Below are 72,089 nucleotides of genomic sequence, written 5' to 3'. Positions count from 1 at the left end.
CAAAAAGGGAAACGGAAGAGAATGGGTCTCTCAAAGAGGAGAAGGACAGCACATCCCTCCTGCCCTCCAGATTTTTGGAGTTTTCTGAAAGTCCTTCCAGGATCCACCTCTCCACTTTTGACTGATAGCAGGATTGCACCAGACTTTCAAGTCCCCAGCATGCATGGTAAAGATCCAGGACAACTCTAAGTCACTTTGACCCATACTGACCATTCTAATTATCATATCTCCCTGAATTCTGGATTCTGGTCTGTGTTAAGGTCACAAAGGTCCAGCTTCAGGTTAACTTGTGTTCTTATTGTCTTTCTTCTGGACTGTATTTATCCTGCAAATAACATGTTGTTTGCTGAGGAATGTAGGATATCCTACTGACTTAAGCCAGGCAGGACTTTTTAAAAGAAAGTGTGTGGGGATGGGCTCTGTTTATACAATTATCCCCAAAACCACATGTTCCCACTGCTCACATCTGTCTGTTACCTATTAGCAGGTAAAATGATGCTGACAGTAAACACTTTTGGGTGCCTTCTGTGTGCTAGGTACAATGCTGGAGGTGATAAGAACAGAGACGCCTGTCAGAAATTTTTAAACCAATACAGGCAAACTAGGATCAGCCCAAGGTGCTTGAGGAGCTGTTAAACAGAGTGGTTAACAGTCTGCCTTCCCAGATCCAAATCTCAGATCTATGAGTTATTAGGTGTGAAACTGAGCAGGTCATGTAACTTCCTTGTATTTCCATTTTGTCAACTGTGAAATGAAAGACTAGGATCTACCTCATAACTATTGCCATGGTGAGTAACTATTTGTAAAGCCCTTAGCATAGCTTCTAGAGCACAGTTAAGTGCTTGGTGTTAGTTTTCATTATCTGAACAATAGTAAAGGGTGGAGACAGAAGTCAGCACCCCAAGAAATATTAAGAACAAGAAAATACAGGAGGTGGGGCAGAGAAGACTTTCTGATTCATTGCTTTGTCTTGGGGAATGAGGCAGATGGTGAATGCAAAAGGAGAATGGTTTGAAATGGGAGAATGATAAGATTTACTTGGAAAATATTGAGAGTGGAAAGTGTAGTAGAAATATCAAATCTGTAGGTGTATGGAGGAATGTAGGTTCTGGAGATCAGTCTGAAAAAGGTTAGAGAGCTGGAATTCTTAACAAGCATTTGAAGCCATGGCTCTAACGGGATCTGGGTAGAATTGGGTAAGAAGAGAGAAGGACCATGGAGGAAAGCTGGGGAAAGTCTGGATTTATGAGGTGGCTGGAGGAAGAGATCATCATTGGGGATATGGAGCAGGGGTAATTCAGGAACTAGAAGGAAAACTGAGAAGGAATGGTGTCATGAAGCCAGGATAGAGTGACAAAAAAAGCAAAACGCTACCTAGAAGTGCCATGATGTAAGGATTAAGAGACGGTAGTCAATGAATTTGACAACATGGAAACTTTTGGTGACTGCCAGGGTCCAATTAACAATAAAAAGCTGCATTAGTTATTTTAACAGAGAAAACTTAATATTGGAAACTGGGTAAATAGGAGTTGGAGAACTGAAAAAGCTAAAGAGAACAATGAGAAAGGACCAAGATAATAACTACAGGAAGCAACTACCTCCTCTGGGCCAAGGGAACAAAGGGAGGAGGTTGGAGTTACCTGAACCCAGACCCTTGGAGGAAAGGCCCCCATGAAGTTGGGTTCCAATCTCTGAGGTAGGGTGCTGCCCAGAGGATTCTGGTACCTGTGGAGCTCAGAGAAGGGGCCTTAAGAAGTTAGGGCTCAGGAGATGGAACCCTTCTCTGCTGGAGCTGATGCCTCAGAAGCTTGGAAGGTGTGCCCAGCTGAGTAGGGGCTGGAACCTCTGAGAAGTGGGGCATGAGGGTAATTCTGGGGTACTGGTAGAAGCATAAGATTGGTGGTAAAGTACAGAATTGATATTAGTCATGCTAATATGAACAGGAAGCAAACAGGACACAGAAACCCCTTCTCACTGCCCCCCTTTCCAGTCTCTCTAAAGTGTCCTCTAATAGCAAAACCCAATGGAAACCAGGTAACAGTGGAGAAATACAGCATGTAAACTCCTGGTCCCAGGATCCCACAGCACAGTCTAGAAAGTCTCATTTTGAGACTTAGCAACTAGCTTTATAATTAGCACAGTGACCTTTGCCAGTCTAGTTTTAATGGTTTTGAGGAAAGCCATCTAGCAGTGGGTTGAGAATAGAAATGGAGACAGTAAACAGGGGCCATTTAAAAAAAATGCAACTCTCTCATACCAATTTGACATGCATGACATGCATATATATTTTGAAAACCTCCTCAGGGCTGTCTTTGATGGGCAGCAGGCTGCCAGTGCTGTCAGCCCAAATGGGATGAGGGTCCTTGGGGTCAAATCCCCATTGTCAAGGTGTTAGAAGAAACCTCAGAATGCTCTGTAGATACAAAGTATGGAAACCAGAAAAACTGGATGTGTGTGTACTGTCCTTAGAGGAAACACTTGGTAGACTATTCCAGTATATTTCTCTTTGTTCATTTTTGAGAAAACTAAATTTTAGTGCATCCAGTACACATGCATGCATATACCAACTACATAGAAATGCACAGACATTACATTCACTTGCAAACACATAGACACAGATAAACACACGCAACACACACATATGCATTAGGGAAAATGGTAATAGAATAAATTGAATGAATGAATAAAATAATGGTTTTATCTATGATCATTTAATGGAGGATGGAGCATAAAAGCCATGCCCCCTCAACATTCCCTGTTTTAAACAGTTTTTTATTAATACTAGAGCTTAACTTATTTTTAAAAGAAATTCAAAAGCCCGGGTATGGTATTACTCCAAAATCTTCTACTGTCACTGGAGTTTATAATTTTAAGAAATTCACTATTGGGGGGGTGGACTTTTTTCCTTTAGAGAGAGAAAATCTCTCTGAAGAGAACAGAAATGTATTTACCAAAATATCACAGTGAAGTAGAAGAGTTGAGTTAGTGGAAAGGGAACTGGACTAGGAGCCAACTGAACTGGGTTCCAATCCTACCTTTTTCACTGTTATTAAATGCAACTGCAACTGAATGCAAACTTCTTCATCTCTATAAATCTCAAATTTCTCTTTATAATTAGGAGGATAGACGGTTTCTACTTGAATATAGTACGTTGGCCTTCCATACATATCTACATTCTCTCCTAAGATCCCTCTAAAATATTAAAGAAAAATAAACTAACCATGAGAACCCATTATGGATGTAAGACATCAATAAATTTCCAGGAAACAGAAGAGAGGATGTGGTGGTAATGAATCAAACAGGGTTTAGGAAGCCATAGGCTTTAGTAACAAAGTAAGAAATATAGGTATATTAAACCCTGGAAAGACTTGAGATTCTGGAATACCAGTTATAATAAAGGATTGAAGAAAGCCATAGATTGATCCTCCACTGGGATCAATTTTGCTACGTCCTCAGGGCATATCTTTGGTTATCACAGCTGGGGAGATGCACCTGAAACCTGGAGGCTAGAAGCCAGGGCTGCTGCAAACATCCTACAATGCACAGGACTACCCATCAAGAATTACACAGCACAAAATGTCAGTAATATCAAAGTAAAAACCCATTCTAGTTTTATCAGTGATCTACCACTTTCTGACCCTCTTCTATTTGCAGACTGACAGATATCCATCTACCTAACTGTTATGGGCCGAATTTATCCTCTCATAATTCATAATGCTGAATGAAGGTTTAAGCCCAGCATTTCAGAATGTCACTCTACTTAGAAATAAGGCCTTAAAGAGGTAACTAAGTTAAAATAAAATCATTATAATTGGCCTGAATCCAATATTCCACTGATCTTCATAATAAGAAGAAAGTAGGACATATAGAGATACCAGAGATGCACGTTACTCTAAGAAAAGGCCATGTGAAGACACAGCAAGGGGATAGCCATCTCTAAGTTAAGGAGAGAGGCCCAGAAGAAACAAACCCTGCTGTTACCTTGATCTTCAACTTTCAGGCTTGAGAAATGTGAGAAAATAATTTTCTGTTATTTAAGCCACCAAGTCTGTAATATTTTATTATGACAATCAAGTAAACTAATATATATATTCATGATGCAAGAAATGAGAGGGTATTTCTACAAAGAAGTAGAATGACTACAGGAAAAAAAAACTTCAAGTCTGGCAATTATGGTTCCCTAGAATTATTGCCCACTGCCCTATGTCAAAAGGAAATGCCAGGCTACAAGCACCACCATCCCAAAACCCACACGCAAACACATACCCACACATATACCTTTAGATCAGCTAATTGCCAGGTCCTTAAATATCTTGGAACAATCAAAGACCCCAGACTTTTGAGGAGAATCTACAACACAAAAGAGAGAACCCAAGATAAATAAACAGCATATGTAACTCTGGAAAGAAGAGAAATAACTTAGGGACACAATTTAATTTTAAAAACTCACTAATATTTCTAGAAAAGTAGTAAAATGTTACTGCTATTAACAAAGTACTTGTCAAAGGACATGGCTCTCTCCAAATTAAGAAGCCAACTAAGTGACCAAGGTAATGAGTTAACAAATTTACAAATGTGAATCTGTGAGCATATGCATACACCTCATTGTAAAATTTCAGTACATCAGAAATAAAGAGAAGATACTGAGAAAGTTTAGCAAGAAAGCAATAAATCTGAAAGATACTTATAAAAGTTAAGAACTTCAATCAGCATAAGATCCCTCACCATCAGCCACACTAGGTTGAAGACCAACCCTCTGCATGAGGTTGACCAGATGCCCCAAGGAGTTCATGCCACATGATTGTCTGGATGTCTTTGACTAGGCCCTGGTTACAGAAGGGTTCCTTAGAAGTGGATTGAGTGGATTGCTCCTGTTACCCAGTTCTGTTTGTCTTTCACAGAATCATGTGAAATTGAGCTGCCAAATTAGCACTGACATGGTAATTTTATGTGGCTCCCTATAATAGTCAGTTTTTCATTACTACAATGAAATACCTGAGGCAGTTAACTTATAAAGAAAAAAGGTTTATTTGGCTCATAATTTTGGAGATTTAAAGTTCAAGATTGGGCACATCATAGCAGCTGTGTGTTTAGGAACAAGCAGTCACATCTCCAAAAGGAACAGAGAATAAGAGAATGAGAAAAGCCAGGCTTTCTCCTTTAATAAGAAAACTATCACTAGGACTTCCAAAAGGGTCAGATGAGAAATATTTCACATCTACAGTGATCTCAGTACCTCCCACTAGGCCCACCTCCCAAAGTTACCACCACCTCCCAATAGCACACTCTGGGGACCAAAACTTTAATCACAGAGGACCTTTGGGGACATTCAAACCACACCTAAGCCATAGTACTCTCAAACTTCACACACAGGATAAATATACTACTTTTTTCTCATGATAGGACATATGAAATTAGTCAAGAAGGGTACCCTGAATAATAAAGAACCAAGAGATGATGTTTGGACACTGTGAAGAATCTTCATATATACTCCCTGAATAATAGATATTATTATCTCATCTCTGTTCATTATTCTGAGCATTTGCAATGAAACACCATATCCTAACATGGACCTATGACTTTTGTAATATTTCTTTTTCAGGATTGAGGATCAAACCCAGGGCCTCATGCATGCTAGGCAGACCCTCTACCACTGAACTATTTCCCCAGTCCCTCATAATACTTTTTTAATCAAACTACTTATGTAGAAAGAGGCCCCATAAAAATATTTGCCTAAGGCCCCACATACCAGGGGCTCCAGCTCATCAAAAACATCAAGAAAGCAGAAGTCTTAGGACCCAGGAAACACGATATTTGATACAGAAAAGTCAAAGAGACAAGTGCCAGGATAACAAACAAACACAAATCTATCAGTCAACTAATGTAGATCAAAAGAGAATAATGGATGTTCCTGGAAAAAAAAGAGAGACCCAGATGAAATATTAATATAATTTCAAAGTTCTGAAATTAAAAAATGATAAGAGCAAAATTGTGATGAATAAGAAAAGGCAATCAGAAACTCATGAAAGAAAAAAATACTGTACCAGAGAGGCAATGTAGTCACTGTCCTTCACTCAGCTCTCAGTAAACTGCATTTCCTTAACAACTCTTAGGCGAACACTGATTTTTGATTTTAAGCTTTTATACATAACCTACAATATGTCATGAGACAATTATGATCATAATAGAATGTCAATGTCATCAGCTTTAACAACATAGAGGTAAAAATTCAAATGATAGAAGCTGAGGAGTGGGAAGTGGAGGGAAGCGTGGAAGGAAGGGTAGGTGCTAATGGTCTCATCTTTCAAAGTGTGGAATCAAGGATTATGCCCTAATGTTAAATTTTAAAATAAGATCATACTGTTTTAAGTTACAAAGTTATCCCATGAATAAACTAAAAGTAGTGATAACTATATTGGAAAAATGGGTAGGGAGATGGCAGGAGTAATGAACAAAGCACTCAGAGTAGTAAATACTAGATAATATATAAAATTGAATTCATCAAGATATTGTCTTCAAGGAAGTGGGATTTGAGGTGCTATGGGGTAAGAGACAGTTGCCTTTCATTATAAGTATTTGACTTTAAAACTATAATAATAGTGGCATTTCTTTGATAAAAATTAAATTCTAAATACACACAAGCAAACAAAAAAACACCCTAAAATATGGTGACTGGAGAAGATGATTTTTGAAGGCTTCCTTCATATCTAAAATTCATGGAAAGTGCTCCTGAAGCTTAGTCCACTCTGGATGAACCCTGTCATTTTTCCCTTCAGAAAGTCTGGTATAAATCCAAGCTATCTGATTAAAAGCCTGTCCATGTCACTAGGAACCTCACAAACATTATTTTAATAAACATCAAATTTCACTCCTGACCTTATTTTATCTTCTCAACAGCTCTATGAAGCAATTATTGTAATCATCTGCATTTCAGAGATGAGATTCAAGAGACTGAATTAATGTCCTGAATGGCATGAGCTTTAAATTTCTACAATGTGATTGAACATATGGGCTCATCAGTCTTTTCTCTCCTGCCATATTATACCACTTTTAGGGCAGAAAGGGAAAAGTAGAAAAATGCCATTCCCAAGAGCTAAGCCTCAAGTAAGATGTCCATGTAAATGTATTGCCCTAAGGTAATAGGCTAGCTCCTTTGGGAATCTGATGGGGGATGGCAAACTATAGCCTCCTCTATGTGGGCTCCCAAATATCAGTGGTCAGATAGCACGCATACCTTTGAGAGCTCATCAAAAGACCTAGAAAGACTCATCAGAAATGACTGGTACCAATGTAATGTACAGCATCCAAAGGCTGTGACCATTTGCCCCCCACCCCCGACACACACACAACTGAAACACTTTTCCTCGTGTTGAATCCATCCTCACACTTGATATCTTTTGCAATTCCCAAGTCATGGTTTACTCCTGCATTTATCACTCATGCTGAAGTTAGCATAAGTGACCATCATGAGTGGGAAACTCAGGAAACATTCTAGATGAGATGCCACTCATGCCTGCCAGAGAAAATTTCCCAAGTCCTCCCAGGGATTGCCAGCTCATGCAAGTTATCTGCATCAAACTCATCTTCTTTTTTAATTTATTTTTATTGTAAACAAATGAGATACATGTTGTTTCTGTTTGTATATGAAGTAAAGGCATACCATTTGTGTAATCATACTGCATCAAACTCATCTTGATGCTATGGGAATGCAGAGTTTCTAAACATGTTTCCTATTAATAAAATGAGTTCTTGACTTGAAGAAATTCCTTGAGAAACTGGACAGAGTTATATAAATTTCTGCTTGAAAATATTAGTTATTTTCTGTCAGATTAGAAATTGCAGCCTCATGGAAACCTTGTTTGGTCCCTCTGGTCCCTATCTGGTTCTCCCTCTTTCCTTTTATCTAAGTGTCATCTTTTCCCTCCCCAGTACTAGCTGTCCAGATATGGTGGACTCCATGGCCTTTCCCCCAGCTACGTCAGAATGACATTGCCTCTTCAGGTCTCTTCCTCCTTTCCCCTCCTCTCCAAGTCACGCTTAGGAGATAACTTGATGAATAACACCAGCTGGTAGTATATTGATGCACTGTCTCACCTAATAACGCATTTGCATTTTATAGGAAATCTTCAAAGCTGAAATCTAAGCACTTGGCAGATGGAAGAACATGTGGGCCCGGTGGCAGGTAGACTAATGTGGTGGCCACTTTGGAGCAAATGACCCAGAAATCCTAAAATCTCCTCAAGGAGGCAGTCAAACTAAACTATTCATACTCAGTGCCAGATTTGTATGGATGCTGCAAGTGATGTATGCCACCTAGAAGTCCTACAATTAATGGTGCTCTCCTGAAGAAGAGTGAGAAAATCTCTTCTACATTCCTAGTAGTTCTCAATTTTACATTTTAATATTACTCCAGTTTTATAATCAGATCTCACTGTTTGTATAGGCAGTCCCATTAAGGAGCAACAATAGAACATTGTTGCAGTAAAGTCCACTTGATCAAAATTATACTATCCAGTAAAATAAAACTCAGTATTGACAGAAATCACCTTCTTACTCCAAAGACCCAGAGGCACAAAGTTTTCTTGATGTGTGGACTTATATTTTTAAGTCATGTTTTTTAAAGGTACTCAACATAGACATAAAGGGAATACTTTTAAAGGCTCAAATTCAGACTTAGAGCAAGAAATAAGAAAGGATAAAATAAGTATCAAGAAAATAGCAACTTACATGTAGATCTTCTATAATCAATTTTCAGATTAGATTGATATTCTAAGTTAGAAAGGAATTACAATGTTTTAAATAAACACATGGGCTTCCTCCTTTGAGTGGATTGGATATATAAATTTAGCCTAAATTTCTTGAATGAATATGTAAGAAACTATTTATAACATCTTCCCTGTCCTATTTAACTTATGACTAATCCTAAACAATTAAGAGAGTCAGATGGCTAAGTTAAGAAGCAAACATCTCAAATAAACAGAGGGTCATTTCTGCCTGAAATCTAAAGCCCCACACATAGCTATAGGGATCACTTAGTAATGCCTACCAATAGAAGATGAAAAAGAGTTCTACAAAATTCTGCATTCTAAAGGTGAGAAAAGTCCATGGTCCTGTAAGATCTGGAGAGCATGGTCATTTGATAGGGGCAAGGAGGATTCTCTAAGCACCTCTGAAGGCTTTGAAAGCAACTTTCAGTTTTCTACATATCTCACAAAAATTCTTCCACCGTGGATCTTACTTTTGAAAAATTGGGAAATAAAAACTTGCATCCACTTACTGCTATAACACCCACCTCACTAAAATATCTCAACTTCCACAAAGATAAATCTTTTATAAAGCAAGGCTGCCCCCAAAGCCTATCATTTTCACTAACACTTAAAAATATTTTCTCAACATTCTCAGCCAGTGCTCAAAATCGCCCTGATATATATAGAGCCTCCTTTGTGGAATAACAAGATTATTTTTATCATTTTCTGATTCTCAAAAACCTGACCTGTCACCAAAGAACTTCTAAAAATATCAGGATGATAATGATATCTTTCGTCATTCCCTTCCTTGCTTGTGGCTGAATTAGTAGAGTTGAATTTTTATTCATTTTCTTAGGGTTCATTCTGATCATAGCACACATTTCATTGCTTCAAGAAGATGTGGGACAAAATATTCATCTTGGGTTGATTTTGCTTCCACCTTTAAAGACAAGGTATGTGCTGAATATTCATTCTCTACATATCTTTTAAATCACATTTTTAAATTGGAAGTGTATTGGAATGGATCCTGGAAAACAAATGCTGGCTGAGGAGAAGCATTTGTTCTTTTGCCACAGCTAATTCAGTTCAGCAGTAGTACTACTGCATGCCTACTATGTGCCATGAATATAGAGATGAATGCGATATTCTTTGCCCTCAAAAGCACACGGCCCAACCAGATAGGCAGTCCCATTAAGGAGCAACAATAGAACACTGTGATAAGGGCTATATAATCTTATTGCTGTTTGTATAAACATACAAGAATAGGAACGCCAATAAGGGAGTAACAAATACTGTCTAGGGAACTCAGAAAGGAAGTGTAAAAAGGAGACCAAATGATATTTCAGAGGTAGATCTCCAAAATTTCTGTTGCTCAGGGATTGTGTATCATTCTTCATACATCTGAGGTTGAAAAAGAAACCTATTTTAGGGAGTTGTTAGAAGCATCTGCTCTTTGGGTAGAATTTAGAATATATCTTTGGAGGTAGGTCCTCCAACATTTATTCTTGACTGTTGGTTTTGGTGAGTCTTTTTCAGTCATGCATATCTAGAAACACCTACTTACTCGCCTTACAGAAGCCCTGAATAGAAGGAGTGTTCCAACTGTAGTTGCTTCCCATGGGGAATGTTCATTACTCTAACAAGGACAAGTTCTCTCTTCATAGTGAGCAAGGTACATCAATGTTGTTGTCAATTATTATGTTGTAAATAGGTTTTTACTTATTTGGACTGTTGATTTAAGGAGGACAAGATGAAAGAGACTTCCAAACATGAAGGACAGCTGTCCCTTATTTGGGTGGCAGGAGGCAGGGGCCAGAGGAGAGATAGAGCTGGTAGAGGTCACCTTCAAAGGAACAGGATACGGAATCTAGAAATAGTAATAGATGATTTCTTGTTTTAGGTTTTGCTTTTCTCCAGAGTTAAATTTGTTAAATATCATCACCTCATATTGTTGTGTTAGTAAGCATTAAAGAATAAAAATTAGGTACTCTGTCCATGCTTTGGAGTAAAGGTAAAGTGTAATAAAAAGGGCTATGACCATAAAAGAAAAATTGTTCTAAGAAGCTGGAAGTGGCAGATGAGAGAGAGAAGGCACATGTGATAAATAGAGTGAACTTGGAGGACACATAAGCATTCTCTGAGCATTCTCAGAAATATTTAGAGGAGAAGCCTGTACAAACTGCAGTCAGATTGGGGAATGGGATTCAATCAGTTGGAAATTAGAGGGAAAAGGCAGTATTTTCCTCCACATTCTCCTTAGACAGACACATATAATTCATACTGCAAAGGCTTGAAGAAATTTAGTGTCCCAGTTTTTCTACAGAAAATAGTTCTGGGTCTTAAAAACAAGAAGTTCACTGGGCAAAGAGACAGAACAAATGAATAAAGATCTTTAGGGGAAAAAGTATACATCTGTATTTTTCCACTTTTTGTTACTAAAGGAAAATATCCAAAGCAGGCTAACTTTCTAAGAAAAGTAGCTCATTTAGCTCACAGTTTTGGTGGTTCAAGGGCATGACACTGACATTGGCTAAGCTCTGGTGTGAGCCCTCTTGGCTACATCACATCATGACAGGAGCACATGTGTGAAAAATAGATAGCGTTTCAGAACAGGAACCCAGAAAGCAGGGTAGATCCAGGCTTGCTCTTTTTATAACAAGCCTCTTGTAAGAATACAGGGATCCCACAGGAACTACCTTAAGGTTCAATTGTTGGAAACTTGGTCCCCTGTACGGGGATATACAAGTCAATCAAACCTTTAAGAAGTCCTTAAATGGGAGATCCTTAAGTCATTGGGGGATGTACTCTAACTATACCAAAACCATAAGAACACTGGAATGGCTAACAGATATCATAAACAATATCATGACTCGTGTCAGTTTCCTATTTTAAGTATGTCCAAGATTCCACATCAAAATTAACTTGCTTTTCTTTCAATCCTTCTTGGCTTTTCTAATTCTGCAGAAATTCTGCTTTCAACTCTCCCTCATCTGCTCAGTATGCTATCACCCCTATATTTGCTTTACAGCTTCCAAAATTTTGCTTTTCTCTTTTATCACCTCTCCTTTTCTCTTGTTTTCTAACTTCATATATTTTAAATTATTTTACTTGCATATTTTGAACATGAGTGGAGGTTAATGTGTGTTAAATCTGTGATCTTCTTTCTCAGTTATGTTTTAATCTATTCACAAATGTTCCACCTAGTTGAGAATAACATGACACCTGAATCTTGGTTACAATTAGCACTCAACCCCTAAAAGAGTTTAGAGTGAAAATGAATTATAGAAGTCAACTGGTGTAAACTTAATCAGATGTTTAATCCAGAAAAGTTCTTAGCTTGCCTGATGTAACTTTAATTTTTTGGATGAAAATGTTGTGAAGCTATGTTATTGTTTTGCATATCATCATATATTACATTTAGTAATTATAACAATAAGCTGTCACTTATGATATGTTTTCCATGTACTTCACACTGTGTGGAGGGGCATTTATCCTGCCCAACAATCCTATGAGGGAGGTATTATTACCTTCCTATTTGTCAGAGAAGCAAACTTGGTTTAGTTCAGGTTTAACTCACTTCCCAATTTGTATATGACAGGTAGAGTCTAGTTCTGGATCAACTTCTCAGATTGCAAAGTTTATCCTCTTAGTTCTGTTGGTTCTTAGGCTTAAAGATTATGTGACTGTCAGAGAACTTAATTTTTCTGTAGGGTGACTAGTATGTGCTTTCTACTTTTTTCCACTTATAGTTATGCTTTTGTGCTCTTTTCTACATTTGAATCCTTAGGGTTATGACCACCAGAGGTCCCAGGCAGACTATTCTCTGCTATCCAGACTATTTCTTGTTTAAATTGCTATGAGCCCAGTAAACAACAAATAATATTAAAATTATTTTGGACTCAATGGTTAAGGTAAATCTGTTGCCAAATGATGTATAAAACATTTCTAGGTAAACTTTGGCATTGAATCTATCATCTATCATTCATTATACCAAACCACCACTGTTTATATACTGAGTACAGTTAAATTAAAATGTTGACAGTATCAAAGATTTGGGGTTTGGTGGGTTCTTTCTGGTAAAATAACCCCCTATTCTTTCTTTTTTGGGGGGGGGGCGTGGTACCAGGGATTGAACTCGGGGGCGCTTGGCCACTGAGTCACATCCCCAGTCCTATTTTGTATTTTATTTAGAGACAGGGTCTCACTGAGTTGCTTAGCAGTCTTGCTTTTGCTGAAACTGGCTTTGAACTCTCAATCCTCCTGCCTCAGCCTCCCGAGAGGCTGGAATTACGGGCATGTGCCACTGTGCCTGTTATGCATTCTTTCTTGCCAACAATTTCAGTCTTTAAGGGTAGACTATTAGAGTAAATAGACATAATAGAAACTATCCAGAACCCCAAATCCGATGATCCAGGGTTGAGTCACAGCTCTGCATCTACTGTGTATGCAGGACAACTCAACTAACTTCTCTGAGCCATGATTTCATAGTCTATAAGGAAGAAACCTAATGCCAGTCTCAGTGGTGCAAGTCTGTAATTCCAGCTATTTGGAAGGTAGAAACAGGAGAACTGAAAGTTCCAGGTCAGCCTCAGCAACTTAGGAAGATCCTGTGTCTCAAAATAAAAAATAAAAAGGGTTGGGGATATAGCTCAGTGATAGAGCACCCTGGGTTCAAGTTTCATTATCACACAGACACACACACACAAAAAAAAAACCCTACAACAGTATTTTGAGTGCAGCTGAGATAATATTAAGTGCTTAGCACAGAGGAGGAGCTTAATAAGCTTATTTATCAGCTTTATCCAAGAGTCTCCAACAAGTGTTTAAGAAATTTTATTGAATAAATTAGAGATTGGAAGACATATGTGAGAATACATGTGTAAGCCAGTAGAAAATCTTGTATTTCTGAAATCTAACATCTTTCTAAAGCAGGACTCCCAGTGTCAGCCCTCTGATGGCTGAATTGGTCATGGGGGTAGAACTGGAAATCAGAATTGCCACCTCATTTAATCGTGCCCTGATCTGTAGTGTTATGAGTGGCACACAGCATTATCTGTGACTTTCTGCACCCCCATCACTGTCAAATGTAATTCCTGCCTGCAAAACTCTGAGCATCTACAATTCAGAACATATGAACGTTTTCTCTTGGACTCATTGTAGTTGTCTTCTGAGAGTAAACAATACCATGGGAAAGGGAATTTGCCTAGGTAAATACTGTAGTCTCCTAATGGCCAAAGTCTGATTGACATAAATTCAAAACCCACCAGAAAATCCCTAAATGGTTTGGCCCCATGCTACTTCTTCTGACATCAGAAGAGTTCTGGGGGGAAAGGAGGATGTTTTGACTCTCTCGGGCATTTAGGAAACACGGTACAGTTTTGGAGTGGCATTGGTTGATGACTTGAAGAAAAGAATACCTGGGTAAATCAGAGAAGCCCACATCTACAGATGCTCTCTAAGTTTCCTAGGGCCTATATAGCAGGAATGACTCAGGGCATGGCCAACTCCTCCAAAGCCATTGAGACTGGAACAGGCTATAAGGATAAAAGAGATTGGTGTTCAAGTCCTGATCATACAATAAATGCTGGAAATGATTCAACATTCTAAATACATGGAGAAAGGAGGGCATGGGGCAAAAGATATTTGACTCATCTTATTTCTTTCCTGATTATTTCCCAAATCATTCTTATTATAGAGACATGTACCTCTCAGGCAAGGAGCCATTCTGGCTCTAAAGATTCCTACCGAAAGTGGGTCATCAAGGTGATTCTATGAATAGGGCCTGCTACGGCAGGCTAAGGGTTGTAAGAGTGAGCTCCAGTCCTGGCACTGTTGCTAAAGGAATACTTCAGGCAAATTACTTAATTTCTCAGGGCCCCAATTTGTTTATTTGTTTGTTGTTGATGATAATTTTTTAGTTTTAATGAGAGCATGGGATTGGGTTATTTGTACATGGAATTGATTTATCTCTCTGGACCCTTCTAATTCTTCATATCTCCGATGCTTCTATGAATTTAAAGGAATTAGCTAGGCAAATAGAATTGTGTCTAAAAAGAAGGATTCCATACTACAATTAAATACTTATTTCCTCTGCTGAGCATTTGATGGAACTGAGTTATAGGCTGGAGTTTCTGGATCCTGTCTGAGCTGCCCACGCTGGGGCAAGGGGTGGAGTAGGAGATGAGACCTATAGCTTTTACACTGTTGATATATCTCTCATAATCTAAGTAACTTTGACACTGTGCATCAGAGCCTTGCAATTAAAAATATCTCTCTCCCTCCCCTGCTTCCTCCTTCTCCCTCTCTGTCATTTTCTACATTGAGAGGTAAACCATTTGATATGAAGCCATCTCTTTTCTCTCATCAGAACCTAAAAAGCTGTCAGTGTCAGTTTCCTTGTTAGGAACCAGTCTGCTTGCTCTGAGTGTGCCTCATAGCTTTATCAAGTGAAAATGCTGCTCTCTGAGAACAGACAAGCAAACACAGCTGAGAAGTGGAGTAGAACTGGAATTTGCAGAAGGCCCCAGGTGCTGGTATTATGTGCTGCTCACCTCATCAATACAGGGGAAGTGAATGCTACTCAAACCAAAGGGAGATACTCTTGCTCATTGATGTACACACAGTGCCCAGAATGTTTTCTATGGATGCATTCAAGGAAACACTCAACTCAAGCCTTGGCTTATAGTGCATTAGACACTCTTTTGAATCAATACAGTATTCTCCTCTTGCAGAATACTCCCACCTTAACAAACCAATGAACCCCATTCCTTGCCATTGCATGGGAAACACGCCATGTACCATACACATCCTCATCTTCAACTCTTGCTTATCGTAAGGCATGGGAAACTGTCTGGAAGCTTGGTCTGCATCCCCAAAACTCTAAGCCCTTGAGTACATGGTCCTCAATGGAACCTTCTAAGGGTGATTTGTCACAAAAGACCAAAGAGCCCCAAGCCAGATGTGCATTAGTCTCAGTGGAGAAGTAAAACAGGGGGCACACCAAATGGGGAAAGACTCCAAGTGACAACCCTGTGAAGTAGGAAATGAGTGAAATGAGCAATGGAAGGTGGATGAAAACCTTCTGGAATCCTGGAAGATCTCAGTCAAAGAGAATCCCAAAGGAGGTGAATGAGACAGTGGGGCTCCTGCAGAGCACCCCTCTTTTGTAGGCATCATAATGCTTCTTTCCTCATCTTCCCTGTTCCCAGGTTATATACATGGCTCTCCTGCTGTGCAGTCTTGGGTCCCTTCAAAAAGATGAAGGATTATTCTGCCTTCACACAGTCTTTCAATCCCCTTTTTTCCCAAGCAAGGTCATAGTTAAATGACAGTTTTGGAGATTTACCCAATATACTGTTTTTAATAAATGAAAACTCAAGCATGTGCAAGGCCCTGGGTTCAATCCTCAGCATTGCAAAAAGGAAAAAAAAAAAAAAAGAATTTGCTGAGCTAAAACTAGAAAGGTCAGAAGAATTGGTCATTTGGGCACAGGCACTGTAGGTCTCAATGAGACAAGTTCTTATTGTTTTCTTTGAAACATACTCTCTTCTGCAACAGCCTGGTGATTATTTGAGTGTAAGTACTTTATTTTTAATCTTTTTAAATGAAGCAAAATATACAGAGAGAAAAGTCCACATGTCATAAGTGTATAGATTTACACACTGAAAACACCCATGCAACCAGCACCCAGGTCCAAAAACAGAAAGTAACCAGAAGTCCCTTCCCCTTACCTCCTCCAGTCACTCCTCCCCCGGAGAGTAACTATTTTCTGGCCTTATAACAAGCTCGGATAAGTTTTGCCATTTGTACTTTATATAACTGAAATCTGTACAGTATGTTCTCCTTTGTTTGTATTATTTCCCTCAGTATTATTTCTAAGATTCATTATATTGTTGCATGAAGCCACAGATCTTTCTCCCCACTGTGCATACAGCACCGTGCATTCATTTTTCTGTCAATGGGCATCTTGGTAACTTTCAGTTGGGGGCTATTTTAAAAAGTGCTGCTATGAACATCTTTGACAAAATTGAAACAAGTCTTATATTTTTTATAATATCTGACCTGCAGGTGGATGTTCAAATATTTAACTGCTTTCCAGGTGGCACTGTAAAAAGCTCAGTAAGAAAGTGTATACCAGCACCACTAAGAACACCTGTGGGTGAGCTCAGGTATTCTGCCACAGTTTCATGAAATTATATCATGTCCTCTGACACTGGTATAGTCACAGGTTAGTAGTAAATTTTCTACTTGATTCTATTTTATTTTGTCTGATTCAATAAACTGAAAAAATAGAAATAAAAAAATAGAAAGTGTATGCTGAGTATATACAAGAATCTAAACCAAAAAAGAAGAGGAAGGAGGAGAAGGAGGAGGAGGAGGAAGAAGAGGAGGAGGAGGAGCAGGAGATATTCACATCATCTCTCCTCAATATTTTGGCAGTTTGTTCCCTAAAATCAAGCAGCAACAACTCAGCTTATGTCATGACTCTGATTCTCATAGCTGTGGAATCTCAACATTCTCACCTGACAGCAGCTTCCTGCCTCCCAGCAACAACTTGTAATCACTCCAGTCATGTTGTCTATTTTCAGCTCATATAAAATTCTTTTCTCCTCAAAAATACCTTTTCCCAGTCTCATTGGGAAATAGTCATTGCCAATGTAATTAGTTAAGATGTGGTCATATTGCTGTAAGTGGGTCTTTAATGAGTCCTTATATAAAAACATTAAAGAAGACACAGACAACAGGGAAAACAGTCAAGTGAAGACAGAGGCAGAGATGGAAGTTTTGCAGCCACCAGCCAAGGAACACCTAGGTATACCAAGAGCTGAAAGAGGCAAGGAAGTCTTCTACCTTAGAGGCTTTGGAGGGCTGTGGACCTGTAGACACCTTGATTTCAGACATCTGGCCTCTAGAACTGTGAAAGCACATCTCTGTTGTATACACCACTTGGTTTGTAGTACATTATTATAATAGCCCTAGAAAGCGAATACAGATGGTTGCCAAATTGCAATGGTTCAGCTTATGAGTCTTCAACTTCATGATGGTATGAAAGTGATATGCATTTAGTAGAAATTGTGCTTTAAATTTTGAATTTGGATCTTTTCCCAGGCTAGTGATATGTATTACAGTACTCTCTGGAAATCCCAGGCAGTGGCAACCAGTCAGATTCCCATCAGCCGGAAATCATGAGGGGAAATAATGAGATTCCATAGTGTGCTGTCTTCCTAAGCTAGGATGTTTGATAGGTTAGTTGTATTAAACGAATTTTTTATCTATGGCATTTTCAACTAACAATAGGTTTAATGGGAACATAACTCTATCATAAGTTAAGGAACATCTGTACATCATCATTCCAGAGGCCAAATGAAAGTGCAATGCCAGTCCCAGCCAACCAAGTCTCCCCAGATGAGGACCCAGGCATCGTACAACAGACAATCCATCCCTACTTTTCCCTGCTACAATTCCTGTCCTACAGAATGTGGGAGCCTAATACATTGGTTATGATTTCATGCTTCTGAGTTTGGGGAGGTTTGTCATTCTTCAGTAGTAAGTAGAGCAGGAGCTATCGGTTTAAAACACAGCAGCCTGAAGACCAGGTGACTCAGTCTACATACACAAGAGACAGAGGAGTCACCTCTGCTCTAAAAGAGTGCTGAGCATCAGAGTGTCCTTCAACAGAAAAGAGGAACTCATTTGGGCATCCATGGAAATCATGAGCATTGAGCCAGAAACAAGAGGTAACAGGTATTGAAGATTTATAATAAGCTAGGTAATGCTGTAAGGATTTCACATGGATTGTCCCATTTAACCTTTCCAACAGCCTATCATTAAGACCACTTTTAAAAATGAGTTCACTAAAGCATGAAGAGGTTAAGAAATCTGCCCTGAGTGTCAGAGTTAGTACATAATAAAACATGGGCTTCATGCTTAGGGAGATGGCACCAAGAATGAAGAAGTTTACTGCAGTTTTTGAGAAGAATGGGTGTGATGGGTCTAAGTTTCCAGCGAAGGAAAGTGACCTGAATGTTCATTCACTTACTTAGTGGACATTTCTTGAACTCTAATCGGTGTCAGCGAACCACTCTCTTGGGGAAGACACAGTCTAATGGAAGATTGAGACATGCAAACAAATGTCTTTTTGTTTTCGTTCAGCCCAAGATTAAATTATCCCCAAAGAAACATTCCTAATTAGAAAAATGAGGGAAATTAAAACAAAGAAAAAGGGATAAATGAGGTTTCCTTGCTGTTAGAAACAAAGAAAAAAGATGAAGCCAGAAACGGTTACTAGAAAGCAGAAGTTTGGGGTAAGTCAAGCAGTGCAATGTGAAATTCAGTAGTGACCCTGTCATATGAATCTAAGTGGTGTCACATACTCTCAGATCCAGCCTAGCTGGGACAAAAACACAACCTCATTTTGGATTGAATTTCCTCCCAAGAGAATATGTACCATTTGAGGTACCTGAGGAAAGAGAAGGAAAAAGCATACATACATGATGTGTCAGGCATTCTCCTTCTCTCCCCTCCCCAATGTAGCCACCTGTGCAGATGTTCAGAGAAACAAATTCCAGACTCAAAAGTACACCTATCACGGATGTCTCTAACCACCACCCATCCACTCCAAGGGTGAGAGTATTGCATTGCAAAAATTGGCAAAAATAGGTCAGCAAAGCCCCTGGAACCTTAGTTCATTCACCTTGACTTTTGTCCCTCCAGCCCATGCTTTAACCTTTTCTTTAGGTAGAAATCTTCCTTCAACAACTTAAAATAGTTTCAAAAAATGTTTTGCACAAAGGAGAAAAGGTCAAGATAACACAGAGCTGGCTCACCCTTTCTGTGAGCTAAGATGAGGACTTTGCTTTTTGTTTCTGATATATTTTATTACTGCTTCAAAAGGAGAGAGTGAACAGCACTTTAAGATGCCCAGTCAGGGAAGAAGTGGCCTGGCACCAGTCCTGGACTTTCTTGGCCCCTCCATCACACTCTTTACCTACTACTCATCTGTGAGGAATGGGGAGAATGAAATCCCTAATAGCCAAACAGCTTTCCTGGCTTCTGCTCACCAGACAGCAATTCATTACCTGCTGGTTGCAGAATAAGAGAGACATATTCCTAATAGAACACATATGCCTTCCTTTAATGGCCTTTTATTACCTTTGTTAACTTTATTGCATCCAACAGACATGGAGCCAGGACTACAGTTAAAGCATCTTGGAAATGGTTTTCAGAATTCTCCTACTATCCACTGAGATATGCTCTAAATCTTAATGCTATTTGCCCTTTCTCCCAATGTCATTCAAGCAACAAGTAGGACAGTCAATAGGAAGTCAGATGGAGGAAGATGGCCTTGAGTCTCCTGTCACACGCAATTAAGAATTTGACAGTTAAGAGACATTTCCCTTATCTGGTTGCCTTTGGTGTGAAAGGCAGCATGATCAGTGATTGGAGAAAATGTGGGGCTAGATCTTGTGGCTTGGAATTCAGGATCTACAGTTTACTAGATATGTGATTATGAACAATTACTTGATCTCCTTGGGTCCCTGTTCCTCATCTGTAAAATAGGAATTATAATAGCATTTACCTCCTGTGGTAGTTGAAAATAATAAATACATTAATATAGGGAAGGTCCTATAATAATTGTGCCATAATTAGTATTTGCTTTCATTAATAGTGTAGGAAAAGGAGCTAAAGGATGGAATAAGGTAAGGAAAGAGTTTATATTCAGACTCTAATCTAATAGATTGAACGCTAATCCCAGATTCCGAGTTCTCCTTCTTAAACCACTTAATTACCAACACCCATTGATAGTTCTCCCATCCACATGAAATTCAGCAATTGGAAAGAGCCCTTAATACTTGTTCTCAAATCATGAGTAACACATAGGAAGGCACAGAAAATACTATTATTTTCACTCCTGTGTAACTTCTCTATACCTTATTGACCAGCTGCCCCATGATGTATAATTTGTAGGACCAATAAAGATTATTTGAAAAACACTGGAGCAGAAAAAATCAAGGAATAGACAAGATTTAGTGGATGAAATGTGCTTACCTGTCAAATTGCTAACTGAGGAAAAATAGAGTGAGTGGAAAGTGGATAGGAAGAGGTAAACAATAAGAATTATGTTCTTTCCAATTCTGTTGAATAAGAACCAGGTCTGTTCTTAATACATGAGTGTTTTCCATGGTGACGCATCTTAGACCTCCTCCATTAGAGACTATTAGTGAGAGAGAGAGAGTGTGTGTGTGTGTGTGTGTGTGTGTGCATGTGTTTGTGTCTGTTTAGTCCATGATATTTCTATCCCTCCTTCTATCACAATGTCTAACCCACATCACCCCTACTTTTTTAAAGAATGATTGAAGTGATGGATAGATGACAGATACACACATGCATACATATATGTGACAGATATATGATAGCCAGATAATAGATATATAGATATGCAGAAAGTTACACAGATGTATAGATAGAAACATATATATAGAGATACATACATGTATGATAGAGATGGATTGATATAAATTTCTTCAGATGCCTAATCCATTTGAAAGATAAGTATCTAGTTCTCCAAAAATCCCCAAGATCTTAATTATGAAAATTTCTGCATTTTGCCCAAATCAATTTTCTGTTCAGGCAAAGGCTTCTTGTGCATATCATTACACTACAAATTGTCTTTTCAGTTTCCACTAAAATTTTATCTCTCACTTGATGAGCAATTTTCATACTGGCTGAGACATCAGCTGAAACTGTTTTATAAAGTACTTTTCTTCTTTCTGTGGAGAGTATATAGTGAATTGTTTATGTTCAGAGAACCAGGTCACTGCTAATTTCACATTCTTCTGCTTGATTTACCCCAAATTTCCATTTTCTAGTTAAAAACTATAACTGTCTTTGACCTCAACTTTATCATTACTTCTATTGGCATCACTGGATCACCTTTCTTTTCTAATTTTTTAATCACAGAAAAATCAACTTCTTTTGTTTTATGAATGCTACCATGAGATGTGGAGGACTAGGCAGTCTGCGAATTGAATTCATCTAAGAGTCTCAATCTCACTTACCATCATGAAACTCGCTCCCAACTTGAGTCCCCACAACACAATGTCTGAACTTCCACATTATGTCTTAACTCACCACCGCTCACACTTGTGTGACTTTTCTCAGTATACACTTCAGTAAAAAATGTCATATGTACATCACTGAAGAATGATATCAATGCTATCAATATTTCAAAACACTTCCTATAAAGTAAAACCATGAGCAGATGTGGGGTTTTTTGTTTGTTTTGTGGTTCCCAAGTACTTGTTCACTGGGATGGGGAAAGACTCCTTGTTTTTCCAGGTAACATAATGGCATCTATTGGAGAAAATATCATTCACTCTAAGACTTACAGATAAAGGCATATTTTAGTCACTGTTTTTTGTTTTTGTTTTTTCTCTTCAGTACTAAAGATGGAACCTAGGCCTCACACATGCTAGGCAAGCACTCTGACACTGACCTACCTCCCCAACCCTGAGATAAGGCAATATTTTAAGTAAGGACTGATGTCAAGTAGAGCAAATTGTGAGGTGATTATGTGCAACTAAAAAGCACATATCCTTTTTCTTCTGGATTCTTTCAGTTCTTTATACAAGAGTTCAAAAACTGACCTGTTAGATATCTGAACTTGATTTTGAGTGTTGAGAAGATAGAGCACTACTTGCTTTTCTGTACTTCTCTTGGGTTATGTTCTGTGAAATAGTCCAGGTATTACCTATTAGTTTTGAATCTATCTGAATGTTTAGGTATATTGGATGTCTCTAAAGATAATTCCTTTTGCCCAGAAATAGATTGAGCTTAAATATTAAGTCTGCTTTTAAAACTGCAAATGCTTCTACTTGGAAATCTCTTTCTAGGTCATCCTTGCAATAGAAACTGCCCCTAGGTTGAATATTCTTTGTTTTTCTTCTGTTGGTCCTTGATCTACTTTCATCTTTGTCTCAACCCAACCCCATGCCTCATTAAAACCATTTCATTATGAACTGAATGAAAAGGAAACCAACACCAAGTGAAAGAAACTCCATCTGAGAATCCATCATAAAAGACAAGCTCTTCACCAATAACAGTGCCTGTCACTGGGGCCATGTTTTAGCTTTTCAAGCCCCTCGGGTCTGTAAGCATTCTCTCCTTGGAGTGCTCTGACGTTGGCAATTATCACAACGTGATTTGTTTGAATCTCTTGCCTGTTGTGAGACAACCCTGGGTTGATTCAGGGCCTAAGATGTAACTAGGCTTCCAATTACCACATTAGGAAGCTTTGAAATAAGTTGAAATTTTGGATTTCAGTCAATTGAGAGAAGTCATCTGTAGTTCACATGGAGACACAGTACCTTCTGTAGCTGCCTCAGACCCAACTCTAGCTATGTGGGGATGCAACTTATCCACCATACCCACCTTTTCACAGTGATCCCTTCATCTAAATCAACTGGGCATCTATGTGCCAATTATTAAGAACCAATATAAGCTCATTCTATGAAACAGATACCCACACACAATTGTTGACGGTCTTAAGCATCATTCAAGTTTATTTTATAGAAGTTTTCCCAAATGGTGTGAATATCAGAATGCCCTGAGGTGCATGTTAAAATACCCTACTCCAGACCTGCCAAATCATATTTCCCAAGGGATTCTTATGCCCAGGGAAGTATGAAAAATGCGTTTCATAACAATGTGTACCTTTAAAATGGTTGCAAAAAAATTCAATTTTCTTCAAATATTTATGAAGTGAATATAGTGTAGCTCCTGCTGCATTTTCTGACAGATAGAAAGGGAAATAAAACATTAGATGAATAATAAAATTATTATTCCTTCCTATGTACCTGATGTTTTCTATATTCACTATGGTTGGGATATGATTATATGATTATGTGGCTATGTTAAGAGGAAGTAGGACCTTTAAGAAGTGGGGCCCAGTGGGAAGTCACTAGGTCATTAGGGAAATTGCCCTCAAAAGGGATTAACATAGTTCTCAGGGGACCCCAGTTAATTCCCATGGGAGGACTTGTTATATAAGAGTAACAATTTCCCCACTCACTCTTTCTGGCTTTCTGTCCCACACTGTGATCTAGTATCATCTCTCCTTCTTGCATGCACTTCCACCCTAATGCCATCTGTCATTAAGTCCTCAGCAGAGGCCAAGTCAATGGGGATACTCAATCTTTAATTTTCAGTCCCCCAAATTATGAGCTAAATAAAGCCATTTTCTTTATAAACTATCCAGTCTTGGCTATTTTGTTATAGCAATGGAAAACAAAATAATATAATATTCATCTCTAACTACTCAGCAAACATAAAAGGTTAAGTTGAAGTTTCCCATTTTACAGACAATGAAACTGAGGTTTACGAAGTCTAAGTTACTTGCCCACATATCTAGTAAATAATGGAATCCAATCATTCCAGCTTCTCATCCCATAATCTAACCACTACCCCATCTTACCTTTCTCCTAAATCAAGATAAGACAGATGCCTAAAGCATAACACAAAGCAAAATGTTGTCTGTACCCAGTAAAGGTGAAAAGATAAGTTCCCACAGCATTAAATAAAGAACACATCGGTGTGGTCTGAACTGAGCACTCCAAGAAGGAAATGAAAGGACAAGAAACACTAGGTCAATGTACAGAAGAAGGCAGGGCATTATAGGGAGAGGGAAGGGCAATATGAAAAAATGATGTTGCTCTTATTTCAACAATGTAAGCATTTGTTGAGCATTTAAATGCCAGGCACTTTCTCTCTGCTTCAAGTGTGTTCTCATATTTAGTTTATTCCTCACATCAGCCTAGTGAGAGTAGGGACTCAAAGTCCCATCTAGACTTAACTTTAAAGGTCCCAGGTCATAGAGAACCACTGAAGTTCTGTATACTTTCCCCCTATTTCAATTCCTTCTCTCCCCTGTCCCTTGTCCCCAACCACACCCCAGTGAGAAAGTTCACAAAAAGTAAATCTCTACAGACTGGTCCAGATGGGGCTAGTAGTGAACCCATATAAACAAGGGGCCAGTCACATGTGAACAGCATAGAAAACTTATTTCATGTTCTCAAGCAAATTCTGATATATGTGGAGCTTAAGAAAACTTCAGTTGAAGTGGACTAAATTGTTCCTGATGATTAAATGTTCAAGGCTCTTCAGAAAGTTCCCCAGTCATTAGTCATGGCCATTCATACTCTTCAGAGCATGAATCAGATGTGCAGCTCTTTTGTGTGAAACACTAAAAGGCCCTGAGATGAAAGCGGATGCTGAGGTGGAGAGTCAGGCGTGGCCAGTGCTGCTCAGACAGATGAGACCACTTTTCCACCCCGTGGGTGGGGACTTCTTTTCTACCTTGTGGTTGCCTTTAAGGTTCTTCAAAAAAAAAAAAAAAAATCTTACACTAGGAATTACACAGAACAGAAGGGGACTGTCCTTAAGATAAAAGTATCAAGTTTGTTCTCATTTCTGTGCCCCACCCTTCCCTTCCTTGACTCCCAGCATCTAAATTCCCAAGTACCAAATCTTTCAGAAGAGTCTTGCCCAGGGAGCCAAGCTTGTCATATAGAACTGCTGGGATTTCTTCCTTTTACTTCCTTGCAATTTCGTACCAAAATTCAATAGTATAGTGTCCCACTATCTTGCTGTCCTACTAAAGGACAAAGATGAAGAAGGAACTGTGAATCTGCTGTTATAGGAAGCATGTGATAGATGTTCTTCAGGTGTGAACTCATTCAATATTCACTGTAACTTTAGGAGTAAGAAATATTTTCCTTGATGGGGAAAACAAGGGAAAGTTGTATGACAAAGGTCATATAGTTAATAAAGGGCAGAAATAAGATTTGAATCCAGAACAGAGTCAAAAGTCAATCATTTCCTATGGTATGAGTTTAGTGTAGGTCTTCTGTGAAGTAGATACTGGGACAGGATTAAACACCCAAGGTACATTTATAAGGAAACTGAACTTACAGAGAGGAGAAGGAGAAGGAACAGTAGGAAGAAATTTCAGATGAAGATGCAGTGAAGAAGAAGGAAAAGGGAAGGATGCAGCAGGAAGAGCCTTGATCCTAGAAAAGTTCAGCTTGCTAATGACTGACGGATAATCCTGAGTCAAATTCCACTGTTGTTGGAGGAGCATCACATCTCTCAGGAGGATAAGATCAGACCTCAGATGGAGGAAGGTGACCTCATGGTGAATGTAGTGGTAAATCCGGAGGGGGAGCATCTAGGACAGTCAGTATTCCCGGTGGCAGGAGATCTGAGATCTGAGTTTTGCATTTTCATGGCCACCGTGGTCACCCCATCAACATAGCACAACCTACTTCTCTACACAGATTCAGGAAGCAGGTCCTCCATGGATCTCATGGTTTCTTCCTGAGAGGAAATTGGGATGAGAGAGGTTCGTAGTAGGAATTATCATTGCCAGTGCTGCAGTTAGTCTTGGGATTGTGTCTGGTTCTCATTCTCTGCCTCCTCCTCCTCAGTCCCCTCATCTTCAACAATTTCATGCAAACCTTCATTCCTGAGGGATCTGAGGCACTGGTAATTATATTCTTCTTAGAGTAGGGTTGTGGCTTATGTCCATTCAAAGTCAAAATGGGACAATGGAGTATCAGAAACTTTCCAAATGGATCTCCTGGGTTCCAGATTCTGTATGTATTCCTTCTTGCCCCCATCATGTAAAAGCAGCCCTTTTTCCTCCTGTGGCTCAGGGGAAATTACTTCCACCACAATAGTGACCCCTCATTCCCTTCAATAATCTTTGGACATGAGGAATCCAAAGTGTCTTGGTGATGATCTTAGTTTATGGTTAGTTCAATGGGACTCTCTGGGACCCTCTTGTAAAAGTACACCAGCACTGTAGACCAGCACTTTGAAGTATGATAATGGGAATCACAAAATCCCTTGGTGTATCACTGGGAGTGATGCTACATAGAAGCACTCCTCTATTCTGGGGTTCCCACACCCATGTATTCTTCCTATAGGGACATAGCAGCATATATATGTATGCCTCTGATTTAATGTGTGCACTGCTACGGCCTGAAAGATGGCACTTCTTTCTGAATGTCACCTGAGCTGTTTCAGCTATGCCTTTAAGAGGTCATTCCAGTACTCTATGAGGTTGACTTCTTCTGGATTTGGCACATGATCCATGATCATGGAACACTCCTTCACCTATGGGGATCCCAGATCAGGAACTGTACTGTGTGGGATCTTTCACCTATGGGTCAGACATTCTGTGAGCCCTCAGCAAAGGTGTTGGCTAGAGGTCTGCCTGAGGAAAAGACAAACCCTTGTCCAGAATAGGTGCTTATTCCTATGATAAACTGCTGACCCTTCAGAATAGAAGAAGGTCAATGTGGATGCTTGCCATAAGAGGAATGTGGTCCCTTCAAGGAATATTGACATACCAACAGCTCAGTTCTGGTCTATGTTGCTAACAGTTTGGACACCCAGGCAGCAGTAACTCCCAAGGTAAATGGGAATCCCGGCCATTGGACCAAACTAAACCTCCCTCATTGTTACCTTGGCCTTTCCATTCATGTCTCTTTCTTCCAGGTCTGGCAGCTGATAACAAAGGCCACTAATTTCAACTGGCTGCACCATCTTGTCTGCTTGGTTATTCAGTTCCTCTTCTGTGGTGAATGCCTTCTAGTGGGAGTTAATATATGATACAAAGATCTTCCCACATTCCTGTGTATCCAAGGGGAACTGATTCCAGGAACCCTTGCAAATATCAAGTCGCAGATGCTAAAGTCCTTTATATAAAATAGTATGATATTTGCATATAATTTACACATTTCCTCCCATGTACTTTAAATTCCCTCTAGATTACTTATCATATCTAACACAATGTGAAAGAAACATAAATGGGTTCTACACTGTATTATTTAGGGAATAATAACAAGAAAAATGTCTGTACACATTTAGCACAGATGCAAATATTTTTCTGAATATTTTCAACCCACAGTTGGTTGAACCCCTTGATGTAACACAAGGACACAGAGGCCTTACTGCACATTCATGCACAATACTCCAGCCAAGACCTCCTATCTTCAATCTGCCAATACTTTCCCTTCACACCTCTGAATAGTTGTCCATGCCATTGGTAACTATCCAGGAATCTAGTTCTCTAATTACCTCCTCTACCATCACCCCTGACCTGCAGAGGAGTATCTACCAACAGATGTATTAATGATGTTGTTGCCCCTCTTGCAGAGCTTTCCCAATGGTCTTGGTGAATGCTGTATCCTTCTCATCTAACACAATCCTCTGGCCAACCTTCTGACTTCACATAATATATCCACTCTAGCACACACACACTCACCTGCGCCTTTCTATTCCTTCCTCTATTGTCTGTCAAGGAAACACACACGTTTTCACTTTCCTCAGCAAGGGCCATCACTTTTCCCAGATTTCTGTGTGCTACCCTACCAATAAATTTGCCTCACTTTGTGGGGGTTTTGCCAGGGTGTTTGATCTCACATCTCAGGAAATGTCCCTGAGAAAATGAATTCTTGTAAATCTAATCATACATTCCAGATCCATTGATGAAGCACCCTCAAAATCTACTTCCAGGGGTACTCTTTCAATGGCAGGTACATTCTAGGGAATTCTGAAAATCCTTCAGTGTATAGTATCCTTCCTCCCTAATCAGTGGGGACCTAGTAGGTCCCCAGTCAGATAATGCTGGGATTTAACCTAGAATCCACCTGGCAGTCAGGTGAGAAAGTAGGAGCAAGACTTCAGCATCTTCTATCAGGTCAACAACTGGCTCATACTCAGGAAAACTGAGTCCCTTTGGCAGATTCAGAGGGTTTAGAGCAGTCTTCAGAGACATCCATTCAGATGGCTCCCACCCATTTTCCAGGGTTCCATGTTTTCTCACCAGGGTTCTGACCTTAGCATAACATACCTACTCTGCAATTCTAAATAACTTTCTAACTAATAGTTAGACACTGCTTGGCTATGTCCCACTTACGTTTCAGGAGATCGGAGTCTTTTTATATCCTATCAGAGACTCTGGTCTTCACATTTAGCCTTTAACTGCTTATCAAGGTCCTCAGTTTCTTATTAGAAAGGCCTCCATCTCATACTCTACAAGAGACATTAGTACAACTAAGTAGTAACCAGTCAACCCAACTGCCCTTGTAGATACCTCTCTCTCTCTCTCCATAATTTTAAAACACCTAATCATTGCTCCTTTAAGTGGAGTCTCCTCTCAGGAACATTTTTTTCAGGTCACCATGGATGAAAATTTTAGCATTTGGGCCTTCACCCTGTGCCAGGGGTCTCCCATACCCTATATATCACTCAGGATGGTTTCCTTTTTGGTTTTGGAGCTGTGAGTAAGTCCACATCACAACCTCAAGTTACCACTTGCTTTCTCAGTCCACTCCTGGCACCACTCATGTTAATTTGGGTCCTCTAGAAGTTAGATGTACAGAGACTTGTTGGGGGAATGCCTGTGAAAGATAAAGAGGAGGGAGCAGGAGGAGACAGGCAGAGCCTTTAGACCACAGTGCAGGTGGAAGGCTTGTGAGGATGAGTACTGGGGAGGAAGCATCCCAGACTACAACAAGTGTCTAGGAAGATTGGGCCGATTGGGGACTCCTCATAAAATCACCTGTTGGAGGAATCCCACATTACTTAGGAATTCACCTACATTAATAAGCTATGGTTAGACATTGGCCGAAATGACCCACAAAAATGGACTTGAGCACACACTTGGTAGAGAATCCAGAAGGCTAATAGTTGGGGGTGTCAGCCAATAATACATACACCCTTACAGCAGGAGAACTGAGAAGTGCATTTTCATGAACATCACAATAACACACAATGCCCAGGCTAAGTCTGGCCAAGATGTTAATGACAGATAATGGCTTGAGGTTAGTCATCCTAGATCATATTCACATTTTGATAGCTCTATACAAAGAAATGAAATAATAGAGGAACTTAAAGATGTGTAGTGGGACCATTGGGAAAAATGATTTTGTGAAAATTGAATCTTCCTTTGCCCTTCTCAAATCATACCAAATAGGAAGCTATTCTGTATGGCACCATTTTTGAAAGAAAGATATGTACTTAATACCATCATAAATGGAACCATTTTAGAGTTCAAAGGAAGATCATTCTATTTGGGAGTCAGCAATGACAAGCTCAAAGTCCATTTCTGCCTCCCTATTTTGGACTGAGAAGTGCATAGCATTACAATTGAATGAAGCAATTTTTACACTTGCATTTTTAATAGCCAGGAAAAGAGAGTGGTGATACCAGTCTGCACAGACTCTTAAAGTTGGAAAGAAACCTATCAATCATGTTCAAGGTATATAATACTTTCTGGCTGGCAGAAAAATCTGTGCGAGGTTCTCATCCCTAATTCCCAAGTGCTTAATTATGTTTGACTTGGATGCCTCCAGTGAGGGGTAACTTACTTCTTTCTGGATTACTTGCGCTAGACTGATCTGGTTAATGATATTTTAAAAAGTGATTAAATCAGCACTGTCACACTTAGCTATGTGTTTTCACATATTATCTCTTAGACTACTTATAATGATCAGAAGAAAGAATTCTTTTCCCCCATTTGGAAAATGAGTCACTCTGAGACTCAGTGTCCAAGTGATATACTCCAAGGTCACACAGCTGGAATTCAACTCCCAGTTCTCTTCCTTGGTCTCCCCACAAATGCCATAAAATATGCAAGAATTTGTCTCTAGTGTCCACTTTTACTGACTCTAATCATATTCAAGGGTCTCATAGAATGAGCCTATCTTATCACACATATGATATACCTTCAAATATCTGGGTCAGTTCTTTCATTGTTCTGTATGTCACTTTAATCTTCAGGTTAAATGCACAATTTTTTAACCATTCCTCAAATTCATGATCCTATCATGTTTGTTGCCAATTGCCCAAAGGTATTCCAGATCTCTAATATCCTTTTTGTAATACACCCTGCACTGAGCACAGCTTCCAGGTATGTGATGACTTGTGCAATATGAAAGGAACTAACACATTCTTTCCCCACATGCCATACTTCTATTAATGCAACCATAACATTTTATTGACTCAATAAGCTTACTAGTAACTAATGCCTCTAGATCTTTTCCACACAGGCAACTATTAAATTGTAGCTTTCCAATTATGTACCAGTATAATCACATTCATTGAATCATATTCATTTTGCTTAACTGCAAACAAATTAAAAATCAGTATATTGTTTAGCCTGTTCAATTCTTAATCCCCATGACAAAATTTCAATATTATTCCCAGTTTTAATTGATGATGATACAATTTCAAACTCTAATAAATCATGTCATCATCAATAAATTAGTATTTTTGAGAGATCATCTGAGTATTAATAAACATTGTACATATCATTACCACTTATTATGGGACTTAGTAAAATGCAGTTTGCTTCTTCCCTTTCTATTAGCTTACCTGTCATAATACATCTCTCTCTCCTTCCTACTCACAGTGCAACCCCTGGACCAGCAGCAGCATCTTTACCTGGGAGCTTGTTAGAAATATAGACTTCTGGGCCCAAACCAAGTCCTACAAAATCAGAATCTGTTTTAATTAAGATTCCTAGTGATTCCGTGTGCACATTAGATGCTCCAGTCTATGGTCCTGTGAATGGGTGATTTAACTCTTGCCTCAGTTTCCTCATCTGTGAAACAAGGCACAAGGATAAGAAGCTATCTAGGAGTCCTAAGTATCCTAAGCCTAAATTCCCTGATCCTCTGTTTCTTCTCCTTACTTCTTCAGTTGCCTTTAAATTTCCCCAGAGTTGTTCTGAAGCAACTCCATGAAGGCAGGGGAAAATTGATGACTGATATAAAGATACATTTCATCCCTTTCAATATTAATAGCCATAAATGAGAATCTTTAACTCAGGAGGAGCAAGGCGCTGGTTCTGCAGCCAAGTCATTTGATCTCTGTTCTAATTGAGTTCCAGACTTTTAGTTCAGTTCCAGAAAAATGACACCAGCACAGAAACCCATGTCACAAATGTCTCTGAGATATGTCTTGCCCACCTTGGGGGAAAAAAATGAGAAAGACATCCCTGTAGGAGGAAACCAGCATAGGTTTCTTTGGAACAAGGTGACCAGAGTTCAACTTCTAACCTAGCACTTACTGAGTGTGCTGCTCACGTGAACCTCTGTACACTAGGTATAATTAGATTACCCATGCCATGGGTCACTGTGAGGTTTACCTGAGATAACCTTTGTGACACGCTTTGATCATAACAAAATCAATAAACTCTTGGTTCTGTTTTATTGTCACTTTTTATTTCTAAAACACTTTTAACTATCCCAGATGGTTTGTGTAAGTAAAGTATAGGAATACACTTTTAAAGTATTATAAATTACTCAATATTTGATATATTCTGGCTTTTATTAATCATCCATAACTTAAAGAGCAAATACTGAACAAAGATATTAAGTATTTGTCCTCCCCCCAAAAATCCTGAAAATCAAAACGAGCATAAAAAGAAAAAAAGTAAGCCAAAACCATGCAGATCCCAGTCAACTGGATATCCTATATAAATTTGAAGGATCACTAGAAATTAATATTTATCATTCACCTGTATTAATCAATATTATTATTCAGCATTCTCCAGAGAAACAGAATCGATAGGAAGGAGAGTTAGAGAGAAGAGACAAGCATTAATTTTAAGGAATGGCTCACAGAATTGTTTGGACTGGCAAATCTAAAATATACAGGGTAGGGAAGCAAAACAGGCTGCAGATCCAAGGAAGAGCTGGTACTGTAGCTAAAGTCCACAGGCAGTCTGGAGGCAGGAACTCCTCTTCCTTTAGGGAGTTCATTCTTCAATTCTTCAACTAACTGAAAAAGGCCCATTCACATAATAGAGGATGATCTGCTTAACTCAAATTCTACTGCTTTAAATGTTAATTTCACCCAAAAAGTACTTTCACAGTAATATCCAGATAGATGTTTGACCAAATATCTAGATACTGTGGGCCTAGCCAAGTTGATATGTAAAATTAACCATCATACTAGGTTGCTCCATACAATTATTATTTTATCTTTGTCTTCTCAGTCCCATAGGCTTTTTATTCTACCAGATATACCAATGGATTACTTTCTTCTCTTTTTTAAAAAAGTCACTAATAAAGCCCTCATAGGACAATTAATCCTAGTTCTGTTAAATTGACTCTCTTTGTGCACAAAAGACCACTCAGGGGCTGAGCTGACCTCTCAAAGACAAGTTCCACTAAGGTCACTGAGCACAAGAGAGTACCTTTGTAAGTGATCACAATGCAACTACCTTTTAATGTAGCAGCATTCTCATAATAGACCTTCCATAACTAACTGGTGAAAGAAAATGAATTTGAAACAGGAATACATTAGAATAAGGGGGTGGTGGATGTGGGGAGTGAGAGAAGAATAGAGGAACTCTGGATTCTGTAGAAGGAAATGAGAGGGAGGGGGTATGAAAAATGATGGAATGAGACAGACATCATTACCCTATGTACATGTATGATTACATGAATGGTATGAATCTACATCGTGTACAACCATGGAAATGAAATGATGTATCCAATTTGTGTACAATGAATCAAAATGCAGTCTGTAAAAAAGTTTAAAAAAAAATAAATAATTTTTTTAAAAAGTCTAAACAGAGAAATAAATTTTCAAGGAAACTGGTTAAACTTGTAAAGAGAAGGTGAGCCAAGTATAAAGAATTGACAAAAGGGGGTAGGGATTTTGTTTTTTTAAAAAAATATTTGCTTTTGCTGGGAGTGGTGACACATACCTATAAATTCCAACTATTCAGGAGACTGAGGCAGGAGAATTGGGAGTTTGAGGCCAGCCTAGGCTCTGTTTCAAAATAAAATTTTAAAAAAGGTGGGTAGGGGTTGGGAATGTAGATCAGTGGAAGAGCACCTGCCTAGTATGCATGAGGCCCTAGGGATTGAAGCACGAGGTCCTGGGTTCAATCCCCAGTACCGCAGTAAGTTACATAATGATCTTATAACTATTGCTACTGCCCCCAGTGATGTTCGTGATATAAATGCTGTTAACACAGATGTCCCTTCAGCACCCAGCCCATAGTCCACATGCAGTGTCACTTTAGGTAAGATTCTCATATGCCTTTAAATCTCAAAATTCTCATCTCACAATATTAAGGGTATTAAATAAGATAACTATTAAATTTTTTATATGTTGATAGACCTTTATTTTATTCATTTATTTATATGTGGTGCCGAGGATTGAACCCAGTGCCTCATACATGCTAGGCAACCACTCTACCACTGAGTCACAACCCCAGTTCCTAAATAAGATAACTCTTGAAACTATAGACCAAACTATTCTGAAATTTAGTTTAAATTAAAAAATACTGGCTTGGAAGCACTTGAGTCTACTCTTCATCTGACACAGGTTAAATAACAAGAGTAAGAACATTCAGTAAGTGGTAATGCTGGGTCAAACAATGTCAAAGCTTCCCCTCTCCTAGGCATGTCCACCTTCCTTAAACCCAACCAAAATGCCTGGATCTATAGTGCACTGCACGAAGCTGAGTTATGAAAAAATAGCATATCTGTGAATAGTTGTATCACAATAATGAGTTAGGAAGCTGAAAGAAGCTTTTCTGAACTATTAGTAGTAACATTTTGATCAACCACAATAAAGAGAGGACTGAATTAATCATTTTATTATTATGGTAGAAAATACTATAAAATTGACATAGGAAGAGATGGTAACAAATTTATAACCAAAATGTAGAGGGAAAATACAAAAACAAAGATTAGACATTTAATTTTGCAATATTTGTTGTTTTTAGCAGCTTTTTAAAACATCACTATTTTGCTGTGGTTTCGTAAGTAATTCAGTATCTATTTTTGTATTTTTCATTTAATATTCTTTGTCTTAACAATAAATATCAAAATTGTAAGATGTTGGTCCTTCAAAATTCATTGTACCCTGACTTTAAATTCTCAAGTAGAAGAGAATGTAAGGAAAGCAGATTAAACTTCAGGTTAAAATCCTATCCAGATTTAAATTTCATAGTGATTATTCATTTTATAGCCATAAGAATATGAATTTATATTAATTTGAGAAATATGAAGTAATTTTTATACTCCCATAAAATAGGTAGCCTATAACACAGCAATTTCAATAAAATAGTCACCAAATATTAATTAGGGAAATGCTTACAATACATGTTGTGGCAGATTGTATCTCCTCATTATCTATAAATAATAATGAGAAATATTTTATTTGAGCTATTATGACTGTCTCATAAATTCTTAACTCAGAAACAATAGAATATAAAAATTAACAAAACTGAAAACCTCAAAATATAGCACTCAAGTCAATAAAAGTTAACAATATACATTGACCTAAATACAACTATTGTGTTATTTTTTTTAATGTATCAGTTATTTAATTAGGTTCTTGGTAAGAAATTTAAAGCACCAACTTGTGAGGATAAATTCCATTTTTAGAGAAAACCAATCACATGTAGCCCTGGAAGTGAGGAAGAGTTTGTTTGGAAGTAAAATTTGTGAGCCCATAGCTTTCTGATCAACCTTGCGCTGCTCTGTAATCTCATATTTCTTTCTCTGTTGAAGATCTCACCTTCCTGGTGTCTGGGCTTCCACAGCTTCTTCTTGAAGTAAACAAACCATAAGGTGGTTTGGGATTTTCACGTTATGATATCAATCTTTGTGGAGGTAATGATAACAAATTTCTGGTGTATTCTACACAGAGGAACTTGATTGAGGGAAAGAAGTTCAGCAACAAGGAACAAGCCACTGCTCAATTGGTCCAGGAAAACCACTCTCTTGCCTCTGTTGTCCCCAGTGAGAATGATCAAGATGGTCCCAGGAGTGATACTGGCTTGAAATTTTCTCTCATGCTGACTGAAGGGTTTTTTTGTCATGGCTCAACAGCTTCCACAGATAACATCTAAGCATTCTGAGAAGTTTAACCACCCTGGCACCACCATTCTTGTCACCATTGAGTGGTTTTGTGACAGAAGCAAGAACCTTCTCCTTTTTCTTCTTTTTGACTTTGGATTTAGCAACTGTTTACTTTCTCTTGTACACAGGCTTTCAGGAATACATAGAGGATCGGGAACATCTGCCAATTCCTCTAACCAGGCAGGGTTATTTTTTTAAATTTATTTTTATTGTAAACAAATGGGATACATGTTTCTGTTTGCACATGGAGTAACAGCATACCATTTGCATAGTCATACATTTACATAGGGTAATGATATTTGATTCATTCTGTTATTTTTACCTTCCCCCCCCACCCCTCCCACCCACTTTTTCCTCTATACAGTCCCTCCTTCCTCCATTCTTGCCCCTTCCAACTCTCCATTATGTGTCATCATCCACTTATCAGCGAGATCATTCGTTCTTTGGTTTTGTGAGGTTGGCTTATCTCACTTAGCATGATATTCTTCAATTTCATCCATTTGCGTGTAAATGCCATAATTTCATCATTCTTTATGGTGAAGTAATATTCCATTGTATATATATACCACAGTTTCTTTATCCATTCATCAATTGAAGGACATCTGGGTTGGTTCCACAATCTGGCTATTGTGAATTGAGCAGTTATGAACATTGATGTGGCTGTATCTCTGTAGTATGCTGATTTTAAGTCCTTTGGGTATAGACCAAGGAGTGGGATAGCTGGGTCAAATGGTGGGTCCATTCCAAGTTTTCTAAGGAATCTCCACACTGCTTTCCAGAGTGGCTGCACTAATTTGCAGCCCCACCAACAATGTATGAATGTACCTTTTTCCCCACATCCTCTCCGACACCTATTGTTGCTTGTGTTCTTGATAATCGCCATTCAAATTGGGGTGAGATGGAATCTTAGTGTAGTTTTGATTTGCATTTCTCTTATTACTAAAGATGGTGAACATGTTTTCATATGTTTGTTGATTACTTGTAGATCTTCTTCTGTGAAATGTCTGTTCATATCCTTAGCCCATTTGTTGATTGGATTATTTGCATTCTTTGTGTAGAGTTTTTTGAGTTCTTTATAGATTCTGGAAATTAGCGCTCTATCTGAAGTATGAGTGGCAAAGATATTCTCCCACTCTGTAGGCTCTCTCTTCGCATTGCTGATAGTTTCCTTTGCTGAGAGAAAGCTATTTAGTTTGAATCTATCCCAGTTATTGATTCTTGCTTTTATTTCTTGTGCTATGGGAGTCCTGTTAAGGAAGTCTGATCCTAAGCCAATAAGGTGAAGATTTGGACCTACTTTTTCTTGTATAAGATGCAGGGTCTCTGGTCTGATTTCAAGGTCCTTGATCCATTGTGAGTTGATTTTTGGGCAGGGTGAGAGATAGGGGTTTAGTTTCATTCTCTTGCATATGAATTTCCAGTTTTCCCACAACCATTTGTTGAAGAGGCTATCTTTTCTCCATGGCATATTTTTGGCACCTTTGTCTAGTATGAGAAAATTGTATTTCTTTGGGTTTGTGTTCGTGTCCTCTATTCTGTACCATTGATCTACCTGTCTATTTTGGTGCCAATACCATGACATTTTTGTTACTATTGCTTTGTAGTATAGTTGAATGTCTGGTACTGCGATACCCCCTGTTTCATTCTTCCTGCTAAGGATTGCTTTACCTATTCTAGGTTTCTTATTCTTCCAGATGAATTTCATGATTGCTCGCTCTATTTCTGTAAGGTACATCATTGGGATTTTAATTGAAATTGCATTGAATCTGTATAGCACTTTAGGTAGTATGGCCATTTTGACAATATTAATTCTGCCTATCCAAGAACATGGGAGATCTTTCCATCTTCTAAGGTCTTTCTCAATTTCTTTCTTCAATGTTTTGTAGTTTTCATTGTAGAGATCTTTTACCTCTTTGGTTAGATTGATGCCCAAGTATTTTATTTTATTTTATTTTATGAGGCTATTGCAAATGGAGTTGTTTTCCTCATTTCCCTTTCAGTTGTTTCGTCGCTTGCATATAAAAATGCTTTAGATTTATGCGTGTTGATTTCATAGCCTGCTATTTTGCTGAATTCATTGATGAGGTCTAGAAGTTTTCTGGAGGAGTTTTTTGGATCCTCTAAATAGAGAAATATGTCATCAGCAAACAGTGACAGCTTAAGTTCCTCTTTCCCTACTCGTATCCCTTTAATTACTTTAGTCTGCCTAATTGCTTTGCCTAGAGTTTCAAGGACAATGTTGAACAGAAGTGGAGAAAAGGACATCCCTGTCTTGTTCCCGTTTTTAAAGGGAATGGTTTCAGTTTTTCTCTATTAAGAATGATGTTGGCCATGGGCTTAGCATAAATAGCCTTTCCAATGTTCAGGTATGTTCCTACTATCCCTATTTTTTCTAGTGTTTTGAGCATGAAGGGGTGTTGTATTTTGTCAAACGTGTTTTTTGTCTCAATTGAAATAACCATATAATTCTTATCCTTAAGTCTATTGACATGATGGATTACGTTTATTGATTTACGGATGTTAAACCAACCTTGCATTCCAGGGGTGAACCCCACTTGATCGTGGTGCACGATTTTCTTTATATGCTTTTGGATACGGTTTACCAATATTTTGTTAAGGAACTTTGCATCTATATTCATCAAGAATATTGGTCTAAAATTTTCTTTCCTTGATGTGTCTTTTCCTGGTTTGGGTATGAGGGTGATATTAGCTTTTAGAATGAGTTCAATAGGGTACCCTCTTTTTCTATTTCCTGGAATACTTTGAGAAGTATTGGAATGAGATCTTCTTTGAAGGTCTTGTAGAACTCGGCTGAGAATCCGTCTGGTCCTGGGCTTTTCTTGGATGGTAGATTTTTAATGGCTTCTTCTATTTCATTCCTTGATATTGATCTGTTTAAATTGTGTATGTCCTCCTGGTTCAGTTTGGGAGGAGCATATGTCTCTAGAAATTTGTCAATGTCTTCAGTAGATTCTATTTTGTTGGAATACAGATTTTCAAAGTAGCTTCTAATTATGTTATGTATCTCAGTGGTATCTGTCATGATATTTCCTTTTTCATCATCAATTTTAGTAATTTGAGTTTTCTCTCTCCTTCTCTTTGTTAGAGTGGCTAAGGGTTTGTCTATTTTGTTTACTTTCTCAAAGAACCAACTTTTTGTTTTGTCAATTTTTTGAATTTTTTCTTTTGTTCAATTTCATTGATTTCAGCTCTGATTTTAATTATTTCCTATCTTCTATTACCTTTGCTGTTATTCTGTTCTTCTTTTTCCTAGGGCTTTGAGCTGTAATGTTAGGTCATTTAGTTGTTGACTTTTCATTCTTTTCTGGAATGCGCTCCATGCAATGAATTTTCCTCTTAGTACCGCTTTCATAGTGTCCCAGAGATTTTGATATGTTGTATCATCGTTCTCATTGACCTCTAAGAATTTTTTTATCTCCTCCCTGATGTTTTCTGTTATCCATGTTTCATTCAATAGCACATTATTTAGTCTCCAGGTGTTGGAGTAATTTCTGTTTTTTATTTTGTAATTGATTTCTACTCACAGTCCATTATGATCTGATAGAACACAAGGCAGTATCTCTATTTTTTTGCATTTCCTAAGGGCTGCTTTGTGGCATAACATATGGTCTATTTTCGAGAAGGTTCCATGTGCTGCTGAGGAGAAAGGGAATCCGCTCGTTGATGGATGGAATATTCTATATATGTCTATTGAGTCTAGGTTATTGATTGTGTTATTGAGTTCTATGGTTTCTTTGTTCGGTTTTAGTTTGGAAGATCTATCTAGTGGTGACAGCGGTGCATTAAAGTCACCCAGAATTATTGTGTTGTGGTCTATGTGATTCCTGAAATTGAGAAGGATTTGTTTGATGTACAGGGATGCACCATTGTTTGGGGCATAAATATTTACTATCGTTATGTCTTCCTGATTTATGGTTCCCTTAAGCAGTATGAAATGTCCTTCTTTATCCCTTCTGACTAACTTTGACTTGAAGTCCACTTTACCTGATATAAGGATGGAAAGCCCCGCTTTTTTACTGAGTCCATGTGTGTGGTAGGTTTTTTCCCATCTTTTCACCTTTAGTCTGTGGATGTCTTTTTCTATGAGATGAGGCTCTTGCAGGCAGCATATTGTTGGGTCTTTCTTTTTAATCCATTCTGCCAGTCTATGTCTTTTGATTGATGAGTTTAGGCCATTAACATTCAGGGTTATTATTGAGATATGATTTGTATTCCCAGTCATTTGGGCTTATTTTTGGATTTTAATTTGGCTTGGTTTCTCCTTTGAGTGGTTTTTCTCTAAGGTAGTTCCTCCCTTTGCTGACCTCCATTGTTGTTTTTCATTTCCTCCTCATGGAATATTTTGTTGAGAACATTCTGTAGTGCAGGCTTTCTATTTGTAAATTCTGTTAACTTTTGTTTATCATGGAAGGATTTTATTTCATCTTCAAATCTGAAGGTTAGTTTTGCTGGGTATAGGATTCTTGGTTGGCAACCATGTTCTTTCAGCGCTAGAAATACGTTGTTCTAGGCCCTTCTAGCTTTTAGCATCTGGGTTGAGAAGTCTGCTGCTATCCGTATTGGTCCCCCCCCCCCATATGTAATCTGATGCTTTTCTCTTGCAGCCTTCAAAATCCTATCTTTATTTTGAATGTTAGGCATTTTCATTATAATGTGCCTTTGTGTGGATCTGTTGTGATTTTGTGCATTTGGTGTTCTGTAAGTCTCTTGTATTCAATTTTCCATTTCATTCTTCAGGCTTGGGAAATTTTCTGCTATTATTTCATTGAATAGGTTATTCATTCCTTTGGTTTGTATCTCTGTGCCTTCCTCAATCCCAATAATTCTTAAATTTGGTCTTTTCATGATGTCCCATAGTTCTTGGAGATTCTGTTCATGATTTCTTACCATCTTCTGTTTGGGCAACTTTATTTTCAAGATTAAATATTTTGTCTTCATTGTCTGAGGTTCTGTCTACCAAGTGGTCTTGTCTTTTGGGGATGCTTTCCATTGAGTTTTTTATTTGGTTTATTGTTTCCTTCATTTCAAGGATTTCCGTTTGGTTTTTTTTGAGAATCTCTATCTCTTTGTTGAAATGATCTTTTGCTTCCTGCAGGTGCTCTTTCAGCTTATTGGTATTATCATTCATTGCCTGCATTTGCTCTTATTTCATCCTTTGCTTTGCGAATCATCTTAATCATATATAATCTGAAGTCCTTTTCTGACATTTCTTCTAACATACTGTCATTGGTTTCTATTAATAGAGAATCTAGATTTGTTTGGTTCATTTTCTTCCCTTGTTTTTTCATGTTGTTCATGTATCTTCCCCTCTAGCACTGCAGCTCTGGGGTATTGCAGATTTCCCCCTATAGGCTTATAGTGGCCCTATAAGTTTCCAAAACCTTTTCTTTAAGGGGAGATCAATATTAGCAGTGCCCAATTCAGACACTATGCAGTCCTAGACCAAATAGCCCCTATGAGGACAATAACAATATTGTCATAATAAACAGAATGAGTTCAAATATTATCTTCAGTAAAACAAACAGATTTGCAATAAGGTCTGCATTTTCTAATGGAGGACAAAGAGAATGCAGAGGGATGTAGAATGTAGCTGTTAATGGGATAAGAAAAGATTGTACAGAAATTCTAGATAATAGAAAGTGTGGGAGCGTAATCAAAAGATATTGGATGTTAGCATGCAAAAAAGGGAGAAAGAGACTCTGGGAGAACAGGTAAACAAAAGGAAAAGAGAGCAAGAAAAGTAAAGAAATAAAAACTTAAAATTTTTCAATAAGGAAAAAAAAGAAAATCTACAGTATAACAGTCATATAATAATGAAACCTCCCAGTCTTCAGCAGCCTGGTGCATGAGAGGTATGTGACTCTGGTGCATGAGAGGTATGAGAGGTATGTGACGAGCTTCAAGCCTCCAGCAGGCATCTCAGGATGGGATTTGCCCCACCTAATAATCGGAGCTACCGCTTCCAGGATTATCCAAGATGGCCACTGTGGCTTCGAAATGTGTTGGCAAATGGGGAGCTGCAGCTCAGGGTGTGGATGTGGTCAGCTGGAGGTCCTGGAGGTGGGGTGCGGTTGGTTAGGCAGGGGTCTTGGAGGTCGGGTGTGTTTGGTGTGGTTGTGGGATCCTGGAGGCCGGGTGCAATCAATCGGTCTGGGATCCCCATGATAGGGTGCAGTCAGTTGGTCTGGGGGTCCTGGCAGCAGGGAGCAGTCAGTCGATGTGAGGGCCCCAGAGGCAGGGAGTGATTGGTCGGGCCGAGGGATCCTGGAGACGGGGCTTAGTCAGTCTGGCCAGGGGTCCTATGGGACCTGGCTGTTGTCTCAAAATGGCAGTAGCCACGTGTAATCAAACCTGCAGGTGTTTTAACAGTGAACTTCCAGGCAACAGCAGGCAGCCTCCACTGGCGGTCTGCGATCAGTTTGCTGACTGTTGTCGGATGATCAGGAGGTGAACCTCGTGTGTCTGGTAATGGATAGGTGTAAGGCAGGTGATGCACAGTTAAGAGGCAGGCAAATGGTGGATGATAGGTGCCTGACAGTGAGCAATCCACACTCAAAAATGGTGTCGATATGCTGGCAGACTAGGTGATCACAGCAGACAAATGGGGTAAACAGCAGGGGATTGATAAGCAGCAAAAACTGCCTCAGCAAGAAACAGATATCCTCTGCTTGAAATCGGAGTTACGGAGTGACAAGGAATGCAGCCTCCCTCTAGTCCGCCATCTTGGATCTTTCTCAGGCAGGGTTTTGACTGCAGTGGGGCTTCCCTTTTATGGGTTTCTTAGCCTTAGAGTTATCTTTCTAACGGTGCCAATGGCATCAGCCTTCTCGGCTCCAGGTTTCTTCTCCTAAGTGTCTGGTTCCTCAGCCTTTTCACCAGCCATCTTGCAAGATGGGAAAAAGCAACTATTTGTTATTAAGCTCCCATAATACAAAAACAAAACAAATAAGTGAAAGGGGGGAGAAAGAGAGAACAAAAATAACATTTCATCAGTGCTCTCAGGATGGTTATAAGACAGAGTAAAGAGAAAATAAAAAGAACATTTTTTAGCACAATGTTCTGAGTTCTTAGATTCAGAAAATTAAAAGAATGAAAAAGTTGTACCCTCAAAAATATGCAATTAGGGAAAGGTAAAAAGACAAAAATTACAAATTGTCATAATCACAAGGTGGGATACCAAGGTAGAGATAAAATTATTAATATTACTATTGTGATTTATTAAATCTAAAGAATTGGCAAGGTTTAGCAGAAAGTGCTTATAGGTAAAATAGCAATGTCTGTTGTGGGAAGCCACGAATGAACCATGTGCGTGTCTGAGCCATTTCTAAAGCAGAGGTGTGCCCTTCGGTGAACTCTTGATATGATCTCACCACTCTGAGACTGCTTCGTTGCCTTGGCAGATGACCTGCCTAAAGAGAATTCTGTGATACTGTGGAATTTATTGGCTCAGACAGCCCTAGGTTCAAACGCAACTCCCAGGAGGTAGAGAAAGATACCAGTGCCTCAACTAGTCTTGAAGTGCCAGCTGCCTGGAAGAGGAAGAATTACTGCACAATCGTAGGTCCCCAATCAGGCTAACTTCCACGTAGCCTCTTGCTTCTTATTTACTTTGAGTAGCCCCTCCTCACAATAAATTCCTTTGATGTGTTTCACTATAAATAAAGCATTTGTGGATTCTTCCCTTTGTTAGGATCAAACCCATCATGTCTTTTCCACCCATTTAGTCCCCACTTTTTTTTTTTTTTTTTTGTGGTACTGGGGATCGAATTCAGGGCCTTGGGCTTGCGAGGCAAGCACTCTACCAGCTGAGCTATCTCCCCAGCCCTAGCCCCCGCTTTTAATATAAATATGTTTCTCTGTTTTTTGCTTTATTACTTGATATTGCCTTTTCAGCCTTTTATTTCCAGTTGGCCCACACACCTGAGGGTTACTAATTCCCTACCCACGTGGGCTGTGGCTGAGAGTCTGTAGATTTACTAAAACAATGTCTTGCATTTGGTAGTATGGCCATTTTGACAATATTGATTCTGCCTAGTCAAGAATAAAGGAGGTATTTTCATCTTCAGAAATATTTAATTTATTTCTTCAGTGTTCTATAGTTTTATTTGTAGGTCTTTCACCTCCTTGGTTAGACTTATTCACAATTTATTTGTGTTGTTTGTTTAGATTATTATGAATGGGATGCTTTTCCTGATTTATTTCTCAGTAAACTAATTATTGGAGTATAGGAAAGTTATTGATTTTTGTATGTTGATCTTGTAATCCTGCTACTTTTCTGTATTTGTTTATTAGTTATAGAAGTCTTCTGATTTAGTATTTTGGATCCTCTACATATACGATCATATTATCAGCAAATGAAACTTTGACTTCTTCTTTTCCTATATGTTTCCCTTGGATTTCCTTCTCTTGCATGCTTCTGCTAGAGTTTCAAGAACTATACTGAATAGGAGTGGTGACAATAAATATTCTTGTCTAGTTCCTGATTTTAGAGAAAATCCTTTGGGGGTTTTCTCTGTATAGTATGATGCTGGCTTTAAGTTTGTTGTATATAGCCTTTATAATGTTGAGGTAAGTTCCTTCTATCCCTAGATCCTTCAGCATTTTAAAAATGGATGAGTACTGGATTTTGCCAAAGGCATTTTTTGCATCTATTGAGATGATAATGTGATTGTTTTTTTTCTTTTTTTTAAATTTTGATCAGTTCAACTTGTTTATTCTTTTTTTCTTTTAGATTGCATCCAACTTTATTTTTACCCTTCCCCCCCACCCCTCCCACCCCTCTTTTCCCTCTATACAGTCCTTCCTTCCTCCATTCTTACCACCCTCCTTAACCCTAAACCTAAACCTAACCCTAAACCTAACGCTAACCCCTCCCACCCCCCATTATATGTCTTCATCCACTTATCAGCGAGATCATTGGTCCTTTAGTTTTTTGAGACTGGCTTATCTCACTTAGCATGATATTCTTCAATTTCATCCATTGGCCTGCAAATGCCATAATTTTATCATTCTTCATGGCGGAGTAATATTCCATTGTATATATATGCCACAGTTTCTTTATCCATTCATCAATTGAAGGACATCTAGGTTGGTTCACAATCTGGTGATGGTGAATTGAGCAGCAATGAACAGTGATGTGGCTATATCTCTGTAGTATGCTGATTTTAAGTCCTTTGGGTATAGACCAAGGAGTGGGATAGCTGGGTCAAATGGTGGTTCCATTCCAAGCTTTCTGAGGAATCTCCATACTGCTTTCCAGAGTGGCTGCACTAAATTGCAACCCCACCAGCAATGTAACCTTTTTCCCCACATCCTCGCCAATACCTATTGTTGCTTATGTTCTTGATAATCACCATTCTAATTGGGGTGAGAGGGAATCTTAGGGTGGTTTTGATTTGCATTTCTCTTATTACTAAAGATGATGAACATTTTTTCATATATCTGTTGATTACTTGTACATCTTCTTCTGTGAAGTGTCTGTTCATTTCCTTAGCCCATTTGTTGATTGGGTTATTTGTATTCTTTGGGTAGAGTTTTTTGAGTTCTTTATATATTCTGGAAATTAGCGCTCTATCTGAAGTATGAGTGGCAAAGATATTCTCCCACTCTGTAGGCTCTCTCTTCACATTACTCATAGTTTCCTTTGCTGAGCGAAAGCTATTTAGTTTGAATCTATCCCAGTTATTGATTCATCCTTTTATTTTTTGTGCTATGGGAATTCCTGTTAAGGAAGTCTGATCCTAAGCCAATAAGGTGAAGATTTGGACCTACTTTTTTTCTATAAGATGCAGGGTCTCTGGTCTGATTCTGAGGTCCTTGATCCATTTTGCGTTGAGTTTTGTGCAGGGTGATATACGGGTTTAATTTCATTCTGTTGCATATGGTTTTCCAGTTTTCCCAGCACCATTTGTTGAAGAGGCTATCTTTTCTCCATTGCATATTTTTGACCCCTTTGTCTAGTATGAGAAAATTGTATTTCTTTGGGTTTGTGTCCGTGTCCTTTATTCTGTACCATTGATCTACCTGTCTATTTTGGTACCAATACCATGCGGTTTTTGTAACTATTGCTTTGTAATAGAGTTGAAGATCTGGTATTGCGATACCCCATGCTTTGCTCTTTCTACTGAGGATTGCTTTAGCTATTCTGGGTTTTTTATTCTTCCAGATGAATTTCATAATTGCTTGCTCTATTTCTGTAAGGTACATCATTGGGATTTTAATTGGAATTGCATTGAATCTGTATAGCACTTTAGGTAGTAAGGCCATTTTGACAATATTAATTCTTCCTATTCAACAACATAGGAGATCTTTCCATCTTCTAAGGTTTTCTTTAATTTCTTTCTTTAGTGTTCTGTAGTTCTCATTGTAGAGGTCTTTCACCTCTTTTGTGAGATTGATTCCCAAGAATTTTATTTTTTTCGGGGCTATTGTGAATGGGGTAGTTTTCCTAATTATTCTTTCCAAAGATTCATCACTTATGTATAAAAATGCATTAGATTTATGTGCATTGATCTTATATCCCGCTACTTTACTGAATTCACTTATGAGTTCTAAAAGTTTTCTGGTGGAATTTCCTGGTTCCTCTAAATATATACTCATATCATCAACAAATAGGGATAGTTTGAGTTCTTCTTTTCCAATTCATATCTCTTTAATTTCTTTGGCTTGTCTAATTGCTCTGGCTAGAGTTTCAAGGACAATGTTGAATAGAAGTGGTGAAAGAGGGCATCCCTGCCTTGTTCCAGTTCTTAGGGGGAATGCTTTCAGTTTTTCACCATTTAGAATGATATTGGCCATGGGCTTAGCATATATGGCCTTTACAATGTTAAGGAATGTTCCCACTACCCCAATTTTTTCTAGTGTTTTGAGCATGAAGGGATGCTGTATTTTATCAAATGCTTTTTCTGCATCTATTGAAATAATCATGTGATTCTTAACTTTAAGTCTGTTGATATGGTGAATGACATTTATTGATTTCCTGATGTTGAACCAACCTTGCATCCCTGGGATAAAACCCACTTGGTCATGGTGCACTATCTTTTTAATATATTTTTGTATGCGATTTGCTAAAATTTTGTTGAGAATTTTTGCATCGATGTTCATAAAGGATATTGGTCTGAAATTTTCTTTCCTCGATGTGTCTCTGTCTGGTTTAGGTATCAGGGTGATATTGGCTTCATAGAATGAGTTTGCGAAGGTTCCCTCCTCTTCTATTTCATGGAATACTTTGAGGAGTATTGGAATGAGCTCTTCTTTAAAGGTTTTGTAGAACTCAGCTGAGAACCCATCTGGTCCCGAACTTTTCTTTGTTGGTAGGCTCTTGATGACCTCTTCTATTTCATTGCTTGAAATTGATTTATTTAAGTTGTATATGTCCTCCTCATTCAGTTTAGGTAATTCATATGTCTCTAGAAACTTGTTGATGTCTTCGAGTTTTTCTGTTTTGTTGGAGTATAGATTTTCAAAATAGTTTCTAATTATGTTTTGCATTTCACTCATGTCTGTTGTGATATTTCCTTGTTCATTCTGAATTTTAGTAATTTGAGTTTTTTCCCTCTTTCTCTTTGTTAGTGTGGCTAAGGGTTTATCAATTTTGTTTATTTTTAGTGTGGCTAAGGGTTTATCAATTTTGTTTATTTTTTCGAAGAACCAACTATTTATTTTCTTAATTTTTCTGATTGTTTCTTTTGTTTCAATTTCGTTGATTTTAACTATTTCCTGTCTTCTACTACTTTTGGTGTTGGTCTGCTCTTCTTTTTCTAGGACTTTGAGCTGTAGTGTTAAGTCATTTATTTGTTGATTTCTACTTCTTTTGTTGAATGCGCCCCATGAAATAAATTTTCCTCTAAGTACTGCTTTCATTGTGTCCCAGAGATTTTGATATGATGTGTCTTTGTTCTCCTTTACTTCTAAGAACTTTTTTTATTTCCCTCCTGATGTCTTCTGTTATCCATTCATCATATAATAGTGTATTATTTAATCTCCAGGTATTGGAGAACTTTCTGTTTTTTATTCTGTCATTTATTTCTATTTTCAATCCATTATGATCTAATAGAGTACAAGGTAGTATTTCTATCTTCTTGTATTTGCTAACAGTAGCTTTGTGGCATAAAATATGGTCTATTTTAGAGAAGGATGCAGCTGAGAAGAAAGTGTATTCGTTCTTTGTTGGATGGTATATTCTATATATGTCCATTAAGTCTAAACTGTTGATTGTGTTATTGAGATCTATGGTTTCTTTGTTCAATTTTTGTTTGGAAGATCTATCCAGTGATGAGAGAGGTGTGTTAAAATCATCTAGTACTATTGTGTTGTGGTCTATTTGATTTCTGGAATTGAGAAGGATTTGTTTGATGTACATGGATGAGCCAATGTTCAGGGCATAGATATTTATGATTGTTATGCCTTGCTGATTTATGCTTCCCTTAAGCAGTATGTAATGTCCTTCTTTATCTCTCTGACTAGTTTTGGCTTGAAGTCCACATTATCTGAAATGAGGATGGATACTCCAGCTTTTTTGCTGAGTCCATGTGCATGGTATGTTTTTTCCCATCCTTTCCCCTTTAGTCTGTGGGAATCTCTTTCTATGAGATGAGTCTCTTGCAGGCAGCATATTGTTGGATCTTTCTTTTTAATCCAATCTGCCAGTCTATGTCTTTTGATTGATGAGTTCAGGCCATTAACATTCAGGGTTATTATTGTGATATTATTTGTATTCCCAATCATTGGACTCATTTTTGTTTTTTTGACATGATTTGGTTTCTCCTTTATTTGGCTATTCCTTTAGGCTAGTTCCTCTTGTTGCTGATTTGCATCGTTGTTTTTCATCTCTTCCTCGTGGAATATTTTGCTGAGAATGTTCTGTAATGCTGGCTTTCTTTTTGTAAATTCTTTTAGCTTTTGTTTATCATGGAAGGATCTTATTTCATCGTCAAATTTGAAGGTAAGTTTTGCTGGGTATAAGATTCTTGGTTGGCATCCATTTTCTTTCAGGGCTTGAAAAATGTTGTTCCAGGCCCTTCTAGCTTTTAGGGTCTGGGTTGAGAAATCAACTGATATTCTTATTGGTTTCCCCCTGAATATAATTTGATTCTTTTCTCTCGTGGCCTTTAAAATTCTGTCTTTATTTTGTATGTTAGGTATTTTCATAATAATATGCCCTGGTGTGGGTCTGTTGTAATTTTGTATATTTGGAGTCCTATAATCCTCTTGTACTTGGTTTTCCATCTCATTCTTCAGATTTGGGAAATTTTCTGATATTATTTCACTGAATAGATTGTTCATTCCTTTGGTTTGTTTCTCTAAGCCTTCCTCAATCCCAATAATTCTTAAATTTGGCCTTTCATGATATCCCATAGTTCTTGGAGATTCTGTTCATGATTTGTTACCATCTTCTCTGTTTGGTCAACTTTGTTTTCAAGATTAAATATTTTGTCCTCAATGTCTGTCTTCCAGGTGTTCTATCCTATTGGTTATACTTTCTATGGAGTTTTTAACTTGGTTTATTGTTTCCTTCATTTCAAGGATTTCTGTTTGTTTTTGTCTTCAGTATCTCTAACTCTTTATTGAAATGATCTCTTGCTTCCCGTATTTACTCTTTTAACTTTTGATTGGTGCGATCATTTAATGCCTGCATTTGCTCTTTCATCTCCTCCTTCAATGCCTGCATTTGCTCTTTCATCTCCTCATTTGCTTCCCTGATTGTTTTAATTATGTACATTCTGAACTCCCTTTCTGACATTTCTTCTGCTGTGGTGTCATTGGGTTTTATTGATATAGTATCTAGGTTTGTTTGGGACATTTTCTTCCCTTGTTTTCTCATATTGGTCAGATGTCAGTGGGACTCTGAGATATTGCAGATTTCCTCTATTGGCTTATAGTGTCCCTGTAGATTTCCAGTGTATCACCTCCCAGCCTTCAATAGCCTGAAGTCTTAGAGGAACTTGATAATGCAGTGCTTCCGAAGAAAGCTGCCCCTAGCCCACTACTGGTTCCAGGGCTTGGAGCTGGCTCTGTGCGGAAAGGCTCTCACTGGGCAGCTCCGGGTAGCTGGCCGTGAAAAGAGCCTGCCGCCGGAGGGACAGGGCTGCTTGGGGAAGTTCCTGGCTGCCCTGTCCTGGTCCCTGAAGCTGCCTGAGGGCTGGAGCTCACTGCTGGCTCTGGGACTTGGAGCTGGTTCTGTGCTGAAAGGCTCTCACTGGGGGGCTGCTCTGAGAAGCTGGCCATGTGGGAGGAGCCCACTGCCAGAGGAATCAGGGCTACCTGGGGAAGAATCTAGTTGCCCTGCCCTGCTCTGATAAACACCCCCTATCCAGGTCTGCCGCCCGGGCCGAGCTTCACCCAATGGGGGAGACTCACCCCGTGGCTCTATTTTAGTCCGAGTCTCTCAATGCCTCCCCTTCTTGAATCCTAGGTTCTGGAGCGACAGGAGATGCAGTCACCCTCTAGTCCATCATCTTGGATCGCCCCATGGAATGAGCCTGCAGCCAGAGGGGGCAGGGCCTCCTGGAGAAGTGTCTGGCTGCCCTGCCCTCGTCCCAGAGACTGCCTGCGGGTCGCAGCTCTCCGCTGGCTCCAGGACTTGTGGTTGGCTCTGTGTAGAAAGGCTCTCACTGGGCAGTCTGCTCCGAGAAGCTAGCCTTGAAAGGCACCTCCCACCGGAGGGGGCAGGGCTGCTTGGGGAAGTCCCTGGCTGCCTGTCCTGGTCCCTGAAGCTGCTGCCTCCGGGACTTGGAGCTGGTTCTGTGCAGAAAGGTTCTCATGGGTGGCCTGCTCCAAGAAGCTGGCCGTGTGGGAGGAGCCCACTGCCAGAGGGAGCAGGGCTACCTGGGGAAGACTCTAGCTGCCCTGCCCTGCTCTGATAAGCTGCCCCTATCAGGGCATGCCGCCCAGGCCGAGCTTCACCCAGTGGGGGAGACTCACCCCGTGGCTCTATTTTAGTCTGAGTCTCTCAATGCCTCCCCTTCTTGAATCCTAGGTTCTGGAGCGACAGGAGATGCAGTCACCCTCTAGTCCACCATCTTGGATCACCCTGTGGAAAGAGCCTGCGGCCGGAGGGGGCAGGGCTGCCTCGATAATGTGATTCTTGTCTTTAATTCTATTTAAGTGGTAAGTTACAGTTATTGATTTGCATATATTGAACCAAACTTGCATCCCTAGGATGAAACCCACTTGTATAATCTTCTTGTGTTTTTAAATATGGTTTCCTAATATTTAATTATTTAATATCAATTGATAGCTTAATAAAATATTTATATTATTTAATAAAATTAACATTTTATTAAGGATATTGGTCTGTAGTTTTCTTTCTTTGATGTGTCGTTGTCTGGTTTTGGTATCACGGTAATGTTGGCTTCACAGAACAAATTTGGCAGTATTCCCTCCCTTTCTGTCTCATGGAATACGTTAGGATTGTCATTAATTCTTCTTTAAAGGTATGACAGATACCAGTCCTGGGATTTTCTTTGTAGGAAGACTTTAATTGCTGCTTCAATCTTATTGCTTGATACTGATCTGTTTGTTTTCTATATCCTCTTCGTTCAATTTGAGTAGGTCATGTGTATCTAGAAATGTGTCTTCTAGACTTTTCCAGTTTATTAGAGTAAAAATTTTCAAAATAGTTCCTAATGATCCTCTGTATTTCAAAAATGTCTATGGTGACATCTCCTCTTTCATCTCTAATTTTGTTGACTTGGGTCTTCTCTCTCTTTTGGCTAGTTTAACTAGGGGTTTATCAGTCTTGTTTATGTCCATGTTATCAAAAGTGATACACAGATTCAATGCAATTCCCTTCAAAATACCAATGACATTCTTCACAGAACTATAAAAACATAGTCCTAAAATTCATATGGAAGAATAAAAGACCCCAAATAGCCAAGACAATCCTGAGCAAGAAGAGCAATACTGAGGAATCAAAATTATACTGATATCAAATTATACTACAGAGTAACAAATCCATGTGGTATTGACATTGAAACATACGAGAAGACCAATGAAATAGAGGACACTGAGAAAAACCCACACAGATACAGTCACCTAATACTCAACAAAGTGCCAAAAACATACATTCAAGAAAAGATCTTTTTTTAACAAAATAGCACTGGGAAAATTGGATATCCAGATGTAGGAGAATGAAACTAGATCCTTATCTCTTACCATTCACAAAAGTAAAATTGAAGCATATCAAAGACCTAGGAATTAGACAGAAACTTTGCAACTTACTAGAGAAAACATACGATCAACACTCCAACACACTGGCACAGGCACCAACTTCCTTTATAAGACCCCTAAAGCTCAAGAAATAAAACCAAGAATCAATAAGTTGGATTGCTTCAAATTTAAGTTTCTGCACAGCAAAGGAAACAACGAAGAGAATGAAGAGAGATCCTACAGAAAGGGAGAGAATCTTTGCCAGCTATTTCTCTTAACAGGGGGTATATCCATAATATATAAAGAACTCAAAAAACTAACTACAGGTAAACAAATAACTGATAAATGGGCAAAATAACTAAACAAACATTTCTCAAAAGAAAAAAATATAAGTGGCCAAAAAAAAAAAAAAAAAAAAAAAGAAATGTTCAACATTCTTTACAATAAAGGAAATCAAAATTACATTGAGATTTCATCTCACTCCAATTAGAATGGGAATCATCAAGACAAACAATAATAAAAGCTGTCGAGCATGTGGGGGAAAAGGTACACTCATATGTTACTTTGGGAACTACAAATTAATACTATCACTTCAGAAAGCAGTTTGGAGATTTCTCAAAAGACTAGAAATGGAACCACAATATGACCCAGATATCCCACTCCATGTTATTTATCCAAAAAAACTAAAAATTATACTATTGTGATACAGGCATACAGTGTTTACAGAAATACAATTCACAAGACCCAAGTTGTGGAATCAGTCCAGGTGCTTGTCAATAGATGAATGGAACCAAAAGACCTAAGAACAATGTAGAGGATGAAAAGTTTATTTGGGGCTCATAGTTTCAGAGGTCTCAGTACACAGGTGGCTAATTCTACTGCTCTGGGCCTGAGATGAGGCAGAATGTCATGGCAGAAGAGTATGGCAGAGGAAAACCACTCAGGATATGGCAATTTGGAAGCAGAAAGAGAGTTCCATTCACTAGGGACAAAATATAAACACCAAAGGCACACCCCCAGTGACCCACCTCCACCAGTCATGCCCTACCTGCCAGTGTTATCACTCAGTTAATCCCTATCAGTGGATTAATCCACTCTCATCATATGATCATTTTACCTGTAAAAGTTCTTGCATTATCTCACACATAAGATTTTAAGGGACACCTCATATCTAAACCATAACAATAACAAATAGAGATATATAGGAAGGTGTTAGAATTATAAGAAAATACTATGTAAAGTTTTATAGAAGTAAAATTGAAAATCTAAATGAGATTGAGATGGATACATTTTAAGTAAAAGAAAATTATCAAAATTAATTCAAGAAAGGTAGAAATCAACACAAATAAGTAAATATTGAGTAAAATGAAAAAAAAAAAAAAGCAATTGCAGATCTACCCTAATAGAAAAGACATTAAAATCAATAGATTTGGGATAAGTTCTAAGAATTCTAAGACCAATTTACAATATTCATGCCACTTCAGGGCATAAATTGGAAATTTCTCAACTCATCCTACTAATCTATCCTAACATTGACACTATAATTAGGTAAAAATTGCACATGCACATACACACATATACATGCTCATTCACAACAATAGGTCATTCTCAGTAATGAGCATAATTATAAACATTATTATGTGAAATAGGAGAAAACAATCAATATAGTAATATAATTATCGAATATACAGCATTTAAAAAGAAAGCTTTACCCCAGAATTTGCAATGATAAGGATTAATTATTAGGAAGTTTGTTAGTATACTTCACAAGATTAATAAATTGCTTGCAAAAGATTATGATCATCTTAAATTAAAATAAAAGGCCTCCAAATTATAAGGAAAGAAGTTAAATTGTACCTGTCCAAAGATGGCATGATCTTATATAAAGAAAATCCTAAAGATGCCACCAAAATAACTATTAGAACTAATTTAAAAATTCAGTATCAATATAGAATACAAATAAAAACACAATGCCATTTGGCTCTAGGCTTCATTCCACTCAGGAGCCCCAGGTTGCTCTGCTTTGCAGGAGCTGAAAAACCCTAGGGAGAAGGACTGGATCCTGAACACCGAGAGATGGTTCAAAAAACTGGAGAGACACTGCCCTGAATGAAAGCAGGGAGCTTTAAGCAGAAAGCTTCCAGAGGACTCAGGATTCAAAAGAGGAGATATTGAGAGACTTGGGATCAACTCAAAGCCACTGGGTGAGTCTCTCCCATTGGGGAGGCATCCCGGATGGGGCGGTAGTCCCAGAATGCAGGGAACTTTGTGAAGTAGAGTTGCCCAACAAGTCACACCTCCCCCCGCTGGAGTAGTGAACTCGGACAACTAGGAGCATCATAGAGGAGGCCGCTCAGCACAGCGCTTGGACTCGGAGCAACCACTGGGGCTCCGGGTGGCTGCCCAGAGGAGAAGCTGCGCGGCGAGCTGTTTGGAATCAGAGCGACCGCTCCTGAACACCGGGGCCTGCCTGGAGGAGGAGGAGGACGAGGAGCGCGGCGGGTCGCTTGGACTGGGAGTGACTGCACCAGAGCTACAGGCAGTTGCCAGAGGAGGACTTGCACAGTGAGCTGTTTGGACTCAGAGAGACCACTTCTGAACACCAGGGGGCTTCCCGGAGGAGGAGGAGGAGCGCGGTGGGTCGCTTGGTCTCGGAGCGGCCACACCAGAACTCCGGGCGACTGCCCGGAGGAGGCGTGCGGCGGGTTGCTTGGACTCAGAGCGACCGCTCCTGAACACCCAGGGGGCTACCCGGAGGAGGAGGAGGAACAGGGCAGGTCACTTGGACTCGGAGTGACTACCCAGGGCTATGGGCGGTTGGCAGGAGGAGGAGGCGCACAGTGACTTGCTTGGACTCCTAGTAACTGCACCGGAACACTGGGCGGCTGTCCGGAGGAAGAGGCATGCAGCGGGTCACTGGGACTCGTAGCGACTGTACGGGGCTCCAGGTGGCTGCTCGGAGGAGGGGTCACATAGTTAGGCGATTAGGTGCAGAGCAGGGTCCCAGGACCTAGGAGGCTTCTTGGTGGAAGAGCCACACAGAGACATGCTTAGGGGTGGAGCGAAGGTTCCAGGACTGCAGGCAGATTCTCTGAGGAGAGGCAGCCTAAGGAGATTCGTCTGCGAAGGGTGAGGCTCCCAGGCCTAGGAGGTAGGTCTGGGCCCCTGGGAACGTTGCAGAGGAAGGCAGCCCAGCCCAGGCGGTAGTTGTAGATTGAGGGGAACCTCTAGGAGGGGAACTGAACAATGAGACCTCCCCACCAGGTGAGTCTTCCCTGCCGGGTGAGGTTTTCCCACAAGGACAGTAAAACCAGAGACACGGGCCCAAACAGGCCTTGCCTCAGCCTGCAGCCTAGTTCCCCTTTGGATGACCATTGGTCAACAAGAGGAGGCACCTCTGCCCACTAGCAGGGAATATACCCCACCTGAAGGCCACTACCTCTAGAGAGGCAGCTTCCTTGTGGAGCACCGCATTATCAACTTCCTCCAAGACATCAGGCTACTGAAGGCTAAGAGGGGATATACTAGCAATCTTCAGGGACATTATAAGTCAATAGAGGAAATCTGCAATATCTTAGCGGTTCACTGATACCTGAACAATATGAGAAAACAAGGGAAGAAAATGTCCCAAACAAATCTAGATATTACATCAATAAAATTCAATGACAGCATGGCAGAAGAAATGACAGAAAGGGATTCAGAATGTACATAATTAAAATGATCAGGGAAGCAAACGAGGAGATGAAAGAGCAAATGCAGGCATTGAATGATGAGATGAAAGAGCAAATGCAGGCATTGAATGATCACACCAATCGACAGTTAAAAGAGCAAATACAGGAAGCAAAAGATCATTTCAATAAAGAGTTAGAGATATTGAAAAAAAACCAAACAGAAATCCTTGAAATGAAGGAAACAATAAACCAAATTAAGAACTCCATAGAAAGCATAACCAATAGGATAGAACACCTGGAAGACAGAACCTCAGATATTGAAGAAAAAATATTTAACTTTGAAAACAAAGTTGACCAAACAGAGAAGACTGTAAGAAAACATGAACAGAATCCCCAAGAAATATGGGATATCATGAAAAGGCCAAATTTAAGAATTATTGGGATTGAGGAAGGCACAGAGAAACAAACCAAAGGAATGAATAATCTATTCAAGGAAATAATACCAGAAAATTTCCCAAATCTGAAGAATGAAATGAAAAATCAGGTTCAAGAGGCGTATAGGACTCCAATTACACAAAATTACAACAGACCCACATCAAGGCACATTATAATGAAAATACCTAACATACAAAATAAAAACAGAATTTTAAAGACTGTGAGAGAAAAGAACCAAATTACATTCAGGGGGAAACCAATAAGAATATCAGCAGATTTCTCAACCCAGACCCTAAAAGCTAGAAGGGCCTGGAACAACATTTTTCAAGCCCTGAAAGAAAATGGATGCCAACCAAGAATCTTATACCCAGCAAAACTTACCTTCAGATTTGATGATGAAATAAAATCCTTCCATGATAAACAAAAGCTAAAAGAATTTACAAAAAGAAAGCCAGCATTACAGAACATTCTCAGCAAAATATTCCATGAGGAAGAGATGAAAAACAAAGAAGCAAATCAGTAAAGGGAGGAATTATCCTAAGGAATATTCAAATAAAGGAGGAACCAAGTCGTGTCAAAAATAAATAAATAAATAAATAAAATAAGATAAATGAACCAAATGATTGGGAATACAAATCATATCTCAATAATAACCCTGAATGTTAATGGCCTGCACTCATCAATAAAAAGACATAGACTGGCAGATTGGATTAAAAAGAAAGATCCAACAATATGCTGCCTGCAAGAGACTCACCTCATAGAAAAAGATACCCATAGACTAAAGGTGAAAGATGGGGAAAAACATAGCATGCACATGGACTCAGCAAAAAAAGTTGGAGTATCCATCGTCATTTCAGATAATGTGGACTTCAAGCCAAAGTTAGTGAGGAGGGATAAAGACGGACATTTCATACTGCTTAAGGGAAGCATAAATCAGCAAGATATAACAATCATAAACATCTATGCCCCAAACAGTGGCTCATCCATGTATGTCCAACAAATTCTTCACAATTTCAGAAACCATGTAGACCATAACACAATAATACTTGGTGATTTTAACACACCTCTCTCACCACTGGATAGATCTTTCAAACAAAAATTGAACAAAGAAACCATAGATCTCAATAACACAATCAATAATTTAGATTTAACAGACATTTATAGAATATACCATCCAACCAAGAGCGAATACACTTTCTTCTCAGCAGCACATGGATCCTTCTCTAAAATAGACCATATATTATGCCACAAAGCTAATGTTAGCAAACACAAGAAGATAGAGACACTACCTTGTATTCTATCAGATCACAATGGATTGAAGTTAGAAATAAATGAAAGAGTAAAAAACAGAAACTACTCCCACACCTGGAGATTAAACAATATGCTATTATATAATGAACGGATAACAGAAGATATTGGGAAGGAAATTAAAAAATTCTTAGAGGTAAATGAGAACAAAGAAACATCATATCAAAATCTCTGGGACACAATGAAAGCAGTACTTAGAGGAAAATTTATCTCATGGAGCACATTTAATAAAAGAAGTAAAACTCAACAAATAAACGACCTAACACTACAGCTCAAAGCCCTAGAAAAAGAAGAATAGACCAACACCAAAAGTAGTAGAAGAAAGGAAATAGTTAAACTCAGAGCTGAAATCAACGAAATTGAAACAAAATAAACAATACAAAAAATTGACAAAATAAATAGATGGTTCTTCGAAAAAATAAACAAAATTGATAAACCCTTAGTCACACTAACAAAGAGAAAGAGGGAAAAAACTCAAATTACTAAAATTCGGAATGAACAAGGAAATATCACAACAGACACGAGTGAAATACAAAACATAATTAGAAGCTATTTTGAAAATCTATACTCCAACAAAATAGAAAATTTTGAAGACATCAACAGGTTTCTAGAGACATATGAATTGCCTAAACTGAACGAGGAGGACATACACAATTTAAATAGACCAGTTTCAAGTAATGAAATAGAAGAAGTCATCAAAAGCCTACCAACAAAGAAAAGTCCGGGACCAGATGGGTTCCCAGCCGAGTTCTACAAAACCTTTAAAGAAGAGCTCATTTCAATACTTCTCAAAGTATTCCATAAAATAGAAGAGGAGGGATCCCTCCCAAACTCATTCTATGAAGCCAATATCACCCTGATACCTAAACCAGACAGAGACACATCGAGGAAAGAAAATTTCAGACCAATATCCTTTATGAACATCGACGCAAAAAATCTCAACAAAATTTTAGCAAATCGCATACAAAAATATATTAAAAAGATAGTGCACCACGATCAAGTGGGTTTTTATCCCAGGGATGCAAGGTTGGTTCAACATCAGGAAATCAATAAATGTCATTCACCATATCAACAGACTTAAAGTTAAGAATCACATGATTATTTCAATAGATGCAGAAAAAGCATTTGATAAAATACAGCACCCCTTCATGCTCAAAACACTAGAAAAAATAGGGATAGTGGAAACATTCCTTAACATTATAAAGGCCATCTATGCTAAGCCCATGGCCAATATCATTCTAAATGGTGAAAAACTGAAAGCATTCCCCCTAAGAACTGGAACAAGGCAGGGATACCCTCTTTCACCACTTCTATTCAATATCGTCCTTGAAACTCTAGCCAGAGCAATTAGACAGACCAAAGAAATTAAAGGGATACGAATAGGAAAAGAAGAACTCAAACTATCCCTATTTGTTGATGATATGATTATATATTTAGAGGAACCAGGAAATTCCACCAGAAAACTTTTAGAACTCATAAGTGAATTCAGTAAAGTAGCGGGATATAAGATCAATGCACATAAATCTAATGCATTTTTATACATAAGTGATGAATCTTTGGAAAGAATAATTAGGAAAACTACCCCATTCACAATAGCCTCGAAAAAAATAAAATTCTTGGGAATCAATCTCACAAAAGAGGTGAAAGACCTCTACAATGAGAACTACAGAACACTAAAGAAAGAAATTAAAGAAAACCTTAGAAGATGGAAAGATCTCCTATGTTGTTGAATAGGAAGAATTAATATTGTCAAAATGACCATACTACCAAAAGTGCTATACAGATTCAATGCAATTCCAATTAAAATCCCAATGACGTACCTTACAGAAATAGAGCAAGCAATTATGAAATTCATCTGGAAGAATAAAAAACCCAGAATAGCTAAAGCAATCCTTAGCAGAAAGAGTGAAGCATGGGGTATTGCAATACCAGATCTTCAACTCTACTACAAAGCAATAGTTACAAAAACGGCATGGTATTGGTACCAAAACAGACAAGTAGATCAATGGTACAGAATAGAGGACACGGACACAAACCCAAAGAAATACAATTTTCTCATACTAGACAAAGGGGCCAAAAATATGCAATGGAGAAAAGATACTCTCTTCAACAAATGGTGCTGGGAGAATTGGAAATCCATATGCAAAAGAATGAAACTAAACCCATACCTCTCACCATGCATGAAACTAAACTCAAAATGGATTAAGGACCTCAGAATCAGACCAGAGACCCTGCATCTTATAGAAGAAAAAGTAGGTCCAGATATTCAACATGTCAGCTTAGGACCAGACTTCCTCAACAGGATTCCCATAGCACAAGAAATAAAAGCAAGAATTAATAACTGGGATAGATTCAAACTAAAAAGCTTTCTCTCAGCAAAGGAAACTATCAGCAATGCAAAGAAAGAGCCTACAGAGTGGGAGAAAAATCTTGGCCAATCATACTTCAGATAGAGCACTAATCTCCAGAATCTATAAAGAACTCAAAAAACTCTATACCAAGAATGCAAATAATCCAATCAACAAATGGGCTAAGGAAATGAATAGACACTTCACAGAAGAAGATCTACAAGCAATCAACAAACATATGGAAAAATGTTCAACATCTCTAGTAATAAGAGAAATGCAAATCAAACCACCCTAAGATTCCATCTCACCCCAATTAGAATGGCGATTATCAAGAATACAAGCAACAACAGGTGTTGGCGAGGATGTGGGGAGAAAGGTACACTCATACATTGCTGGTGGGGTTGCAAATTAGTGCAGCCACTCTGGAAAGCAGTGTGGAGATTCCTTAGAAAACTTGGAATGGAACCACCATTTGACCCAGCTATCCCACTCCTTGGCTTATACCCAAAGGACTTAAAATCAGCATATTACAGAGATACAGCCACAGCAATGTTCATAGCTGCTCAATTCACAATAGCCAGATTGTGGAACCAACCTAGATGTCCTTCAATTGATGAATGGATAAAGAAACTGTGGTATATATATACAATGGAATATTACTCAGCCATAAAGAATGATAAAATTATGGCATTTGCAGGCAAATGGATGAAATTGGAGAATATCATGCTAAGTGAGATAAGCCAATCTCAAAAAAACAAAGGTCGAATGATCTCTCTGATAAGCAGATGATGACACATAATGGGGGGTGGGAGGGGTTAGCGTTAGGTTTAGGTTAGGGTTAGGGAGGGGGGCAAGAATGGAGGAAGGAAGGACTGTATAGAGGGAAAAGAGGGGTGGGAGGGGTGTGGGGAAGGGAAAAAATAACAATGAATCAAACAACATTACCCTATGTAAATTTATGATTACACAAATGGTATGCCTTTACGCCATGTACAAACAGAGAAACAACATGTATCCCATTTGTTTACAATTAAAAAAAAATGAACCACTTAAAAAAGAAATCAAGAAAATAATTCTGTTCAGGACAGCTACAAAAAAAAGTAAATATTAGGAATAAATTTAACCAAGGAGATGAAGTATCTGTACACTGAAAACTAACACATTTATGAAAGAAATTGAAGAAGACACAAATAAGTAGAAGGATGTCCCATTTTCATGTACTGGAAGAATTCATATTGTTGAAATATTTATACTGTCCAAAGCAATCTACAGATTCAGTGCAATCCCTATCAAAATTTCATGACATTTTTACAGAAATGAAAAAGAAATCCATAAATACATATAGAATCACAAAGGACTCTGAATAATCAAAGCAATCTTAAGCAAAAAGAATAAAACTAGAAACATCACACTACCTGCTTTCAAAATCTATTATAAAGTTGTAATAATCAAAAAGTTTGGTGCTGGTAAAAACAACAAAAAGAAAAATGGACACATAGACAATGGAACAATCTAGGTAGCCCATAAGTAAATCCACATGTTATTTATGTTTTTGACAAAAATATCAATAATATAAAATGGGGTAAAGACAGTGTCTTCAATAAATGGTACTGGGAAAATCTGAATGTCTGTTGCAGAATAAAATTGAGCCCCTATCTAACCACATATACAAAAATCAACTCAAAATGGATAAATGTGTCCAGGGTCATAGCTCAGTGGTAGAGCATTTGCTGAGCACACGTGAGGAACTGGGTTCAATCCTCAGTACCACATAAATTAAATCAATAAAATAAAAGTATTATATCCATCTACAACTTAAAAATATTTTTTAAAAGTTGATAAATGACTTAAAAGAAAGACTTTAAACTATAAAACTACCAGAAGAAAACAAGAAGAAAGTGTTTTGACATTGATCTTGACAAAGGTGTTTTTTTGACACAACCCCAAAAGTATAGGCAATGAAGCAGAAATAGACAAATGGGACATCACACTAAAGGGCTTCTGCACCATAAAGGAAAAAATCAAGAGAGTGAAAGGCAACCTATAGAATGGGAGAAAATATTTGCAAATCACACATATGATAAGGGATTAATTCTAAAGTATGTAAGGAATTCAAACTATTCAATAGCAAGAAAATAAACCAAATAAAAAATTGGTAAACGACCTAGAAAGACTTTTCTCAAAAGAAGACATGCACATGGCCAGGAGGTTTAGAAAAAAATACTCAACATCACTAGTCATCTGGAAAATGCAAAATTGAAAGCACACAGTAATCACCTTATATCTATTCAAATAGCTATTATTAAAAAGACCAAAGAATGTAGAGACAAGAGAAGCCTTGTATACTGTTAGTGGAATTGTATGTAGGTCCAGTCTCTACTGGAAAAAAACTACTGAGATTACTCAAAAACTTAAAACAAAACTATCACATAATAAACACAGCAATCCCACTACTGGATAAATATCTGAAATACATGAAATCAGTGTCAGAGACATCAGCACTCCCATAATCATTGTACAACTGTTCACAATAGCCAAGAAATGGAATTGGCTTAAGTGTCAATGAATGGATAAAGAAAATGCAGACATATACATAATGGGATATTATTCATTCTTTAGAAAGAAGGAAGTCTTGTCATTTGTGACAATATAAATGAATTTGAAGAACATTATGTTAAGTGAAATAAACCAGGCACATAAAGACAAATACCATATGATGTCACTTATATGTGGAATACTAAAAAGTCAAAACTCTTAGAAACAGATAGTAAAGTGGCAATTACTCAAAGTTTGTAAGCAATAGTACAGAGGAATTGGGATGATATTGGTCAAATGACACAAAGTTTCCCATAGAAAGAATAAGCTCAAGAGATCTATTATACATCATGACTACTATAACTAATAACAACACCTGTATACTTGAAAAGTGCTAAGAGAATAGATTTTAAGTGTTCTCACCACAAAAAAATAAGTACACAAGTACTACAGTTTGGATCTAGAGTGTCCCCTAAAATAACATGTGTTCAAGGCTGGATCTCCAGCCTGGGGTGTTATTGGGAGGTGGTGGAATCTTTAAGAGGTGGAGTCTACTAGGAGGAAGTTAGGTCATTGGAGGCATGCTCTTTGAGGGAACACTAGGGCCCTCCTGTCTCTTTCTGTGCTTCCTGGCTGCCATGAAGTGAACAGACCTCCTCTGCCACATATTCCCACCATGATGTACTGCCTTGTCACAGGTCCCAAAGCAATGGGGTCAAAGGATCATGAACTAAACCCTCTGAAACTGTGAATCAAAATAAATCTTTCTTCCTTATAAGTTTATTATGTCCGGTCTTTTGTCACAGTGATAGAAAACTGACTAACACAGTAACGTAATGTACATACATGTTTAATAGCTTGATTTATAGTCATTCCACAATGTATACATGTATCAAAACATGTTGTACTTCATAAATACACACAATATTTATCAGTTAAAAAATAAATTTTAAAAAACAACTTCTCTTAATAATGTCTTTCCTTTTGTTTGTGTCTTTAACCTCAGGTCTTTATCTGACTTCTTTAGTCAGACAGCAGCTAGAAAGAACTGAAGAAACACTATGAAGTATGCCACAGAGTCCCAAACAGTTAAACACAAATCCCAAACACAAAAGAAAGCACAAATATTAGATACCAATCCCTCTTCTAAGAGGCACAGCCCAGCCTAAGGGAGACATATATAAAAATGATAGTAACAGTAGAGCTCAGAACCACATGCTTAGAGGAATACAGCAAAAAGGAGGAAATTTAGCTGCTATTTTATAGTTCTCCCCTATGATGAATAACATAATTGAGTCTAGTATTGGCCAAATTCTATCAAACTGGCCTGTGCTGTCATTGTGAATTTAACAGCAAACCACTGATTGAGTTTAATGACTCCATAAGAAATACAATTCCATCTACTTCACGGCAGTTGATCTCCAGCTCTACTGCTTTAAGGAAACATTTTCTATTTACTTAACATGATGCTTATTAAATCAAAATCAAATGTGAATTAATTGATGTAAAAGTGTTATCTAATTTCCTAATCAGTATTAATGTGGTTTCCTGCAGCAAGTGATTTGGAGTGAAAAACTCTTAACCTATGTATATTCTCCAAGTTTTCCCCCACTGTATTCAGTTTTAAATTATATGACAAGTTTCATCTCACAAAGTGTGTTCTCTTATCTGAGTCTTTCTAAATACACATGAAGTCTGTTTATATATTAATTTCAGCTAGAATCACAGACATCTTCTCCTTCATGTCTCCTCCCCAAAGAACCCAAAAGGCCCCTCAAGTGGTTATAAATGTCTCATTATAAACACTTAATTAAAAACTGCATCACAGTTAGAGTCAATCTGGTCTGGTACTTCATGCCAAAAAGCAAAGTCTTTCAAGCTGTGTGTTTTTTACTATTAACTTTCCAGTGTGGCTTTAGAATCTCAATCAATTCTTTAAGAAATGCAAATGTTCTTTTCCCTTTGGCTTAGCCGTAGCCACTGGGAAATGCATATGTATAATTCCTTCCTGGTTATGCATGGACTATAATAATAATCAAAGCTAGAAGGCCACCAAAGACACTGAAGAATGTGTTAGGGACCATCTAGCTTTCAGTCTTCCATTGGGCTGAGCTAGGTAGATCGTGAAAGTGCCTCTATTCAAATGCAGACTGTCCACAGGATTAATCTTCATCTGTTCCCTCAACTTTATATACACTCTGCTGCTGGCCCTTTGCCTACAGTCCCCTTTCCCTCTAAACCCCCTCTACTGTCTTGAGAGGGTGGGTGCCCTAGGGCCCTCCATGCCCTGCCCAGACAGCCCTTCCAGAATCATCATGTGTATTCCTCCTAATATCAACCCACTAACATAGCTATGCTCCACTCACAGCATCCCCAGCAATTTCCAAACAGACCATGGTGTTATGTGCCTCCTTGCCTTTCACTCAAAGTCCTGTCTACAATATTCTTGTACCCCTGGCCATCTCCCGCTCATCATTCCAAACTCAGTTCAAAATCCCTGTCCACTGGAAAGTCTTCTCTGATTGCTCTCCCAGCCCCAGCAGAGTTGAAAAATCTCTCCTCTGATTCCCATAACACCACAGGCCCTTCTCTACCCTAATACAGCCATACTCTCTCAACATCCCTGGGTTCCACATGGGCAACCAACTGCAGATTTAAATTACTCAGGGGAAAAATGTATCTATTCCGAACGTGTATAGACATTTTTCTTCTCATTATTCCCTGAGCAACAGTATAGCAAGTATTTCATAGCATTTACTTTCTATTAGGTATTATAAGTAATCTAGAAATAAAATATACAGGAGAACATACATAGACTATGTGCAAATACCACTTTATATAGGGGACTTGAGCATTCACAGATTTTACTATCCACACAGGGTACTGGAACCAATTCCCCATGGATATAAGGAGACAACTGTATCTCACATTTAATTACATGTTTACATGGCTGTCTCCCTACAAGACTTGAGCTCCTTAGATGTGGTTATTGTTATTAATTATTGTATTTCCAGACCGTGCTAACCTCTAGTTAGTAATCAAGAAATCTTTGTAGAATGAACAGAAGAAGGTGATATAAATTTAAGTATAAATTTTCCAGCTCTCCCATGTACATGGAGGTATGTGAATCTCACATTTATGGAGATGGATGGCTTCTATTTAGAGTAGGTCTAAATCCCTGACCAAAAAAATGGTTGGCAACAATATCAATCCTCTCTCACCAACTATGCCTGTGCCTCATGGGACACGGGCATGGATCGCATATGGCTTAGGTATAAATCCATATCATGCATGTGTGTATATATACACACACATATACACAAGTGTACATAGAGACATGTGTATATGTGTATATATTTCTACATGAATATGTTAGAAATATATACTAATCATATATGTGTACATGTGTATGTATGTGTATATATATATATATATATATATATATATGTGTGTATATATACACACACTAAAAAGAGGTAAAAAAAAATGTGACAAGTAACAGAACAAAGAAAATGACCTCAACCTTACCACAGTTCCTGATTCTCTGTAGTTATTGGATTGGGAGAGCTCAGATAAACTGAATCAGTAGAAAAGCCCCATATCTTATTTCAATTTCCAGACTCCTTCCCTGCAAAAGTCCTTTTCTGGCTGTTTACTAACAACACTGACCTTCCCTGTCAGCCTTCATGTAAAGATGCTAGTTAGAAATTATAATGTGAATGAGGGTGAAACCAAAGGAAGAAAGAATCAAAAGGACAATATTTTCCTACCCTGGGCCAACATCCTCACTGAAAATATCTGATATCTGTTTTCCTCTCCTGAGTCATGGATCATGCTGATGATTTAAAGCAGTCATTTCAATGTGGGTTCTCCTGAGTCTAGGAGGTGCCTCCCAGCAGCACTGGGGATGACAAAGGTTACCCATCCCCAGCCTTTAAACACAAAGTGCCAGCTTCTTTCTGTTTCAAAGACAGCTTTATATGAAAGATTCCTATGTTCCTATGATCCTTCCAGGCATCTTGTACCTAAGTGCCCTGTCTCATAGGATGAGATTTAGGCAATGTTTCCACAAGGATAAGGAAGAGGCAAACATACATGTTGCTGATGTTCCCAGGCCGTGTGTTAATGCGTGGATAAATCTGAAATTTTTTTCTGGAACCCACCTAGCTTCAGGTTTGGATATGTGCTAGTGATATTTTAATTGTACAAGAAGGGATATTTTAAACACACAAATTAAATAATAATCTCCTGTGCCTAAAAGTTTCCTGTGGTTACAAAAATCCTGAATCCCCCTGTAGTCTCCAAGGCTCCACAGGGTCTGATCCCTGCCTATTTATTGGGGTCACTGGTCCCATCTTCCCTTGCTCACTGGAGTTGGATCATCCAGTTCATCTCACTCTTCCTTCAGCCTGGAATGTACCCTCTCATCCCTGACTCCAGATCGTTGCAATGCTGGCTGTTCAGCCTCCACTGAGCCTGCACCTCCTCAGTGGACTCACCCTGAAAGGAGTTCAGGACACACCACCCCAAAATATGCCTCTTCAGTATATTGATCATTTTGAGCCAAAGGCACCTGAAAAACAATAAATATAGGCAGTCTTTCTCTGAACTTCCCTTATCTGCCTAAAAACAAATCCTCCAAAAGGAACTCCATTGTCCTTAATCCCCTCCCTGGGAGTTTCATCAACCAGGGAAGATTGAGTCCTATCATAAGAGAGGACACCAGAAGTCCAACACCACAGCCAGACAAACTTTGTCACAACTTAATATATTTTCCATCTCTTCTTCCAAGAATTTGTTCATCTTTACTAAAAATCCTTTACTCTCCCCAAGTATCCTATACTTCCTCCTTCCCCTACTAAGAAGTTATATAAGTCCTCAAATCTCAATGCTTCTTTGACCATTCACATTTTTTCCTGTGATACCCCCATGTGCATAATATTAAAAATGATTAGTATACCTTTTCTCCTTTTAATTTGCCTGTTGTCCAATAATCTCACAAGCTAGTTGTGGGATTTAGGAGGGTAGAGGGAATCTTTTCCTCCTCCTAACACCATCCCTGAGAGTCACTGTTCATCTCATTACCTGGTTCTATTATTTTTATGGCAGAAGCATCATCCAAACTGATTTTATCTTCATTGAACAGAACACAAGCTCCGTGAGAATAGTCTTGTCCCTTTGCCTCATCCTGCTCTTCCTGTGCCTGGGCCTTGATTTCACTACATGACACATCATGAACTCACATCACCTTCTCTGTACTAGGAGGCCCCATGTCACAGGGAAACTTGGTCCAGTACCACCCTTTCCATGTGTGGCATTTAGACCTGGAGCAACCTGGCTCCACAGTATGCATTTAATCTTCAAAAAGCGTTGGATCCATAAATGTCTGTGACAGAAAAGCAAAAAGCAGTAACAACAGAAGGGAAAAGTTGCACAGTTTCCCTCTATTTCTGCAGTAGTCTGGGTTACTAGCCACACAGATTCTGTCCCTTCTGGAGAGAAACTCCAGGCCTCCTCTTATCCAGCCAAGGATGAGGGAGGAGGTTGGGTCCTGTGGAGTTGACCTGTGTCCTTCCTTCTCATCACCTTGTTGCCAAAGCTCATGGAGCACATGGTACAGCTTCTGACCCAAAGTCATCCCTCAATAAAATGCTGATCAGATGAATGAAAGAGAAGAATAGGTAAGAGTGATCAAAAACCTTCAATCCCCAATAGTACCATCTAAGACACATCTGCTCAAGAAACATAACAGCAGTCCCAAAAGTGAAATGCACACCTTAATCTCCTGAGAAAACTTATTAAAAATGTAGATTCCTCAAACATCATTGCCCTCTGTAAATTTATGATTACACAAATGGTATGCCTTGACTCCATGTACAAATAGAGAAAAAACATGTATCCCATTTGTATACAATAAAAAAAAAATTCACAATAGCCAGATTGTGGAACCAACCTAGATGCCCCTCAATTGATGAATGGATAAAGAAACTGTGATATATATATATATATATATATATATATATATATATATATACACACACACACACACACACATACACACACACACACACACACACACACACTGGAATATTACTCAGCCATAAAGAATAATAAAATTATGGCATTTGCAGGCAAATGGATGAAATTGGAGAATATCATGCTAAGTGAGATAAGCCAATCTCAAAAAAACCAAAGGACGAATGATCTCGCTGATAAGCAAAGATGACACATAATTGGGGGTGGGAGGGAGGTAAGAATGGAGGAAGGAGGGACTGTATAGAGGGAAAAGAGGGGTGGGAGGGGTTGGAAGGAAGGAAAAAATAACAGAATAAATCAAACATCATTACCCTATATAAATGAATGATTACACAAATGGTATGCCTCTACTTCATGTACAGAGAAACCCCATTTGTTTACAATAAATAAATAAATAAATAAATAAATAAATAAATAAATTTTTTCTAGTTAAAAAAAAAAAGTAGATTCCTGGTTGGGAACAGTGGCACATGGCTGTAATTCCAGTGACTTGGGAGGCTGAGGCAGGGGCATTGCAAGTATGAGGACATCCTGGGCAACTTAGCAAAACCCTATCTCTCAAAATAAAAAATAAAAAGGTCTGGGCTGGGGATGTAGCTCAATGGCACAGCATTCCCAGATTTAATCCCCAGTACTGAAAGAAGAAAAGAAAAGAGAATGGTGGGTGTGGATTTTTGGATCTCATTCTGCAGATTCAGTACTCTCAGCATTAGGAAGCTGATGAGCCGAAAGGTTTGGGAATCCTGGCATCCAATCAAGGATTCAATTATAATTAGAAACAGCATGATTACTTCTTCCTCTTATTTTTTCTGGATCATGATGAGGTTGTGCCTCTCTCTAAGCTGTATTGAGCATTTTTTAAATGCTAATTAATATCAATAGTAATAAACTTTCCCCTTTATCTTTCTGAGCATCCTCTGATGAGAAATCCAGTTCCTCCCTCATACTGTGAAAGGTGGCCATGCAGAACTTCAGCAGAGCATAAGATAACTTACATAGTTGTGGGACAGAGAAATGACTGTATCCTTCTTGAATGTAGCCAGCAGCTGGTAGGAGAGACACCAGGTCAGGCTAGCAGGAAAGTGAGTGTGTTCTTCAATAGAAGCATAACGAATACAAGAGTCACTTGAAAAAAAGGTGACAGAAAAGTACTAATGGAAAACGGATCTTACCATAATCTAGGCCTGAAAGTGAGTCTTAAAAGAAAGTCGGTTTGGAAAAAGGTGAGGTATGAATGGAGAGAGATCAAATACTGAGAATGACCTCCCAGCGCAGAGTTGAAAATAATACAGTGATCTTCAGCAGGGAAGATTTTAATAACAACACTAATAATATAATATAACGTACAGTTGTAAGATGCTTCTACTTTAACCCTTCTGCAATCTGCTTGAGCTGGGACAGAGGTGAGGACACTGAGGCCCAGGGCAGCTGAGTCAAATGAACCAAACTGCACATCTGCCTGTAGCAGCCAGATCCAGGTAAGCACTCCACATTCCAAGCCCAGGGGTCTTGCCCCTGACTCAACCATTGTCTCATAATTACAATGATCAAGTATGGGGCAAATCCACAAAATGTGAAAAGTGGGGCATTTGGATTATAAGTTGTTATGCTCAGATTGGCAAACTGACTTGGATCTCTAAAATGGGTTCCTCAAAAGTTGTTCCATGCCAACATTTGGCAGGACGGGTACTGGGGATTAAACCTAGGAAAATTCTTAACCACAGAGCAACAGCCCCAGCCCTTTATATTTTTTATTTTGAGATGTTTACTGCTACTTGTATTCTGGAGATGATTTGGGGGAAAAGGTACACTCATACATTGCCAGTGGGACTGCAAATTGGTGCAACCAATCTGGAAAGCAGTATGGAGATTCCTTAAAGAAAAAAAAAAAAAAAAAAAACTAGGAATGGAACTACCATTTAATCCAGTTATCCCACTACTTGGTATATATCCAAAGGATTTAAAGTCACCATACTACAATGACACATCAATGTTTATAGCAGCTCAATTCACAATAGCTAAGCTATGGGGTGGCTTTCAATAGATTAATGGATAAAGAAAAATGTGGTATATATACACAACAGAGTATTATTCAGCCATAAAGAAGAATGACTTTATGACATTTGCCATTAAATGAATGGAGAGTATCATGCTAAGTAGAATAATTCAGTCCCCAAAAAGCCAAAGGTCAAATGTTTTCTCTGAAATATAGAAGCTAACCCACAATAAGGGGGATGAATAGAAGTCCATTAGATTAGACAATGGGGAATGGGAGAAGGGAGGGGGATAGGAAAAGGAAAGACAGTGGATGAATCTGACATTTTCCTATGTACATATATGAAAACAGCACAATGATTTACACCATCATGTACATCCATAAGAATGAGATCCTAACTAGAATAAGATATATTCCATGCTTGTAAAATTACATCAAAACAGATTCTACTGTCATGTATGACTAAAACGAACCAATTTAAAAAAATTGTCCCATGAATAAACATGTACCTCTCAGTTCAGCCCTGGATCTGCAGGATTGAGCAGCCAGCTATGGTCCTTCAAGTATGACCCCAGGATTCCAGTCAGGACCCTGGCCATGGGAAAGGAGGAAGAAAGCCTTTTAACATGACTCCTTTAGATAGAATAAAGGGTGGAGAGTGTTTCAGAAGGAACTTAAGGTAACCTTCAGCCCTGCCTTCCTCTCCTCTCCACATCTTTCATTGGAAACTTGACTATACTAGGAAAGAGTTGGGACAAGGCCCTTAAGTTTCTCACATGACTCAGGCCCCTGAAGGATACCTCCACTGACAGGTTTTTTCAGTTTCTCAAATAGCAGACTTCCCCAACACCACACATCTTCCCTTGCCAGAAACAGTTCCTCCTCCTTCCTGGTCAATGAATACTCTCAGTATCCAGTTAGTCTCCCAGGCCCTTCCGCCCCTCCTACCCATCCCTTGTCACCATTTCCTCAACAGCAGCTCCTGCTGGCCCTTCTTCCTATTCCCTTATCCACAGGATTCCTTGATTCCAGGTCTCCTCACTTTCTGACTGGGTCACACAATGACCTCTAAAGAACAACAGTGCCTCCCTCACTGAGCACCACCCCTTGCAGTTCAATCTCTGCAACACTGCCCAAGATGCAGATTGATTGTGCTACCGTTCCTTGGTAACTCTTATCTCTTTCAGGATAAAATTCATATTTCTCAGTACAGCATCAGATCAAGGTCTCCGTGATTAAGCAATATCTGCCTCTCAATCTCCGTTATAGGAGGAACTGAAACAAATACAGGACCCAGCAGTTATCCAGGTGGAGGAAAAGTCCTTTTCTGATGCTATAACAAAATACCTGTGATTCATTAACTTACAAAGAACAGAAGTGTTTTATTTCTCACAGTTGTGGAGGCTGGGAAGTCTAAGATCAAGGTGCTGGCAGCTTCCATGTCTGGAGAGGGTTGCTCTCTGCTTCCAAGTTGGCCCTTGCTGCTATTGCATCCTCTAGAAAGAATGAACACTCTTACCTTCAAGTGTCAGAAGGAACTGAAGGGGTGAACTTGCCTCCTAAAGCTTTTCATAAGGCACTAGTCCATTCCTGAGGGCAGAGACCTCATGGCCTAATCACCTGCTAAAGGCCCGGCAGCTCAGTGCTGGTGCACTATAGATTGTACTTCACAGGAGATTTGGAAGAGACACAAACATTCAAACCATGGGGGAGAGGAAGGGACTCCAGCCCTCTCCAGACTCAACTATTACCACAGCCTACCTGCTCCTGTTCCTATGCCCCAGTGATAACAAACAGTACACCGTAGTCCCTGTCTCCATGTGTGGGTTTGGGAATCCCTTCCCCGCTTTCTACCCTGGATTGTCCCTGAGTTCTTAAATTAGTTTCTG

General features: G+C 38.7%; 1 pseudogene; it reads right to left on the bottom strand.

Moving 5' to 3' along the window:
* Positions 1–26,831: 26,831 nt before the first annotated feature.
* Positions 26,832–42,605, bottom strand: LOC124983522 (60S ribosomal protein L6-like; annotated as a pseudogene).
* Between the last annotated feature and the right edge of the window lie 29,484 nt (positions 42,606–72,089).

The sequence above is a fragment of the Sciurus carolinensis genome, chromosome 1 (genome assembly GCF_902686445.1).
Source record: "Sciurus carolinensis chromosome 1, mSciCar1.2, whole genome shotgun sequence".
NCBI classification, from domain to species: domain Eukaryota; kingdom Metazoa; phylum Chordata; class Mammalia; order Rodentia; family Sciuridae; genus Sciurus; species Sciurus carolinensis.
The sequence above is the reverse complement of the archived record's forward strand: the minus strand, read 5'-3'. Positions and strand labels throughout refer to the sequence as shown.